Here is a 72089-nt window from a genome sequence, read left to right as displayed (position 1 = left end):
TTCTGAAATATTGAACACATGACAAAATGGTGCGATCCTTATCATTAAAAATATACCTCATTAAACTAAATGTTAACTAAATGTTAACACAGTAAAGGAGTTTAAGCATGCGTGGGATAGGCATAAGGCTATCCTAACTATAAGATAATGCCAGGGACTAATGAAAGTATTTAGAAAACTGGGCAGACTAGATGGGCCGAATGGTTCTTATCTGCCGTCACATTCTATGTTTCTATGTTTCTTTTTTTTAAAGTGGTTTGATAAATAATTAATGTAATAATTTATTTGGGAGATTTTGAAATGTGTTTAATAATTATTTCCCTAACACAGTGCACAGCTCTAAATTGACTTTTTGAAATAATCCCTTGGTTTAAACAGATTACCCGGACAATATATCATATTCAGATAATATATACAAATGGGCAGTGAGTTGGCTCCAGTTTTGTTCTAGATCAGCTTAAAATTTGTTGGAAAATCACAGCCAATCAGATCCATAGGAAAAACAATGCAAATAGAATGAATGGGAGCTGCTTGTTGATAGCGTCACAATGACATTTACATTTAAACATTTGCAAAAATATGTGTTTGTCTATTACAACTGATAAGAAAATATTATCAGGCCAATACAGAGAAAATACATTACATTACCTATTCCCTTAAATTTACCAAGCACCTCCAACTTCCTCCAAAAGGAAAGGGGTTCACTCCTTCACTGCCAAGCATTGTCTTGGTTCTGTGTGTTAAGACACCCTTGTTTTGTATAGTTGTGCATCGACTCTCATTTGGTGAAACAAAAACCGTAAACACGAGGGGGGCGTGGCCTGGACGAGCATGGTGCAGGACGCAAGCTAAACTAGCTCCGCACCCCAGGTTGAAAACTCAGCAATCATTAGCGTCATACGGGTGAAATATTGTCCGGAACAAGAGGCCCAACACCCCGGGACCGGCAGGGACCGTTTCCCCATGACGCAATACCGGACCGATGGACGAGTTTATCGCCACGCCGTCGGATCTGAGAGGGCCGCGATCTGCCGACAAAATGGCGCCCGCATCCCCGGGCTCGGAGAGTGCGGGAGAATCCTCTGCAGCAGGCACCCAAGTGAGTGAACTGGCCCAGATACAAGCAGAGCTTACCCAGATCTCGGCGAAAATGCTCACAAAGGCAGACACGGGCTCAATAGCACAGGAGCTGCGGGCAGCATTACGTGAAGAGCTGGCAGGCCTGCGGACGGATCTCACTGCCTTGGAACAGACAGTGGATGAAGTGGAAACAGCCGCCCAGGGATGTGAGGACCACCATAGGGCAACAGAGGTTGCAGTAACCAGACAGGGTTACTCTCTTGATCACCCTCCGCAGGCAGGTAGAGGATCTGGAAAATAGAAGTAGGCGCAAGAATATCCGGATACGCGGCCTGCCAGAAACCGAGACGGAAGATGAACCCCTCCACGCCTATCTGTGCGCCCTATTTACACAGGTACTGGGGGAAGCTGCACCCGAGGAAATCCGCATGGATCGCGCTCAAAGAGCACTGGGGCCAGCGAGAAGAGACGGCAGCCCCAGAGATGTAATTTGCTGTATGACCATGCAGGACCAAAGAGACAGAATCATGAATGCTGCTAGGGATAGGCCCTCCATATTGTTCCGCGGAGGGGAAATACTACCCCCCTACAAAGGAACGAGCGTATCTGTATGACAGCATGGTGAGCGATGATAACTGCTCTTGCACGACTCTCCCCACACTAAACGTATAAGACTACACCCACAACGCTCTTAGTGACGCGGACGCAACCGTGTTGGGGGTGGCTCCGGCCACCCTCCAGTGCCACCGCGCTACTATGTAGACCAGACGGTAGCGTTCAGCACCCTACACCTCTCCACCTTGCTCCCGGACATACGGAACTGACTCGCCCCGACTGCTGGCCCATGCTTTGCGGTAACTATACCAGCCCCCAGGACCACGATGACAGGGGATGTAGTCCTCCTTCCCCCAGCCCCGACCTGACCTGAACAGGGAGCAATATCCACAGCCAGGGATCCCATGAGACTAATCAAACAACGCTTATCGCACAGAGACAGCCCAAGCCCCCAGTATAACTGAGATTGTTCACAGCTCCATTTCCCTTATGCCTCCCAATGCACTCTGCTTGCCTCGGCCTGGGGGAGGAGAAGTGGAAGGTTCAACTACTGTAGTTCCTTGGGTACACGTTACGACAAGGGACACGGACAAAACCGGCACCTGCGCTGGTGTTCCCTGGGTCTAGACCCCAGTGATAGACACCACTGTGAACTTGGTAAGGGGGGTGTGGGTTACCCTTTCAAGGTACCCCACACGTCACCCTTACCATAGGTGTAAAGTCACCACAGTTACATTACGACACACACACCCACATACACACAGACCTCTCACGCTCTTTACCCCTTCCCCCCTCGCCCCTATCACCTTCCTGCACCCACCCTATCTTCCCCCATCACCAGCAACCATGGGCTCAAAGTTCGATCCCGCCCCTCTCCGTCTCTGGTCAAACAACGTCCGGGGGTTGAACGTACCGGAGCGAAGGTCACATCTCTTGCGTTCCTTGGGAGCCGGGAGAACGTCCATCGCATTTTTGCAAAAGACTCATTTTCGAGGAGACTCAGCCCCGACTCTTAAGGACGCAAGTTACCCCCAGGGATACTTCGCCAATCATCCGACTGCCAAAAAAGCTGGGGTGGCATTATTGTTTGCCCGTACGGTACCGTTCGAATTTAAGGATACACTGGCCGACGACACGGGACGGTTCCTCTACTTCAAGGGTACTATAGCAGGTACTACCTACACTCTAGCCACCATCTATGCCCCGAACGCCCGACAACATAGGTTCCTGCGGGGGACCACTGCACTGAGGAGTATCTACCATGTACGCTTTGCTAAGAACCTCTACACAACAAACACCCCTGAAACACCTGGTGAGATGGGAGGAAGCGACGGAAACCGTACTCACCGACCCTCAATGGGACAAGATCCACATACTGACGCATCAGGGTACGTTGAGTTCCAAACACCAAGAACTGAACTACAAACTGTTAACGGGGTGATATAGAATGCCAGAGCGCCTACATCGAATGATACCAGAAATCACGGACGTATGCTGGAGATGTGAGACAGAGGTTGGCACGGACCTCCATATTTGGTGGTCCTGCAGACACATCGCCCCCTACTGGAAACAAATCCACACGCAGATAAAAAACATTGTGGACTCGGACCTCCCTCTTCAGCCATTGCAAATGCTCCTTCATCACACTGACATGCCTCTCTCTCGAGGTACAAAAAATCACTCACAAAACAACTCCTCAATGCGGCCGCTGGCGGACCACACAAATCCCCACGCTGCAACAATGGATGGAGAAGGTAGAAGAGATCCACGGCATGGAGCAGCTTACAGCCTCATTACGGGGAACGACAGAACGCTATCTACAGAGCTGGACACCCTGGCTTGAATTTATCTCAGGTAGAACGGCACAGGCAACAGGAAAACGGAACGTCTGCATGACCTCACAGGGGGGACAGGAATATAAACGCAGTGACGTGGCAGTGATTCCCAGAGGAGCCACGGATGTACACTTGGCAGATGGGACCCTGTGTGGGGCGGGACGGGCCAATACAGTACGACGTCGAGGGGATCCCTCATTACCCCACCCCCCCACCCTATAACCCTCACCCCTTACCCGATTCCTACTCTACCTCACACCCGGACCACTCAAGGACCAGTTACACGCACACATTAGCTCCCTTCTACCCTTTCCCTACCCATCATACACACAAATACACACCAAATTAGACACAGACCACCCGGGATGAAGTTGAACATATATGTAGGGAACTTCCAACCTCAACCCACTTATTGGCACAAAGCTGGGCAAGACTCAAAGACAGGCAGAAATGAGCTAAAAAATAAGAGGGAAGAGGGAAAAGGAAGAAAAGAACAGAGAAAGGGTGGTATGCCCACACTTGTCTACAGCACTAAGGTGCAATCTTAGTACAACAAATGAGGGGGGCCACAGAGGCGACCTAGGTTCACCTGCTCACTTAAGGTATACCGAATTATACACGAATATATAATAGGACTCGTTCACACTGTTAAATCGCATATCGTGATTTTGTGTCAACTGTTGTGCATATTGTGACAAACTTGAATGCTCTGATTTCCTGTTGAACCTGTTAACAGTACTAATGTTAATTTTCAAAACTGAAATAAAAACCAAGATTGAAAAAAAATATAAACAATTATATAACCTGCATAAAATATGCCTATTTCAAATATATAATATTTTGAGATTAGAAACGTATAATATAAAAACAGATTTTGAGTATTCGTCAAACCGTAATATGGAAATATTTGGAATTTCTATGAAATAATTAATATTTCTTGTGTAAAATTACATTTATCCAGTGCTATATGATATAATCTTCTGATACCCTCCAATATGATGCCAATACAGACATTCAGTGTTAGTCTTGCAAACATGGTAGTCCATCTATATGGGTAAGAAGTATTGAGCGTGAGTCTGGAAACCAATACTGTACCTACTAAAACATTCCATTTGGATGATTTTTCTTAATGTTTTAACACGCATTGAAATGATTATAAACTTCTAAGAGCCTAAGATAGAATGGTGAAAGTATGTCAGAATCTGGTCAGAATCTTCAATGGCATGTATCTAGAAAATCTAAAGAACACAAAAAAATTATAAACTAACAAACAACCACTTTTTGACATTATAAAGAGTAAAGTCCAAATAGATTTTATAAATAAATTATTCTTCCGTATTTGGGCCAGTTGGGTGATGGTTAATATTCCCAAACTTGGAGCTGAAAATATAGAAAAACCACCAACCAAACGTGTAATAGCCAAACATGTAGTTTTGATTTGTGATCCCAAATTCCATTCATGGCGCCAAAAGAAGAGATGTTCGATGGGAAAAAAGGTTATTGATGACTGGGGACAGTCACTAAATGTTGATTTTATTCACAGAAATACATTTAAATAATATATATTTAATCAGAACATTTTTTACTTTTCCTCCTCTTATTCCTCCTAGCCTTTTTTTTCTCACCAAATCAAATGTTCTCACCATGTACAAGTCCAGTTTTGATTAACTGTGACTTTTTAAAAAAAACTTTTTAGTGAACCTATTAATAAAGTGAATTTTAGAATGTTAGATATTTGTAATTAGAAAGCACCCATCAGTTTGCAGTATTATTTAATATATTAATGTAATACATAAACATAAAGCAGGAAAAAAAGTTACATAAAAAGATTACAAAATAATAAAAATAAAAAGTAAAATTAACACAACTTGAATTCTTGACTAGTCCCACCGTAGTGAATAGCAGTTGCAGTAAATTGGTTGGTGCTTCAAGGATTGTGTATGAGACCTTCATCTTGCCATTGTTAAGAAGTTACTTTTTCCACTACTGAATTGTGGGTGAACCAGATAAGTTGTGTAAAGTTCTAATATTAATCTGGAACAACTTGCACGGCTAGTAATGGGTTGTGCCTCAATGTGTATGGAATAGCATTTTAGATAGTTTAAATATATATATATATATATATATCATCTGAGATGAATGTGGTGAGCTGTGTTTTAATCAGACAGATTAAGCAATATTTGGAGAAGGATAAAACAATTTTGGGACACAGACGGTCTATGTTGAGTTCTGCCTTGTAGACAGACGGGGAGATTGTTAAGATGTTGTGTGTGTGGGGAGGGGTTGAGACGGTAGAATGTTTCTATAGAATTGTCCAGTTCTATCCCCAGGTATTAGATGTGTAATGGTGCACATTTAAACAGGCAGGTATGTGTGTTGTGCCTGTTTTTTAAAAAAAAAGATCCAGTTAATCTATGAAAGTCTTGCAGTGTGACATTGACGATCAAAAAAGTCCCCCACTCGCCATTAAATGTTAGAGGGAAGGCGTCTAGAGTATATAGTTAAGGGAGAAAAATACGTAGCAAGTGAGGTGAGAACGGACAACAGCTCAATTAGTCTGCCCTTCGGTGGGTCCATGCTCAGATTTCAAGCTTGTTTTAGCTCAACTTGTGCCATTACAGAGAGAACATATCCGAAGCATATCAGACATGTCCCACAAATCCGGGAAGTCCAGATCCAAAATGCCAGGAAGTTCCCTCTGCACGAGAGATGCGCCAACCCCCAAACAATCATTTCAACCTTGTTAGGCATCATCAGTGAGGTATAGCCAATATCCCTCTAGGCACCGTGAGCAAGGGGTCCACGTCTGGATTGCCCTTTAAACTTTTTTTTTTGTAAATAGAACTATTGAGTGTTTTTTATCATTTCGCGTAAGAGAACAGCAGTTTGGACACGGAGGTCTCTTTGATCTCTTGTTTCAATAGTCCCATTAGGAGAGTGATCTTATAGGTATGCATCGGCGACTCGCAGGTCGAGGTATATCGTAGGTAGCAGACATACATTGGACTCGCAGGTCCTATGGTATATAGACATAAGTGGGCAGTGTCCTCTAACCTCTAGTGTATACCACATGCATCGTAAATAGTACAATGCTTATTATGTCATCAAAGCATTTAGCTAACATGTTCGGGAAGTCACTTTTCAGGGGTAATGCGTCAAGAGCGTCTGTGAGAACAGCATTATGGTTGTGGTGATGGTCATGGTTTGTCATTGCACTGTTCTGTAGTTTTTTATTTATTTTCTTATTATTTATTTTTGATGTGCATTGCAGAATTCACAGAGTAATCAAGACATTGCATAGTACGACATGAGTGAATATTAACAAGATTACATTATGCCTGTCTGAGGTACTGCACAATTTTTTATAATTATGATAGGAGATAGCAGGGTATGGTGCCTAGCAAGGATGGATTATAATGAAAGTGAAAAATGAATGTGGCACTTTGCATGGAAATGGTGACTAGTAGCTATAAACTTGTTCTATGTACTAGTGGGGGTTGCAGCGGAAGGTAACCTCAGCAGCGTACAAGGCATGAGGCGATTATCAGACTATTATTGCCACTAGTGGGATTTAATTAGGCTACAGCACACATTGTATGTAATTAAGTTTACAGGCTACAACAAAGCAAAAGTAGTAGCACAAGTGTCGCTGCAGAGGTTGCGTTTAGCTCACTCAGCCGATGCCTTCAGGAGGTGAGGCACAGTCCCTGGGTAATTGGGTGCCAGCAGACTTGAGCAGGTTGCTCCACCGATCCCTAGCTGCATTCTGCGTGCCTCTGGGTGCCGCCGTGGTGCAGGTATAGTTGCAGGTGCGAGTGGGGGTGTCCCTCCAGCCCCAGGCTGTTGAATAGGTCGGTATTTCTGTGCCACTCACCCGGTGGCTTTGAGAGTCCGAGTGTCTTCCCCGTGTGGGGGTACCGGAGGGCCTGGTGTTCCGCATCTGCTTGTGGTGCGTGCGCCTCCGTTTGCATTGGTGCTGACTGTGGGTCTGCACCCTCTTGGCCTTCAGCCTGGGAGGTCCCTGGAGATTAGCAGTAGGAGTATGCTGTGGTGCTGTGCCCGAGGGTATCCCCTTTGCTCCACTCTGTTTGCGGTCCAGCGCGCTTTTTGCCGGGAGTGCTTGGTGACCCATCCGCTCTGCCCGCGCCCGCCTCTGTAGTTTTTCCTAGAAACATTGGAATATATGTTCCAGGCGTTGCATGTAGTCGGCTGTGGTATCAGGATGGGGCCCTCGGTTTGTAGGTAGGCTCGGTATCTCGAGTGTGGCCGCCATCTTGGGAGTGCCATGAGGGAGAGGCGTTACAGGTGTGTTGCTCAGCATGTAGGTCTTCGCCAGGCTGCTCGCTTTAGTTGCCGGGATATCCCTCACCGGCAGGGGTGGAGGGGATGGCTCAAGAGGACCTCCATTGTCATGGCCCGCGGTCGGCTGAGGGATCGTCCGCCTCCCCCGCGCCTCCCGGGTAGGCCGCATGTAGGCCTCAGGTCCATCTACTGGCTGCGGTCGTCCATTCGGGTCACTTCTTCGATTTAGCCTCTCATGACTCATCCATGACTGACTCCTATTGCTGGGGTTTGTAAGCAGGTTATACGTTGTTTGTGGAGGTATTTCAGCTGATTTTTTGGCTAATTTGCCCAGAGCTCCTCTGCAGTGTGACCGTTTGCCTAGGCTGTCAAGCTCCGCCCCTCCGTTCTGTAGTTTGTACGGTATGGTTAAGTGTCGGCTTGCTGCGGTCAGGTGTTCGGGTGTTCTTGGTCGTGTGCCCATGAGGTCGTTGCCTGGGTGTGTAATGGCGAGCACTCCTGGCCCATACCCGGCCTTGAGTACCGTATATCGCTGTCGTTGGTCATGTTTGTGGAGTGGAAGGGCCTTAGTTCTCGTCATCTATAATAGCGAATGGTTCTTCAAGGGAGTCGATAAGTCATCTATATAGGTGTAGGTAGTGGGATGTTTGGGGGTGAGGTGCGTGAGTATATCTGTGTCTCTCATAGGTCCGTGTAATGTCTGTGTCATGATTATGTCGCACATCACAAACCACCTGTCTGTAGCCGTGTGGAACGTATGTCATGGGTTGGGGGGGGGGGGTGGCACCAGAAGCAAGAAGGACGCTACAGGAGCTCTGGGTCAGTGTCTTGGTGTCTGTGTCTGCCTCCCATTTGTCTAGCCCTTTAAACTTAAGAAGAGAAAAATAAGTAGCATGAGACGTGAGAATAGACAACAGCTCAATTATCCTGCCCTTCGGTGGGCCCCCGCTCAGATCTCTAGCTCGTTTTAGCTCAACTGCTGCCATTACAGAGAAAACATATCTGAAGCATATCAGACAGGTCCCACCCATACGGGCAGTCCAGGTGTGAAATGCCAGCAAGTTCCCTCTGCACAAGAGATATAGCAACTTCAAACGATTGTTTCAACCTTGTAAGGTATCATCAGTGAGGTATAGCCAATATCCCTCTAGGCACCGTGAGCAAGGGGTCCACGTCTGGATTACCCTTTACACTTAAGGAGAGAAAAATAAGTAGCAAGATCTGTTCTGCCATTTTGGGTGGAATCAGTCTGAGATGCAAATGTCCTGGTTCTCTCTGTAATGGCACAAGATGAGCTAAAACCAGCTTTTTAACTAATTAGCTTGAGAGCTAGTTGAGCTGTTGTCCGCACTCTCTTGCCACTTGTTTTTTGCTCTCCTTAAGTTTAAAGGGTAATCCAGATGTGGACGCCTTGCTCACGGTGCCTAGAGAGATATATTTGCTATTCCTAACTGATGATGCCTAACAAGGTTGAAACGATTGTCTGGGGTTGCTGTATTTCTCGTGCAGAGAGAGAGAGACAGCCTGTATTTCAGATCTGTTCTGCCCTTTTGGGTGGAATTAGTCTGAGATGCAAATGGCACAAGATGAGCTAAAACCAGCTTGATAACTGAGCGGGGACCCACTGAAGGGCAGGCTAATTGAGCTATTGCCCGTTCTCATCACTCTCTTGCGACTTGTTTTTTTGCTCTCCTTAAAGGGACACTATAGTCACCCAGACCACTTCAGCTTAATGAAGTGGTCTGGGTGCCAGGTCCCTCAGGTTTTTAATCCTTCAGATGCAAACATAGCAGTTTCAGAGAAACTGCTATGTTTACATAGCAGGGTTAATCCAGCCTCTAGTGGCTGTCTTCCGGGCAGCCAATAGAGGCACATCTGTGACGCTGGAGGCACATTTTGCCTCCATCTCGCAGAGCGTCCATAGGAAAGCATTGAGAAATGCATTCCTATTGACACTTTGAATGCGCGTGCAGCTCCGCTGACGTCGGACGGGGGAGCTGACGTCGGCGGGGGAGAAGAGGTCACCAGCACCGAGGGAGCCCGGCGCTGGAATAAGGTAAGCTGCTGAAGGGGTTTTAACCTTCAACCTTCAGTGCCACAGGAGGGGGGTCCTGAGGGTTGGGGCACCCTCAGGGCACTATAGTGTCAGGAAAACCGCTTTGTTTTGCTGACACTATAGTGATCCTCTAAGTTTAAAGAGTGTGACAGTCCCCCTGTCCCTGGATTATAAAACTTTGTTTCTTTCACCTATTGGTTCGGTATATGGGGTACACTGAACTGATTATGTTAATTTTGTTTGTATATTGAATAAACTCATGAACTGTTAGACCACCCGTATACTAAGTGTGCTGCTCGTGGTCAACGACCTCTGTCATCACCTCCTTAACGGCAATAACCACAGCGTTCTAAGCGGTCGGCTGGGTGGTCGCTGTTCATATGTGCGAACATGTGGTGGCGGCCATCTTAGCCGCAAACACATGTAGCGGTGTTTGGTCGTTGAACCAAAATCGGCCACTCGACCGCCCGAATACCGCTGAAACGTTCACCTCCACCTACGTTCGGTTAAATGCATCAGAACTGAAAGACATTTGGTATTTTATTGTATTTTGTACCCCCTGAAAAAGACCGACCTCTCAGTTTAATTTACTGGAACTGTTTTGGGCAGATGCCTCGTGTGCGGTCAGTCTAAACTATACCCCGGTGGCGTTTCGGCTGCGTTTTCGGGATATGTTGGGCGAGCAGATCCAGGCTATCCAGGGATATAGAATTTGAGGGGGTACCTGTTTATGAAAAGTATGTTTTGGGGTGTAGTGCATGTATATGTTCTGAACCTGAGATATAATGTAATTTAGAGGTGTACTTTGTAACAGTTTCCTCTCAAACCCCTTGGTTGGGGAGTTACATAAAATACCATGTGTGGCTCCCAATAAACCAGTTCATCCCCAACATAGAGCCTCATCTCATGTGTGTGGGAGAAAGCTATACCAGCTATATCCCTGCTCTTCGGATTGCTATAACACTGTTAAAAAAAATAATAATAATAATAATTTTATTTTTTTTAAACCCTTAAGGACCGGCCTGTTTTTGCAATGTTGTACGTTAAGGACCAGAGCAGTTTTAACACTTTTGTGGTGTTTGTGTTTAAGTGACTACTAAAAAAGGCTGAACATACCCCATTGCAATACCTTGGGTGGTCTTCTTTTGCAAATGGTATGCCATTATGGGGCTAATTCTCCTTCCTTGGCTACCATACGCTTTCAAAGGCAACCTAACCAATCTGACAAATTTCAATAAAAAAAAAAGTAAAACCAAGCCTTATATTTGACCCTGTAACTTTCACAAACACTATAAAACCTCTACATGTGGGGTACTGTTATACTCAGGAGACTTCGCTGAACACAAATATTAGTGTATCAGAACAGTAAAATGTATCACAGCAATAATATCATCAGTGAAAGTGCTGTTTGTGTGTGAGAAATGCAAAAAACGTCACTTTCACTAACAATATCATCACTGTGATATGTTTTACTGTTTTGAAACACTAATATTTGTGTTCAGCGAAGCCTCCCAAGTAAAACAGTACCCCCATGTACAGGTTTTAGGGTGTCATAGAAAGTTACGTATGTATGAACAATGATGGCATACTGTCATGAAAACTCCTGGGAGGGTATGAGGGAGTTTGAGACTTGGGGTAGCAGAGACGTGAGGTGCAGAGAAGTCTATGATTAGTTACAGTGTGAGGGAAGATTCCCTGTGACAATCCCCAATGGGATTGCGCCATGCTGTAAATGGTGTAGATCGGAGAGGCCTGGTAGAAATCTTTCTGCCATTTCTTGGGCCATGAGTGTAATGCCCTCAGTTGGATGCTGCTGTGATGACTGCAAGTTATGGCATTCTAGATTCCCTCAAAAGTATATGACAATACCTGTACGGAAGGCCTTTAAAATTGGAGGTTATGAAATTGACTAAATGTCTGGAAGGGTGATGAGTTAGACAGTACTGGAAATGCATTATGTTTACATACGTGAAATAAGGTTTTGGGTACATTTATTGGGACACATGGTTTGCGTGTGCCCTGACATATTGAGAACATATCTGCAACAGTCTGCATGCACTGAAACTACATGTGCCAACATGGAAATTGTTGCAAATCTGGGATTTGCCAAAGAGAATGAGACAACCCAATTTGTTTCTGGTAGTTCTCTACGTACTACCAGAGGTGTTAGAGCCTGAAACGTGTGTTGGGACAAAATTGTCGTGTGGGACTAGCAACATCTTCTCCAAGTGAAAGTGTGTTGACTCTAGCTGGAGTGTTAGGTAGAGAGAAATCCTTACCACCTGCTTGATACATACTAAAACATGAAGATAGCCATTATTATATGAACACACAGTGTGCTAGTACTGGCTTGCTAGCTAAAGCCGCATGGCGAAACAATTAATCCTTTGTTTGGTGACAGGTGAGGCCCTGCTAGTTGCCAAGTGGCATGAGAGGCTCTATCTATGCAGTGGCACGAGGGGATTTTTTGTGGCCACCAAACGTAGTGGCAGGATGTTGGCCTCACAGGTGAGGCCCTCTCTATATACCATGCGAGGCGGCTATCTCCCGAGTGGCCCGATGGGTGTTTGCCTCCGAGCATGGGGGGGGTGTTGGCCTCGCGGGACCACTATATGACAGGCGTAGATGCCAAGAAAGGAGAGTACCTATTGGAAACCTATAGTCCCTAATTGCCAGTACGCTAAGGATATACCCAGGGGGAAACTGAAAATGTATGTATATACCTCATGAGCAGGTGTATGTACCTGGTAGTATGATTAGATACCCTTACTGGTCGTAAGTGTTATTAATACCTGTATCCCGGACAGGTAAAACAATGTATGAAAATTGAATATAGACATTTAAAAGCGTATACCCACATGTGTGTTATGCATGTTTAATAGAGCAAACTGCTCCGTCCCAATGTTTATTGTATGCTTGTAATGTCCCTGTTTGAAGAAAATTAACTTGTCGGGAGTGTTATATCATCTGTGATATGGAATACCACTGTACCCCGAAACCTGAGTGTAGTGAACCATGACTGGCTGCTGAATAACCTAATGTGTGAAAGTACGTAAATGGAAGGACTTATATTTAAGCGTGCAACCATGCAAATATTAGACTCTGGAATCCTGCATAGTGCTTTAAATAGTATGTGCATTCTTGGGTAAATGTATGCGTATTGTCAGTAAATGTAACTAAATGCCTATGTAGGCAGGTATTCGGAAATGATTATATCATAGCAAGCATGAGTTGTAAGGAAGTGTTATTGTGTAATTATAATTATAGTGGGAATGTTTTGAGGGGAATAACCATATGTCTGTAAAACCTGTAGTATACCGTTTGACAGATAGGAGTCAGTATAAAAGTGAAAATGCTGTAGTTAGTTTGTTTGCTTATGAAATGAAATAAAGTCTGAGAAGCCTGTAGTATGCCTATTGACCAGTAGGGGTCAGCATGTAGGCGAAAATGCCGTGGTGCGTCGGTTTGTACATGAATTGCAATAATGTCTGAGAAGCCTGTACTACACCGAATGACCGGTAGGGGTCAGTGTGTAGGCGCAAATGCAGTGGTTCGTTGGTTTGTACATGAAATGAAATAATGTCTGAGAAGCCTGTAGTACACTGAATGACCGGTAGGTAGGGGTCACTGTGTAGGTGAAAATGCAGTGGTTTATTGGTTTGTACATGAAAAGCAAAACGTCTAAGAAGCCTGTAGTATACCGAATGATCGATAGGGGTCAGTATTTAGGTGAAAAATGCTGTGGTTTGTTGGTTTGTACATGAAATGAAATGGGTGGGTACTGGTGGGCTAGCTAAATACCAAGTGGTGAAACAATTATGCTTTTGAGCGTGACAGATGAGTCCCTGCTAGTTGCCAAGCGGCTTGAGAGGCGCTATCTACGCGTGGGCCCGAGGGGAAGTTTGAGGCCACCGAACGTTGTGGCGGGGTGTTGGCCTCTCGGTGTCAATTAAAGCATAAGAAAGAATAGGAGTGACAGGTGAGGCCCTCTCTTTGCATTGTTGCGAGGCGGCTAGCTATGTTTTGGCCCGAGGGGCGTAGTACCTCCGAGTATGAGGATGGGGATGTTGGCCTCGCGGGACCACTAGCCTGAAGAATTTACCTAATTGGGACACATAACCTAGGACCAGTACCCCTTAAAACATAGAAAGTAATGGGTTCTGGCGTAGTACCTGATATGTGAGTCAGGCCGAGTTGTTACAGTAGAGGTAACCAGAGACTGAAAGTATTAGGATGTTTTACCTGTGAATATGAGATTGATATGTAGACGTCTGACTGTAATGTAGTAGTTTTGGCCAGATTGTGGGCCCTAAAACAAGAACCTACCCGATACTCTGCAGAGGGTAGTTTTAATGAGAAAGAAGATGACGGCTTCAGTGCTTGTAAAAGCTGCCGTCCTGCGTATAATAAGCTAAAAGAGTAAATTTACACATTTACCTATTTTTAATGTGTATTGTTTAGCTTTTAAAATTGAAACCTAATAAATTCCAACCAACCTATAAGGAAAATATAATCAAAACAGGTGTGAGAAATCACTATTCCTAGTACGAACCCCTGGTATGACCCTGTGAAAAAAGGTCCGGAAAATCAGGACATATCATCCATGTATAACCATTTATATTAGTAGAAAGTTATAAGTGACTGTAATAACGTTTGTAACCAGTAGGGGCAAAATCCCTTGGAGTACCGTTTGAAATTCATGCTTATTCGTGAGTTGTATGTAAACCCTGAAAGGACTAGATAGAGTATTGAAACATACGAATGGATACATCCTAATGTAGATCGTAAACCGAATTGGCAATTTCATATATATATATAACCGAATAATATCGTTTGTTAGATTTAAGAAGTGTGAATCATGCGAGTTAATACAAGATTTTAGCCGAACGGTATATTTATGCGAAAACGAAAAGAACCGAGCGTTGGTTTAAACGAACGGGGCTCCGCCGTGTAAAGCTAGGAAGTTTTGCGGCGGTTGCTTTACGGCCGGCCTGACTTACGGTTTTCCCGCGGTTGTGAGTAACGAAACGGGCTGTGCAGATGCCGGTGACGGGGGGAGACCCATGGAAGCGCCGGACCAGGAGACCTCGAGGAAACAGGTAAGGAAAATCCAAGATGGCGGTCTGAACCGGAAGTAAAATGTTTCAGACTCGCCAGACCAGTAACAGTAAGGTGGGAGTGGATTGGCAGCCCTTTTAAAGGGAATTCAAGCCCCTCCCACAACTACAGGCCAAGCCTTTATATAGTTATTATCTATATTATGTGCCTTTATATAGTTATTATCTATATTGTATATATACGTGTGTAATTTAAATGTAAGTGTTATTTTTATATTAACCCCTTAAGGACTGAGCCAAATGTACACGTTGTGAACAAAACAAAACGTAAACAAAACCTGGCATTTGCGCTATATGTCTGTCCAACCGAAATTCACCTCTTTCATATTAAATGCAACCCCCCTTATTATATATCATGTTTTTCAGGGGAAACAGGGCTTTCATTTAATATCAAATATTTAGCTATGAAACATAATTTAATATGAAAGAAATGGGAGAAAATAAGAAATGTTGTTATTTGTCTAGTTCTACATGACATTTTAACTGTCAATGTCATAATACTGTTTGCTTTTACTGCAATAAAATACACATATTTGTATTCAGCAAAGTCTCACGTGTAAAACAGTACCCCCTATGTACAGGTTTTATGGTGTTTTGGGAAGTTACAGCGTCAAATATAGCATGTTACATTTTAAATTGAAATTCGCCAGATTGGTTACGTTGCCTTCGGGACTGTATAGTAGCCCAGGAATAAAATTTACACCCATAATGGCATACAATTTGCAATAGTAGACAACCCAAGGTATTGCAAATTGGGTATGTCCAGTATTTTTTAGTAGCCATTTGGTCACAAACACTGGCCAAAGTTAGCATTAGTATTTGTTTGTGTGTGAAAAATGCAAAAAATGCCAATTTTGGCCTGTGTATGTGGCTACTAAAAAAGACTGGACATACCACGTTAGCAATACCTTGGGTTGTCTAGTATTGCAAATGGTATGCCATCATAGGGGTAATTTTCATTCTTGGGCTACCATAGGGTCTCAAAGGCAACATTACCAATCTGGCGAATTTTAATGTGAAAAAAATGAAAAACAAGCTTATATTTGACGCTGTAACTTTTGAAAACACCATAAAACCTGTACATGAGGGGGAGACTTCGCTGAACACAAATATTTGTGTTTCCACAGGCTGCTCACTGTTTAATAGACATGCCCCTACTCGCGGTATAGCGAGTAGGGGCAAAATTTACTAATACTAAGTAATTTTAACTTAATATTAGTAAATTTTGCTGAAAGACCAATCTAGGTCTTTCAGCCTTTTGGTAGATAGCTCCCTAATACTGTGGGAATTAGGGAGTTATCTACAAAGCGGCTGCAAGAGAAGTGCCGAAGTCCCGAAATGCCGAAGTTGCCGAAGTTCCGAAGTGTCGAAGGTCTGAAGTTCCGAACCAAAGTGCCGAAGTTCCGAATTTCGGAATGCCGAACTGAACCGAATATTTTCTCTATGCACATCCCTAGTAATAACGGGCTCCTTAGGGTCCACTCACCCTAGAGCAAGCACACTGTAGTTACAGTAGTGGCCTCTCATCCACTCCCCCCCACCCTTGGTTCCTAGTCAGCCTCCTTGCTAACGGATAGTTATCATACCTTGCTGGGTGATTCCTCCCCCCTCCTTCAGAGATTTCTGGATATGTACTACTCTTAATTATCCAGGAAGGACCACTCTATAACAACCTCTGTAATCCAACTATGTATTATTTTAATTTTTCGTTCTCAGATATTACTCATTTGTTTATCTTTTATTGCAGAATGTTTAAAAAAACACTTCATTACATATATTTTTCTCATTACACATATTTCCATGTGATAATTATTTATATAGGTCAGTACTCATACCTTGTTGTCTCACTCATGTTAGACACAAATGAGGAATGAAATAAATAAAGAACTGGAGGAAAAAAATAAACATTCACAATCTTGCATTACACACAACCATTCCTCCATTCCACACTCAAATGTATTCCTGAATTCCCACATATTGACATTACAAACAAATGTATATGTACTCACTGTCAAAATATGTAAATACGTTTATGCATTCACTCTGACACAAATACATAATAAACACCTACATTCACTCTCTTACAATACAAACACTGAAACAGAAATTCATACACCTACCTTCACACTTTATTTACTCATAAACACACTTTTTATTTAGTAAAACAAGAACTGAGTACAACTGAAAAGGCAATTGCACATTTTAGACCTGTGAAACATGAACAAACCCTGGCACTCCAAATGTAGAATGTAAGAAATTCAGGGCTCAGCAAGCCAGTTGAAGTAGATTCAACTATTTTTTACCTAGACCTTTTAATGACATTGTCGATACTTCAATATTCCTGGTTTTGTGAATATATGTATATTGTATTTCAAGGGGACCCAAGTCCCTGGGTTCAGCAAATAGGAATAAGATGGTTGACTAAAGTATAACTTTGTCTTACCCCTTGCTTACATTTGAAATAGGGTGTCAAGGCATTGTTCATGGCAGTGGTCACAAATGTACCCCAAACAAATGTTAGTAAGATGTTGCCACTATATTTTCTTAATTGCATTTCCTGTGAGACCCCAGTAAATAACAAGGGAAAGCCCTGGAAGACTTGTCCAGGTAGGAATCAGAAGAGTGGTCCTTACACTTTTCAACCTCCTGGATGCTCAAACTGCAGGCCGATAAATATAACATAGAAACGGCAGGGGTACCAACCCTAATGCAAGAAGGTTCCCATTTGAAATTATTTTAGGCTTCATGGATGTGTTACACATATAATAAATGACATAGCAAAGCAATGCATAAACAAACAAACAAAAAACAATCAAACAGCTGTTAGTTTTAGATTCTGCTTGTCCCTCAGAAGCATGCAAAAAAAAAATTAAAAAGGGAAGACATAATCAATATTGCATTGCACATTCTTCTACGTTGAATTGAATATACATATATACGTTTTTCATCTTATGTTGGTAAGTTACTATGACACATAGAACTTCATTGTATATTACTGAGGAAGATTTAAATAGACATCTTGAATAGTTACTCTGATATATTTAGGAGAATAAAGGTTACAGTATTATCCTTTACTATCAAAAGAACTGCCAACTGAATTGCGTTAATTAGAATACGCCAGTAGAATTGGATTAGAAATAAGCAAATGTAGGAATTCACCCTGAATTTGCAAATTGTCAGAGCAGTTTAGAGTTTGAGTTCACAGATGGCACACAGGGTACTAAAAAGTCAAGATTTGGCATTTTTTGTGTGGCACACTGTATTTAGATGTCAGTCTGTTTTTCTGTGATGAACAATACCTACAAAACCTGTAGCTGCAATTTCTTCAGCACACTTTGCACAGATTGCTCACGAAAATGATACAGATTGTTCTAAAGAAAACACAGAAGCCCTTCACAGACTTTTTTCCCCAGTAGTGAAAAGCATGTAAAATTGAGTAAGGCACAACACAATCTCCGACAGATCAGAATTGCAGGAAATGTCAAGTGTTTGCCAGCATTGTTTAATACCACTGTGCCCAACAAGTAAATCATGCCATAACTATTACTACATATAACTACATGTTTACTGCTCACTATACTATGCAGTCTTACGTTTGGCTCCCTTGTTTTCTGGAGAACCCATTGTGTCAAGTAAGTGTGGCATTAGCCCAGTGCTCCTCGCAAGTGTGCCTTAACAGCCATTTCCTAAAATCTGAAGGAACACTGTGACAATGCTGCTCTGAATTATGAAGCAAAAGTAATGGACACAAATTTTAAACAGAAACTTTGCTTGAAAAATGCATGGCTCAAGAAAATACACTAATTTACATACCATGCCACACAAGAAAGCCGAGATAGAGACCTAAGTGGTTAGTGCCCAGATATCAGTATTCCTCCAAAAATGTGTAGGACCCACCAATATTGGGGTACTGTGAAGTAGTGGTGGGCTTAACAGGATATGGCCATATGGTGTAACTGAATCCCCACATTTGTTTGAAAAGATAGGAGATTTTAAGTAGTCTTGTAAAATGTACCCATATTTTTATATGTAGATTTGGAATTCAGACCAGATTCCTTTTGGGCTGAGCACCCCATCCATTCACTATGGGTGCCCCTTTGGAGGGTGCCCCACAGGAGTTGCCCAAGTTGCCTTCTAAAATTGAAAACTGTATTTTTGTGTATGCACTATTCCTTTAACCGTATTTTGTATTCCTCAACTAAATCGCCAAGAATTATATATAATATATATACATATATAAATACAAAGTGGACGGTGGGCTCTATTAGATAATTAAGGTAGCAAGAACAGGGATGAACATGACGAAGGGGACTAAAATACAATGGACTTGTGATGGGAGACACAAATAAGAGACATAAAGGGAAAGACAGAGACATAGGATAAGAGGCAGAAAGGGGGATGCAGGCACATAAGGAGAAAGACAAAAGAAAGTAGACATTCAATAAGAGGGGGCTGAGAAGCAAGGAGACAAAGACTGGAAGTTGGGCTGAGAGGAAGCCAGATATAACTGGACATACAGAGAGTAAGGCAGGAGACACAAACCATAAGACAGAGGAAGGCCCAGAGACAAACTTATAAATGTTTCATTCATCCCCCATCAGTGATTAGAGCCCAGTATATCATATTATTATTATTATTATTTTATATATATATATATATATAGCAATGAGTTTGACATCCCTGGAGTATTATTTGATAATTTGTGCATATGGTTTTCATGTTGAACTTGTACAGACAACATTCCAAGTGATGCTGAAATAGCCATGGCAACACCACAGAATCCAGATCAGTTAACCAGTGCTGAAATAACTGCTTTTCTCAAATGCTTTGCATTAGGAGTGAATGTCAGCCTGTCCCTTTTGGGTGGGGTTTCACACATGGACTAAAGCACAGTCCTTCTATAGCCTGAGGGCTGAAATCCTGTATAGCTAATTGGAATGTACACCATGCAAACAAAATCTCCACTCAGTATCCAATACATATATATTTCTAAATACTAGACAACCATTTGAATTACATGGAGTTATATAAAAATATCACAAAGGTAAAGAAAACAATATTATATATTCAACATTATAGGCATACATGGGGAGGGGGAGTCAGTTGGGCCTAGGCAAGCCCTAATTCAGGACTAAATTACAATCTCTTTCCTCAGTTTAGTTCTCTGTGAGCTTGGGTTAGATTGTTATATTCTTTGAGTCTCTGACCAAAGGAAATATATAGTTCACCATTTTAAGAAAATAAGAAAAAGCCCTTTTATGTGTCATTTAGATGGTAATTTTCTCTGGGTACACACTCTTAAGGTATGTTTTGTGCATGCCTATGCTCAACATATGTAAAAAGGATGTATAGTATAGTGGGTATGAACAAAAACCAGGAAAAAAAAACCAAAAAAGCAAAATAGACAACCAATCGGTATGGATGTCTAAACTCGTTTCCACAAATAAAGCACTTTACAAACAATATTGACTCTGAAGTCTTTGAAAAGCTTTACTTGCTGTCTACAAGTCTTTTAAAAGGTGAGGGGATCCTACACTGCATTCATCAAGCTGATAAGAGGTGTTATACAGAAGAAAAGGGAAAGGTGTGACTATCTACCAAGAAACAAAGGACTGCAGCCCCATGGCCTTGGGTCTGTTCAGGATGCAAATTGAGCTATTGCTCTAGGCAAGGCCAGAAAATGCCTCCTTCCTGTCAGCTTTACCAATGCAAAGATGAACTTCCTCTAGAGACTTAGGTAGCATGATGTCATATTTTATCAATATCCTGCTTCTAATAACGGTCTGGGCATCAGCTTTAAATAAAAAAAGGGAAAAAAAGATTTTTGTAGGGAAATAAAATGAGATCTAAAATTTCAGGAGCTCATAGGGACCAGTCAGGCATCCACACAAATTGTATGAATTTTATAGATTTTTTTTGTGTATGTGCTAAATTTTGTATAGTAGTTTTTTAATGTTGTATCCCTACTTTTTCTCCCATTTCCCCCGTTCTGGAACTGCAGCCTAGAAATACTCTTTAAAAATGCATAATTTAAGATTTTTAGATCTTAAGTGCAGCTGGATCAATCTAAAATGGTGGTCTCTAAAATCCCTCTAATTCCAAATCCCCTAATCCTGCTGTAATGGCACAAGATGACCACACGGAGTGCACGGCTGTATTTTCTGTCATAGCGGGCCAGGTACAGCATCACTAGTGACCACATATTTTAAAATGAGCACTGACTGGTGCTCTAGACAGTTACTCTGTGTCTCATCCCACACGGGCAAAAAAGGAATTTTGGTTAAAGCAACACGCTATATCAATGCATTTTAAAAAACCCAAGGCCAGGGAACTGTGCATTATGGGGGTCATAGTTCATAGCACCTTGAAGACAGGTAAAAGTTAGTCACTAAACTCTGAATTTTCAGAAATAAATTTCAAATGGCAAAACTAAAGTAAAAAGAGCTGGTCAGTTAAGATTATCCTACTCAGCCAAATCATACAATATAGTTTTAGCTAACCCTTAAGACCCTAATACCTAGAACAAAATCATCCAACAAAAACTACTATCTTAACACATAAATAACCCCTTGCCATATGTTTCCACTCCCAAACACTACGGTCTAAGCCCTCATAACACAAACACTATGGCCATTTTACATCACTGTAATGGTGCTGCATTCTTGTTAACACAGTGTGATTCTGCCATAATTCAAACAACATGTGATGGCAATGTTTTAATATCTACCAAACACATTACAGTGCCAAGATAACGCAATAGCTATTTATCAATGACTGACATCACCAGCTTAACCTTGGCTTACCTCTTGTGGCATTGAACCCACTTCTTTTGTAACAACACTTGAGGCATTTTGGTATGGGATTGGGAGTGTGCCAAGGTATACCCTAATGAAGGGTCAAATTATCATGCTGGTCCCCAATTTAGGTTTTTCTGGGCACATTTGTGTAACTTGTTTAGCGTGCAAAAATGTTTATTATGCACCTCTTTTTAAATTAGTAATTTTTTTTCAGTAAAGTTTAGATTATAATTTTTGCTGGGTAAACACTGCATGCCAGGTGCCACTCACTGCTATGGAGAGAATGAATGATATTATGTGATAGGAATAATCTGCTGGACATCACAAGCTATAAATGATAAGTAAAGATTCTCTGTTGATTCATACTAAAATAGGTCACTATGGACATAGCACCAAATAACTAACTTGGCGCAATCAAATATTCAAAGAAGACGTGAAAATGGGTATCCATAAAATATACCAGGACAAGACTCCACGCCGTGTCACACTTGGTCATGTCACAAGTCACAATTAGAAGGAATGAGAGTTATAATATATCACACTAGCCTACAGTTGTAGAATCATATCTGCTATTTGTTTGAACTTCCTAGGTGTGTAAATAAAGAAACGTGCGAACTCGTATAATTTGTGTGAAATGTGCTTTTGGTGTGTTGTATGTACACCTGTGTGATTTGCACACGCGTTTGTCTTTCTTCAGCAACATAGATCCTTACACTTAACAAAAGACCATGCCGTTCAAAGCATGTAGCACGTGGGGGGCGAGTGACCACACCCAAAAACATTACCTCCCATTGATTTAAATGTTGCCTAACAGTGAGAGTACAAATTCAGATTATGGTTTTACCCCTAACCCCCTATTCTCTTAAAATTTCTGCAGATACCACTGAAAGGCATTTTAAGGAGCCATCATAAATAATTGTTTCCTTGACATTAAACATTTCATAGATTATAATTTATGTGCAGGTAATGTTATTGCAAGCGCCACCATGAAAAACCTTTATACTCTGCAGGTTGTTCCTGGTATAAACTTACAAGCACTGTTAATTCCACCTGTAAGGTCTACACATTATTAAAGGTAATTGCTCCTTAAATCATGGTTTTTATCATCTGAGTTCCAAAATGTTCCCTGTCAATACTTTATCTAGAGGCTTTGTTCCAAGCAATAGAATACTGTTAGCTTTGATGACTAGGGGGCATTCAGCTGATCTATTTAGGGAGAGATTACACAAACTCTAATATAATCATGTCAGTACAGTGATGGTCAGGGGAAGGAGGCGGCACCAGCTTCAAAATAATAATCTACAGTCTGGACAAGATAAAGTTAATAGGGCAACTAGAAGCAAACATGCACAAAGTGACACAAAGGATAGCTTGCAATGCTGAAAGAAAGACAATATTGCACCTGAAGAAAATGCAACATTTTAATACGCAATTTATAAAGTTATATTATTCAAAATAATAGCAGTTAATGCGTGTTTACAATAATCTATCTATAACCTATGTCTATCAGAGTTGTTTCGGATTTAAGGCCAAAGTAGTCAAACTAGAAGGTTATGTAGAGGATTGTTCCAGTTTGGCTATTTTAGCCTTAAAATTAAAATTCACTTTGAATTCACCTTAGATTCTCACTTTAGTGAATAACCCTGAATGTGTCAATGTGACAGGGCACAAAATTTCCTGTCGCTGATTAGTAAAAACCCGGCCCTGTCAGGTAGGAATTCCCCCCCTGGTGAGCGTACTAAACACAACATTCACACAGACACTCACACTTGGCTGTTTGTTAGGATAGCACGTGGGCGTACATATCCCAATGGTGCCCGGTACTCTCTATTGGCACTGATGTGAAATCTTTATGAGTTAATATTCTGTATATCAATCAAGCCCATAGAGTGACAGATATATACCAATGCAGAATCTTAACCTTGCCTTACCTGTGGCATTGCACCCAATTCTTTTGTAACAACACTTTTGGCATTTTGGCATGGGACTGGATAGGCACGTGGGCAAGGGGTGTGCCAGGTGTGCCCAGGTATACCTTAATAAAGGGTCAAATTGTGCTGCCAGTCCCATATTTAGGTTTTTGTGGGCACATTTGTGTGTTTGGTTTAGCTTATGCATTCGAAGAATATATTTGTGCCACTAGAGCAAAAATGTGCATATTGCATCTCTTAAATTAATATTTTATTCAGTAAAGTTTAGATGAGAATTTTTGCTGGGTGCAGACTCCATGATATGTGCCCCTCACTGTTGTGAATGTGTAGGTACATTCATTCCTTCCATTGTGAGGGAAAGTTCAAGAAAGAAACCAAAGACCTGGTTACATTTTAGAACTTTGCCAAAATGTTTTCTTAATCCAAAAACGAGCACAAAATGAAGAGTGGATCAGATATATCCAACACCAACAAATGGAGGGGAGGGGGGGTAACACCAACAAATGGAGGGGAAGGGGGGGGGGGGGGGTAAACCCCTTAGTTATACCCTAATAACTGGGAAAGACTCAGAGAAGGTGTTGTCTGTCAGAGAGTTAGTTAGATGTACCTATGAAAAGCATATGAAAAATAAGAATACAAAACCGAAATGCCAAAATAGGTTAAGACTTAAATTTTATTATCTACAATTAAAATACATATAAAAGTAAATAAGAGGGGGGAAAAGATTAATTGAACCCTTGTGTGACACTCCAGTGAAATCGGTACCTAGCAGCGTGAAAATACATCCAAAAGTGGATAAAATAGGATAAAAATCTGCCTCACAAAAAATGCATCAAATATACAAGTCTAATATCAGCCTGCAATGTGTAATGTCTGTCAGCACATAGCCATGTCAGAGAATGTGGGCAGAACATTGTAACTGTGTCGCCTGGGTAGACCTGTTAAAAATGTATCAGATTCTATTCAATAAAGTAGTGGAAATGTAATGTCGTATTTATTGGGAAAGAGGTACAGACTAGAGCTCACAATCTGACCTCAAACAGGACAAAAATTATTCCAAAAACACCTCATGCAAAAAAGATGTAATCAGAAACACTAGTATGTTTCACTTTTATTTTCACTGATTCTAGATCTAACGATAATGTTTGAGTTTAAATATCTATTCCGCTCATTTAAAGAAGTCTTCAAAGCACTGGAAGGAGGGCATGGCTGGGGGTCACTATACACTATGACTATGAGTTATTTTTTATATACATTAAGAATATCACTGCTAATAATGCATGCACATTTTTTATAGATTTTCTATACATCTCTTTATCAAATTCCTGATAATGTGCTATTTTCCAATGTTTGCCATTAAATCACACAGACTGACAGACAGAAACGACACAGGGAGCTACAGAGATGGGAATTGCAGACACAACACGGACAGCACAGGGATAAACAGACCGTATACAGACAGACATTTATTTACGATTTCCCAGCAACTAATCGTCATTTATAAATTTGATATCAGCCTAGTAGACTATCAAGATGTCACTACTGTATGAGAATTACTTAGTGGTTTTTAATACTTTAAAAAATGTTTATAATAACACAATCCACTGAAAACATCAAAATCAGCAAAAAAAACAAACCCAAAACAATCCCCCACACCCCACCTCCAAAAACCCACCTGCAATCAGCCTGTTGTGATTTTGATGCTAGAGCATTATCATAATGATGCAAATATCCCTATGTATATGGATCCAGGTAAATGTATGAATGAACCGAGAGGAAGTACAGGACAGGACAAGGTGAGAGACCCTGTGTGGGTGAATGTGTATTGCAGACAAGACGTGTAACCAGGTGTCAACACACTTTACATGAAGTTCTATGGCGATCAAAGGCAGCAGACTAGCAGGGGATACATCAAAAGCAGCCCGCCAGGTGGAGCCAAGGGACCCCTGAGGAGAGGCACTCGCTGTGGGTATAAGAGGCTCTCACAGAGCCCATGCAGGTAAATCAGAGCAGCATCCAGAGACACAGCACCTGGGCAAATCTCTTAATGCTCCATGGAGAGTAAAATCCCACCAGAGCATTACTACAGTGGGCAGCAATATCAGCCAGCCTGGATAAACCAGGAAAATCAGCCCCAGTTCCAGTACCAGGGGGACATGCCAAGCTGGAGCTATCAGGAGTCAGCCCCTGTGCCAGGCTCACAAGGAGGAGGAGCTGAACTGGCATTTCAGCACAGGGATGTATACAATGTGCCCATTAACCAGATGGCAGCATCAGGGAGTCCTATCCAAGGTAAATACTATTATTATGAGACGGTTACAGTAACTGCTAGTAAATATTATGGGGTGTATGAACTAGGAAGCAGGTGGCATTGATTCAGTACAGGCAACTTTGTAACGGGGAGGCATATAGGTATGGTATCTGCATTTTTATATCATTATCCCATTGTTTAACCTGATATGGAATATATAGAATCTTACTGTGAGAGACATTTGTTTTATGTCTTTATTTTAATCACTAGTTGTTTTGGTTCTGCAGTGCGAAATGGCTACTTTTTGGGCTATTGTACTTTTTTTTTAGTTTGGCTGTTTTGTTTCATATGTGTGTGTTTGTTTTTGCTTGTTTCATGTTGTGCTTGTTAAGAATGTTATAAAGTCGATTTACCAGTGCTATTCAGCTTTGGAGGCATTTAAGTAATATTGCTGTATTACTAAAAAAAAAAAATTTTCAAAAGGGATTGGTTTGGGGAAAATACACATAAAATGTAAATTTTGCTTTAGGGCAGAGAATACCTTTTTAAAATTAGAATTATTTTTGAATATCAGGGATACAATGAAATATTTGTGATTTAATCTTCTTGATATATTTATAAGGATAATTACATTTTGACATATGTTCCATCTTATTCACTATATATTTCAGCCTTGTTGACTTTTGGTTATGGATAGATATTTAAAATTCCCCTACTTTACAAACCTTAAGGCATATATACTAGCAAATATCCTTATATTTAAGGTTAAAAAAAATAATAATTGGATAGAATTATTTTTCCTGTGTTTTATATATAGAAGCTTAGTAAATTTGAGGGGCTGTTCACTAAACTGAGAATGTATTGGGAATTTAAAGTAAATTTCAAATTTAAACCAGAAGAGTCAATCAGAGGATATATTCTCAAAGTCATAAGTTTGACTATAAATTTTGAAATTCACATTGAATCCACTTTGATTTATGGACATTGCTCACTTTAGTGATCAACTCTTCAAATCTACCAAAATGCTATATATAAAACCCAGGGTAAATATATAATGCTAATCAATTCTCTATTTCTACCCTCAATGCCGTTTATAGAAAAAGAAAGAACACATTTTGCTAGAAGTGATGATGTTTTTTTCCTAGACTCTAGAGGGTTTCTAGACAATGCCACTATCTCCTGCAGATATTTGGCATTCTCATTCAAGTAACACAGTTATGCACAATGTACTCAGCTACATCAAGCAAAAGCCTTCACATTCAACAGATAGGTGCCTTCTTACCTATACGTCAGGTAGGGTTACTATGTGATACAATGTTTCTCTGCTTGGTAGGATCTAGGCTTAGTAGCCATTGATTCTAAACCAGTAGATCAATATATGAAAAGTTCTCTTAGTAAGGTGTACCCAGCCGCATAATATTTAATTGTTTCCATTCATTTTATCCCATAGATTATTCGAGACAAGAGATGGAAGAGGGTAATGGACCCACATCTGACTCACGAAAAAGAAAGAGGACCCAATTCTTCAAGTGGCAATTATATATACTAGAAAGTGCCTTTTTATTAACACCCTATCCGGATATTTCTATCAGAGAAGATGTGGCAAAAAGGATATGTTTGCCGGAAAATAAAGTCCAGGTAACAGGGACATTTCTAAAACACTTAACCAGTGCCTATTGACCCAATTTTCTTTTTCTAGGATGTATAACATAAATGTAGTTGATGCAAATCAAGGTAAATAATAATGGACCTTATGCGTCGAGAAGTAACCAGAAGCCGAGAGCATGGCCTGCACATTCAATTCAGATCACTTCCCATGTTGGTCATGTCATTGAATTGGCATAGTTAGAACATGATGTCTTAGCCAGCCCATAAAAACTCTGCACAGTTCTTCTTGGATCATACCTGATATCTAGCAAAAACAATACTACTGGGATCCATGCCTGCAGTTTGTTAGCTTTCGGACACAAAACATTTTAGCCATCTTGCGTTATGTGTATTTGTTTTATGTTCTGCTATGAGTTATGGGATCGTGGAATTTTGAAGGCCTGGTTTCCGTGCTTTGTACCACTTCCGTGCACTTGTTTTACATTAACTTTAAGAAAGTATGGCCACTTGTGGTCTCTAGCAATAGATGGGTGCCCATCGTTTGGCTTAGTATAGAAATTTGTTTCATTCTCAAGTTGGGCTGTTTATTAGTATGTATGCAATGTCTTGTTACTGTTTTTAATGGTGAATACCTGAATAGGTGAAAGAGTGTATCAGTAGAGAATGGAATCTACAAACGTAATACAAAACACACATTACATTCATGTTTTACGTAAAACAAAACACACATTACATTCATGTTTTATTATTTTTATTGTCTTTATTTGTAGAATAAATATATTCAAATGCATTTGTTCATTTTCCTATATCTTATGGTTTGTTATTCACTAAACAAATAGTTGTACTGAATAAAATACTGAACTGGATAATTTAAAGAGCCGCAGCACATGCTGTGATGTTGAGGCAGACAAGGAGATGGCAAAAATGTCTGTCTACCTTAATTAATTCAATTACACAATTGGTATTAGAATGTTTTTGCGCTTGTGACTGAATTTCTGTTTCTTGTCGTTTATTTGGCAGATTTGGTTCCAGAACAGGAGAGCCAGAAAAAACAAATCTAGGAAGAAGGAAAAAATTCTTAATAACAACGGACATTACCTAATGAACACAAGGCATTACAGCCAAAGGGAACCATTGGTTTCAATGCAGTTCCCGCCCAATCATTCCTCAATGTATGGCCACGAAGGTGGGAACGTACAGTTGAAGCCATACCAGCAAGTCATTGAGGCATCCGAACCGAAAGAGCTCTTAGGAGAGAGTCCTCAATATGCCTATGAGCCAGAGAGCTTCCAATGGCAGTACCCTTCCTCCAACAACCAAATCCCAGATTATGGTTGTACAACTTTGCAGAACAAAGCAGAGATGATGGAGCAATTTGAAGCACCTCAGATGCCATACTTGGCAAGATATCCTCAAGTAAATGAAAGTGGATATCAAACCTCTTTGGGTTCGACATCCAGCTTAATCTACAATTCAGCGATCATTGCCTACGCAATGATGGCCTGATCATCTGTTTCAAACACTTGGCGGATTACAGCTTGAGATTCGGTGTTTTGTATATGTATATAGATCCAACAATTCCCCACCCACGAGAAAGCAAGAGTTAAGAGACGACGGCTGTTGAGTAACAGATATAAGAACTAAACCGCTAAAAGAATACCTCTTTCTACTGGCGTCCTGCTGAACCTTTAGTGGTATTGCATAATGTTTATCCATTATGCTAACACAGTTTGCTTGTCTAGAGAAAAAGCCATAACTCTTTCTGACTATCATTTACCCATGTGTTAAAAAAAGGTACAAAATGCAAAAAAAATACAAAATACAAAAACAAAATAAAAATGAAAAAATACAAAATAAATAAAAAATGGAAAAAAAATATCAGTCTGTATGTAGCATTTATTTTTATAATTATTTAGCAAAAGAAAATCTGATTAACTTCTGAAATACAGAGGTTTTTTTCCAGGTGAAATGCATTCATGTTAAAATGTTTGTACATCCTCTTCCTAGGAGTTTAAAGTGGTGTTCCCCCAAAACTTGGCTAACAAAGCTTTCGCAGGCCTATATGTAGTAATTAAATCCTCTTTAATATCAGAGGAGTTCTTGTATATTTTGGAGGTTGGTTGCCAAAGACTCTGCTATATAATTGTGTATTTGATAGCTTGTCATATTTGTCTGTGGAAATAGTTCTATTTTTTTTGAATAAGTGAAAATTACATTTAAAAAAATAAATCCCCAAATATATAACAAATAGTTAAAGTTATATTTGAAAATAATAATCACTTTTGTGACTAAAAACCTCACCTGGGATGTTTGCTTTGACATGGCAGGTGAGTTTTGGAATGATACTAAAATTCTCCAGTTATTAAAATGTGCATAGGGATTAGGGATATTGTGCAAGTAACTCTTTTCTTTCAGTTGTTATTGTATGGAATGCGGCTGATGTGCTCTATAGTCATTGCTGCCGCCCAGGAGTAGTGGGAGTTTGAGGGCAGGACTTATTTTTGAACATTTTGGTAAGTGTTAATGTTGATGCACATCAATTCGGAGGGCAGGGAAGATCTTAGGGTCCTTGTTTACCTTTTTTTTATATTTTGCATCACTTGCAAGCCTGAACACACGTTAGGGTGCTGTGCGCATTGTGTTTTGGTAATCTCATCAAGGTCACAAATGCCTATTATCATAATTGGCTGTGTGTATTAGCATCGGGCAAGTTGTGGATAAAAACAATTTCACATGTTAGAAAAGAAAAGTGTTTGTTTTCAACAGAAAGAAATGTCAAGCTGAGCGTTTACTGAATGCTTTGTAAAGTGACAATTTCTCTTTACAAAGCATTCAGTGACAATTTCTCTTTAACGTCACGAGTACTGGACAGTATTCCACTGAAGCAAGCTATAGGGCTTATGTGAAAATTATCAGGGCCTTGTTCTCATACGTTGTTGGCAGGGGCCAGGGCCGATCTTAGGGTCACTGACGCCTGGGCGCAATAATATTTGTGGCACCCCATAGGTGGGTGTGGTTATATTGCTAACTCCTCCCCTTCACAAGCATAACATACCACCATTAACCAAACCCATTTCCTATGGAAACCACTCCTACTCTTTGGCTCCCCCAACATCACTTGGTAGCATGTCACCCACTTCCTGCAATGCTAGCTTTGCCACCAAAAAGCTTATTAGTGTCATCTCTGTCCACATACAGCTACCCAGAGCAGACTATGTCCCAAAATAACTAATCAGTGCCATCTTTGTGCTCAAATAGCTTATTAGTGCTATCTTTGTGCCCAAATAACTCAGTGCCAAGGGCGGATCCAGAACCTATGGTTATGGTGCTAGTAGGCTGCAGGCACCATAACATTCTAATGATTTTTAGTGCTTTGACAAAGATCATGTGTTACCCAAGGCACCTGCAGCTTTGCCCACGTTTGTCATATTGCCAATGCAATGTTGTGCTTATGATGCGTAGACGGCCCCTTTAAATCTTTCCAGCATTTATTTGGGACAGTGTCTTTTCAGTAAAGTTAAAGGAAAGCTATGTATTTTTTTTAAAGATAATGCACTAATAGAAACGAAACGATACTAACCTTTAAAGTTTATCTTGGCGCATCTTGGTTTAGCGAGTCTGCCTGGGTGAGTTTCTTGTTCATTTAACCCTATAAATGCTATTTCTGCATTGGTAGGGGTCAGAGCAGCAGAGGTAAGTAAAAAAACTAAAAACAAAACAACAAACTCCACTGTACTACCATGTAGCTACAAGATAGCAATCCCTTCATAACTCAGACTCAGAAATCCTGGCACTTACTTCAGTGCAGGTGCAACTGTTAACTCATTTGCATACCATGCCAAGCTCGGTCTGACAAAGCAAAGAAATATAAATAAAATTTTAAAAAAAAAATTACATTTTATGTTCAGATAGCGAAAAGGTTATGATAAGTCCAAGTTAGTGACTGTTCTCATTTAACAAACATACAACTATATAAGGCCTATTGGTTGAAAGCTCTAAATCATTATTTACAGGTACCGTATATATGTTACCATGTGTTGTTACTGTTTAAATGTAACCAATCCCATAACCTATATATTCATAATCAAGATATCCAACTTTGTTTTTCATTGCAGGGAACATTTTACAGAGCTTGGTATTTTGTGTATTAAAATGGCTATAAAGCAAGATTATCTGCTTTTTCAATTTTCAATGGATTGCTAGCATTATATACAGTTTGCTTTTGAAGAAGTTTGCAATAAACATGCCATGATCCACACAGAGCAATCCGGGGATGTCATTGACCATCACAATCATCCATAATACCAACTAATCTTCAGGGACATTGCTTTAATCTGCCCCTTATTTGAGATGATTGCCAGGGAGATGGGGCGCTGGATTTATTTACATTACTTAATCCAGACACAACTTTACAGGCACAGGTTAGATTTGTATATCTAAAAAAATAATAATACATAAATATTAAGTGTTTTTAGAAGGGGCTTAGCAGATATCAGAACATTAATCAGCAATGTCAAACTCCAGTAATCTACACTGAATCAGGGTCAGGATATGAAAAGCAGTAAGTACATCACATTTTCACAAGGTGAGGAATCAGCAGTGATAATGCAACAAACGAAAGAGTGTCTAGTGTTTTGTTTTTTCCAAGATAGGAAAGTGAAAAAATATATTATATTCACGGGGTTCTGCTTTGCCCAATAAATCTCCAGTCTTCCGTAAGATCCTCCATAATAAAAAAAAAAAAAAAAGTTATTTCAACAACTTTGCTCTCTCCCACAAAAACAAATAATAGAAATGCTGCAGATGTCAAACGTACAATTGACGTAGTGCATTTACTTGTGGCTGGAATTTATATGTGCAAAATTCTCCCCATAATTCCTATGGGAGAACAGTTCATTACGAAAGTTGATTTGGTAGCTGGTGGCTCCCATTGATAACCATATTTAAATAGAATATATCTTTCATTGTTCACAGGAAACCACAAGTAAAAGTTTGAATCCCTAATTTTTTGTGTATTACATAGATAATGCATTATTTAAAAAAATAACAAAATTAGCAGTGCTGTATGGAAGGCACAGGAGCACATATAGCCCAGCTGGAGAACATACTACGAGGAACTGTCATTTTCAATGCATACACACACACACACCAGTCTCAGTTCCTTCAAAAGATCTCACTTCATTCACATCGTTAGAAAAGCATAACAATTAAACTGTTAATAAAGCTTTCCCTCCCACACCTTGGTAACCCACCCTGCTTTCTCTCCTGTAACTGTGTCATGCAATAAACTAACCCTTCACTGTAAACCATTCTTCTACGAACCTACTTTTTTACATACATGACATCCTACCCTAACCTCTTGTGTCACTTTACCCCACTCCCTCTAGAATAGAATGCAAGCTTGTTTGAGCAGGGCTCTTAACACCTTCTGTTCCTGTGAGTCTAACACGTCTTGTTGCAAATACATGTTTTTTAGTCCACCTATTGTACAGCGCTACGGAATTTGTTTGTGCTTTATAAATAATAGTGTGTAAATAGTTTCCATGTGCCTATCCAGTTCAGTGAAATGGATATCAATAATGGATATCAATAATATATATAATGAGTACACACTTTCAGACCTTCATCACTGCTGTAAATTAAATTTAATAATCCAAAATAAGTTTTATCAAAATTACATCTATGACATACATGAGTTTAACAAAACAAAAAACGTAAAAAAAAAAAAAAAAAAAAAAAAAATGTTGGTTGAACTAACTAAAGATATCTATAAGCACATAAACACTGTTAATTTATGAAGTTCATAAATAATTTATTCAGGTAAATTTTAAAATAAGTATTACAGGTTTTGAAAACTTTAAATAAAGGAAATCTGCAAAAGCAAAACAATACAATTAATCAAACAAAAATGTAAATGAAGTGTAAAAGTCAAGGAACAATCATTAATATGGAAAATTCAGCAACGAGAAAATTATGCACAAGAAAGTGAAAATGATCATTACTAAAATGGGTTTAAATTCCTGCCCAGTTTAGTTGCTGTAACAATATTCTGCAGGGAAGCATGAATGGAGATACTGCACATGTATCAATATGTAGAATTGTACATCATTACATCTTAGAACACTCATCTACTGCACAGGCTAGGCTAAAAGTTAAAGATCCTCATATGAATTCACAGATAAAACCTTGATTCTTCTGCACAAATAATTGCATGAAACCTTATAGTGAATTAATTTGTAAGGTAGAAGAGGCTTACTAGTTTCTAATTTTTATTGCTTTGATTTCTCAAATTCTCATATTTCTGAAGGCTGGAGCAAGTTAAAGAAAACCAGCAATGGCAACAAAACGAATGTATTTCTAAGGTAAAAAAAGAATTTGTTATGAAAGCACTGCTCTCTAAACTTGGCAACAGGAGCCTACAGCAGCAGATAGGTTTAGAAAGGATTCCTCAGACGTTACTCACTGCACTAAGGACTTTACTATAAGGGATCCCTGTGGAGTCCACACTTTATTCCACCTGGCATTCCTCTCACCTAATGTCAAACCCCTGCGCTCCGATAAAGGGGACTGCTAGTTTGCCCAGAAGGATTGGGTAAGTGGATGGCTACAGAGAGAGGACTTCTTTGCTATATCGTGGTGGGAATGGTGACGAAGTCGAAGTATGTTTTTGGGAGGAAAAAAAATCCTCAAAGTAATGGAAGCCAACAGATAAAATATTTTTTTACCCAATAAAATATATTAATATAAGTAGTAGATATGGTATAAGCAATGCTGGAATGTAGGAAAGTTACAGGAGAAATGTATTTTCAATAAACAAACATTATTTCCCTATCCTGAAGATATTTCTTCGAGTCCAGCTCAGAACAGACCAGGTTTGCTTCTAGTGGTGTCGTATGCCATTGGCTACAGTTCTCCAAGTTGTCCTTCCATTGTTCGGACCAGAACATACAGTTCTGCCAAGCCCACCAAGGATGCCACAATTACAGAGCTGAGAACCCGCTGGGAAAGAGAGCGAAAATGTAGAAACCTAGTTATAGTTACATTTTTTCACAGAGTACAATTTACAATGTAAATATTGTGTTAGAGGTTCCATTAAGAGTTACATTAAACCTGCAGAAGTGCTTGGTAAGACGGTAGTCATCACATTGTATTCAGGTTAAAATACTTAAATCAATTCCCCCCCCCCCAACAAATATAAAGAGAATAAAAGCAGAGATTTACACAGTCTCTTATTTAACCAGTAGAAACACGAGGACATAGTTTGTTCTCCGATTATCACAGTCTTATGTATATTTACTTAAGTATACTCACATTCGTGAGTGCAGTCTGTGATTATGTTCTGTCTAAAAGTTGCTCATAGTCACTAATGTATAATGACAAACAATTCACCGTATTTTATGCATGCAGGAAATTTTAATGTAACACATAGATGTGCAGAGGTACAGTTCCCACTATAAAGTTCCAAATACTGCTGTTCCTTATAATGTCATTACATAAGAATAACATCAGCACAGCATGGCAACTTTATTCACAAACCAGGAACACTTACCACCCTGTTGTCCTAAATATTGTTTCCTACTATGAAACACTGTCCTGAGTTGTTTCCCCAAGAAAGAGAATACCCGAGACAAAAAAAAGTTAAAACAGAAAAAGAACACACATGCAAGCAGATCACAAAATGAAGTGTTTCTGCTGTGATCTGGATACCCAGGGATGGTTTCAATTATTTTGTCTTTATGTATTGTGTTGACATGCTCCTTGCATCCTATATTCTCATCTGTCCATAGGCAAAGCTGTAAATACTCACTCCATAATATGTCTTTTTGTGACAAGACAATGTCATGTTGTAAAAGGGCATGCAAAGTGCGTTACAAATTGTGAATTAATAGCTATGATCCTGTGAAATAAGAGGTATATATTGCTAGCTTTTTGGCATGTCGTCTTTACACAGATAGAGTTGCCTATTGATACAGAAGACTGGTAACAAAGCCCTAAAATGGTCAACATTACGGTTCAGTGTTTCCAGGCCCCACTTACCGCAGCAGTGTCTGTGAACAAATACTGGCTGCCAATATACGTGCAAGCAAAAGCAGCAGCAATTGTGATGAAGAAGTTGAACACTGTTATCACCATTGTCTTCACAGGTCGAACTGAAGAGACAAAATTAAATAGGTAGAATAATTAAAGAAGCAAGTGAAAACCAACTAGGTGGATACAATTTCTGATATTACAAACGTTGCTTAATTTCACCATGGAATAAACTCAGTTATTTTCAACTGGTGTGTCTCAAGCAGTCTCAAAGTGTGCCACCAACACATTGACGTCTTAGCTGTAATAGGCTGAATGCAGTGCTTAAGTACGTTTTATTTCATGAGTAGCAGCATTAAAATTGGGATTCCCATCTGACAAACAGTTAGAATTAGCAGATCAATTTACTGAGTAATTAGCGAATACTGCTAAGGTAAAGTCACAACAAAATGTGATGTATAGAAGTGTGCCTTCGTCTAAGAGGTTGGGAACCACTGGGATACCCAACAGTAAACCCATTGTGGACAACTCTCAATCAGGGTGAGTTAACATGTAATTTGCTAGTAAAGGACATAATGGCACAAATTAGCTACACTCTGGACTTTTGTTATTTTTGAAAGGCACAATACTGTCCTGCACCAAGGGGGTAGGATAAGAATGGTTATATTGATTTTTAATTGCTTAGATTTTTTTTTTTACATTTATATTTACTCATTTAATTTTTTTTTTCCAATTTATCAAACATTAGTTGTAAGATAGACACAAAACAGTGCAACCACAAATTCATTAGACATTTCAAATAAACATTACAGTCTGAACATAATAAAAAGTAAGAGCAAAGTGATATATTCTGATTTATTACATCACACAAGACAAAGAAAACACTTACCACACTGCCTTATATAATATTTATTACAGAATGATTTTATATTGCTGATATTTCTTTAGGCTTTTCTGATCTTCAAAGCTCAAGCAACATAACTTACTGAAGTGATTATGGTGCAGGGAGCCTATCTGTGTCTACAGTATTACACATTTTAAAGTTTTCTGATTTTGCAGAAAACGGTCTATTTTTGTGTATAGCTCCATTTCCCACAATCAATCTTAGATCAGTTTTACATTTTATGGCATTAGTATGTACAATGTCTTAAATCATAAGGGAAGATTTATCAAAGCGTCACTAGCACTTTTAAATCAATTTCTCAGCACAATTTACTAAAACTGTCAGTCATTTTTATCTGTTACGTCTTTTGTGCCCTAACTTTCATTTTTAAATATACAACAATTTCCCATTGATTTAAAAGATTTATCTTCAACTATTTCTGACAAAACAGCGTTGTGTTTCCCTTTCTGTCTTGTTTTCACCACTCTAAATCTGGCGGTCTTCTGATACAAACTGGAAAACTGGCGGAATTTGCTATGAAGAATACCGCCACTTTAATAGAACACTTTAATAAATACGATGGCAATACTAATGATGTAATTTAACAATCACTGTTAGAACACTGATACATTTCCCCCATAACTTGTACTACGTGTAAGCTCTGTGCTGGGAGAATCTGACTGTAAGACTATTGGATCTAATGTGCACAGAGCATTATTTCTTCCCCTGCCACGTGCTACCCATCTTCCCTCCCTGTTGCCACTCCAAGGCTTCTCAGCGAGACGCACTGGATTGGTCAAACGAGCAGTCAAAAAACTGATTCTGTTGCATGTTGGTTAATCCTAATAAATAATCTCTGTGGTTATAGAGGGAGTGGACAATTTCCCCCTTGCCCTTTTTTTTTTTTCTTTTGTATCCCTACACACCTTGAAAAACCTCTACCATTGCAGGCAGGATATGTAAAAGCAGAAATGTATGATCACGAGGTGTGAATGCATTACCATGTGTTGACATGCCTTCGTGTGTTTATTAAAATAAAGATTAAAAAACAAAACAAAAAAATAAATTAAAAAAATAAAAATAAATAAAAAAGATTCTGTGACAAAACAAAGATGGAACGGTTTGGTAAGGGGACAAACTGAACACAGTGGAGGAAAAATATATTTTAAGAGAGCTTAAATAAGCTGGTCATAGTGTAACAGCGTACAGAAGATTTTCACTATTATTGTTGTAGGCCATGTAACACAAAGTTGTTGACTCTAAAAAAAAATAAAAAATAAAAAAAGTATAATTTTGCATAATGCAGAAACAGAGCTTTTGGTCCATAATTACTTAGAACCTATTAAATGGCCTAAAGTCTTTGTGATTGCTATCACAGGGCTGGTTAAAAATCACTGGTAAAAGTGCACACCTTTCTTTCATCAAGGTTTAAATACCTTACAGGTTAACAGGATTAAAAGCACTTTAATGTTCACCCCCCTTTTCAGTATACTAGTTGGACCTATATTGTAATGCGTTACAAAGAGAATCAAAGACATTAACTCCTTCACTACAGAGTACTTTCAACAGCTAGGGAATTTAGAGCAAAATGACGTTGTGTGTAGAATTCTGTTTGAAACACATTTCTGTAAATTCACAGAATCTAACATTTTCACTAATACGTTCATATTCTGTATAACTATTGGAGCTGAGATTAGAAGATTAAATATTGTTTGGCATTATGTATACATTTTATATATCGTGTGTTGAAGCCCTCTACAAGTCCAGGATAGGGGAGATGGGGAAGTGTGAGGCAAGAAGTGAGAGAAAACTATGGAACCACTAGAGTACGTAAAAATAAAAAAAATATCTCAGCCCTAGGTGCAATGGGGTCACATGGTGGCAATAGGATCCCTCAGGCTGCTTGGACATGTAATCAAATCAAGGGAGACAGACTTCGCTGCTATTAAATAGATGTTTATCAGAGTATTCACATTATGAGGAATAAAGGATAAATCATGCTTTCTGAATCAATAATTAACCAAACCAAACTATGTTGAGCATATATGTTGCAAGGAAAATGTGTTAAATATCTATTTATGTGTTTTATTTAATTTTATATAGAAAGCATCAATAGGGAGCAAATGGGGAGCTTTCATTGTATGTGACAGCATGAACATTATCTGTGTAAAAGAAAATAAACTGAACCGAAATGTCAAAACTGCTCTTCTGGTGTGACGATTTTTCTTGAAGGGAGTTATCTGTTTAATTAGGTTACAAAAAACAAACACTAAAAAACAAACAAAAGGGGTTTGAAGTGACTTGAGGAAAATGCTAAGAAGTGGTTTCCTTTTTCTTTGTTGCTAGCTAGGCCTTTTTAACATACTAATTAGCAATGCAGTACTCAATGTGTAATCTCCCGGTCAGTGGCATTATACAAAATCTACAGCAATGCAAACAAAGAGCCCCACCTCTACCATAACTACTAATATGATTCCTGAGACATATTTCCCATCATTATTATACAATTTGCCTAAGAGAGACATTCCAGGCACTAAATGTATCTCACGGAGTTGTGTAAATAGACCACATTTTAACCTTATGAATGCAAGAACCATTATTAGGAATATGTGTACCTGCAACTGGATTTCAGTTTGTCAACTCCATTTTAGGCATTCGATTGGTCTGAAAAGTATAGTTTCCCTTTCTTTTTCTTTAATTCTTTATTTTATGCGTGCAGTGTTAAGTACAAACTTTTGCTATGACTTATAACAAAAGTTAGAATGGTAATGACAATATGTTAACATATAAGTTCAAGATGGGTTGCACTTTTTTTTTTTAAGGAAAACAAGCTTATTCATAGTGAGACAATACATGTGCTGTGAGGTAATAAGCACATGTAGTAATTGTAGCTAGGTAGACAATGCACATTTTTTAAGATCTTTAAAATAAGCATAGTTATGTAAACAGGTTTGATCTGTGAACGTCCATTCTAGCTACATCACATATGCTGCAGGTATACATCGGTACTTGTTAGGTAAAGACAGGTGCTTCTAAGGGTGCGCAGATTTTATGAACTTAGCGAATTAGCCCCTCTCAGGAGTTTGTCATGCTAGTGACTAATATCGTGTATCCCGCATGCACATGTGGGTGTGAGAAGAGTAAGCTTTGTTGTGAGTGCCATATACGATTCTCAGATGAGTGTTTAGTAATGATAACAAGATAGAGAATACCCTGCAAGCTAGGACTAGTTAAGACATTCTAGTGAAACCAAAGAGTCCAACGCAATTATCACCCTGGGTGGTCTGGGTTTCCCAGGCCGCCTTGGTAGGGAGAAGTCGGCATCATGGCGGGTGGTCCTGTTTTTTCCCCGATTCCTGCTCTACTGTGTCTGGTTAGCAGGGCGCAAGCGTCCTTCCGAGCAGGCATCAGAGCATATTTTGTCTGTGTTGTATGTTGTAAACCTCGCTGGATTTCCCAGTGTTGCCGCTTTGTTTTATTGGGCTTGCCACCTTCGGTCAGCTGGGTGTCTGCTATGGTCGGGAGCTGGTTGTTTCCCGCGGACCTCTGCCGCCGACCGGTCCGTCCTGGTGCAGGCTGGGTTAAATGTGAGTGCCGGGTCGGTCTTCCAGCAGAGGCATCTTGCTTGGCGGTTTGTGCTGTCACCTCAGGCGAGTATGTTTTCCGTTACGTCCGCTTAGTGCAGCCGTTGTCTCCCGCTCACTTGAGTTGCCTGTGTGGCTCAGCGCTGTCTTGAGGGGTTGCGAGGTTTGGCATGGGTTTCGCCACCTCTCTGTGCGGCATGATCGAGAGGTAAGAGCCAGCTCAGGAGCTGTGAGTGTGAGATGGGAGCTGGTTTTCGCTTTGCCGTCTGCCATTTTAGGTGCGGCGGTCGGGCTCTCCGACCCCCTTTACAGTATCACGGCCAGGGCCACAGGGTGAGGACCGGGATCACCCCCCCAGCCTAGAGGGGGGAACGGAGCCGGGTCCGCGCCGATTCACACCTTTGGCCGGGCTTTGTGGTGCAGGACAGTGGGGCAGCGGCCGTCTGCCCCACTCACCTCTGGAGAAGGCCCCAGTCGGGGCAACGTGTTTTTCCTCCCCAGGGGACTGAAGCTCGCCGAGCCAGCCTCTCCCCGGGTCCAACAGTCACTCAGCTTTGGGTATTTGCTCTGTCGGTCAGAGTTTAGGTGGTAAGACATAATTTTAGAGAGTATGTTTCAGCGAGTTACAGCAGCTGCTCCGACTTGCGACTATCCAGCTTGGCGGTCCGGCCCCGCCCCCCCCCCAGTTTCCCTTTCTTAGCTCCTTTTTATTAGGCCAGATTTCCACACGTTAGTACATAGTTATATAGCTGAAAAGAGACATGCGTTCATCAAGTTCAGCCTCTCATACATTTGTTTTTGCTGTAGCAATTTTCCAACAAACTAGGAAGAAAATACCTACTGAATTTAGAATAGCAGTCAGATATCTCCTTGGACCAAGAAGCTATAACCCCACTAATTAAAAATTATATCCCAGTATATTATGTTTTTTGCAACTATTTATCCAATTGCTACTAAATATCTGTACAGATTCTGATAAAACCAACTCTTCAGACAGAGAATTCCACATCCTTATTGTTCTTACTGTAAAAAAAACCTTTCCTTTGCCGTAGACTAAATCTCCTTTCTTCCAGTCTAAATACCTGACCTCGTGTCCTATGTATAGTCCTGTTTATGAATAGATCTCCAGATAATTGTTTGTATTGGCCCCTGAATATATTTGTATAATGTTATCATATCCCCCTTGAAGCACCGTTTTGCCAGACTAAAGAAATGTAAATGTGTTAACCTTTCTAACTTAATCAATTTTCTACCCCGCCTCTGTACCTTATCTAGTGCCATAATATCCTTCTTTAGAACAGGTGCCCAAATTTGCACAGCATAGTAGTGGTCTTACCACTTATTTATAAATAGGCAAAATTATGTTTTTATCCCAATAATTAATGCCCCTATTGATACATGATAATATCTTACTGTCCTTAGCAACTGCCGATTGACATTGCATATTGCTACCTAGTTTGTTGTCCATAACAATTCCCAAATCCTTCACGTGTGTTGTTATCCCAAATTCACTACCATTTAGGGTGTAGGTTGCATGTGCATTCTTTACCCCAAAGTGCATTTTTCTACATTAAATTGAAAACCAGAGTAATCTGAATGTACCTTTCCTAGTTAAATACTTTGTTATTATTATTACCTGCCATTTGAGTGCCCAGTCCCCCAATCTATCTAAATCCCTCTGCAGCAAAGCAGTATCCTGTTCACATTGTATTACTTTACAGAGTTTTGAGTCATCTGCAAACACTGAAACATGGCTTTCAATGCCTTTTTCAACATAATTATTCTCTTTAACATAATATGTTAAAGAGAAGGGGTCCCAGAACAGAACCCTGAGGGACACCACTTGCCACCTCTGTCCAGCTTGAAAATGTGCCATTAATGACAACTCTCTGCATTCTATTTTCAAGCCAATGTTCTACCCAAGAACAAGAAAACAAGAATTTTGATCAAGACCAATTTCTTTTAGTTTGAACACTAACCTATTGTGAGGAACTGTATCAAACGCCTTGGCTAAATTCAAAGTAAATAACATCCACTGCAACACCCTGATCGATATTTCTACTTACTTCTTTGTAGAATGCAATTTGGTTAGTCTGACATGACCTATGTTTCATAAAACCAGGTTGATTATTGCTAATAACAATGTTCTTCCTAATTAATTACTGAATATTATGCCTTAATAACCCTTTAAATACTTTCCCAGCCACAGACTTTAGCTCGCAGAGCTATTACGTCCAGGCAAATATTTTGAATGTTGTGAAACATTAGTACTTTGATGATAATCCATTCACGTAAGGTAGAAGTAATGTAAGACTCTGAAGAGTTCGGAAATATTTGCCAGAACTAATCCATAGAATGGAAAATTCTACATAAAATAGCTGAGCTGGAGATTTTCAAATGTACCGTATTTATTTTCAGATTTCAATTTTGTACTTCAAAACCTGCATCTCACCTTGCTTGCTGAATTCAGCCAGTGTCCCATTTCTGCCTGTCTGTAAAAGATAGAAGGGGTTTATTTCTATAAGAAGAATATTAAAGCGACACTCGGGCACCAATACTACTTTAATGCATTTAATATATTTTGGCCTAATTAATATACTGCATACGCTATATTTTTGCATAAAGCAAAAAATATATAGTATATATATATATATATATATATATATAAAGTGGATAGCGCACTGAAAACCCAAGAAAATATATCAGGGTATTTAACACAATATGAAAGATATACAATACATATACCCATAAAGCAGATCTTTGTCTTGATGTCTCTGAAAAGAGTAAAGCTTACATAGGGCAATATTGTACTGATAGGTATCCAGGTATCATATGTATATGTTTAAATGATAGAAATTCCTACTCACATTTAAATGAGCCTGTATTCAAACTGGCTCAGGTATATAGACTTGAGTAGGATATGTGGGTCAAATCCTTTAGTGGATATGTTCCTCCCCAGTATGATAGAAATCAGAGAATAATGTTAGGAAAAAGTATTCAACATTTATTTTAAACTGAATAATAAAATCTTACATTGAAGAAGTACAGATTCATTGCATGCTCAAATCATTGTAGTTTTTGCGTAAAAAAAATAAAAATAAATGTTTTTGCAGAATGCTGCAGCACAAGCCTGCCTCTGTAGCCAATGTCCCCTTACCGCAGAAAACACAGCTCAGCCACTGACAGTACTGAATGGTCTGAACAACAAAACAACCTGCATTATAAGGAGGAGGACACCCAGGGAGGTATACAGTAAGGATATGACAACCTGTTTATAGTTTCTCTGTATGCAGTCAGGTTGTGAATTAAAATCAGTTCACTCCGTGCTGTTGAGGCTGAGACTGTGAGCATACATTTGATAAATTGAGTCTTTCTGGTACAAGGGGACGTGCTATGAAATCAGGCTTACGGTATAGCATTCTGCAAAACATTTATTTTGTGCAAAAAGACTATAAAAATTTGAGCATGCAAAAAGTATTAATGAGGCAAAATCTATCAAATGCATTACAGTTGTATTGATGCCAGGAGAGTCCCTTTAAAAACCACACACAGCAACAAACAGAGATTGATTCAGTAAACAAGTCCACAAATGTCAACAGTAAGTCACAATGGCCATGCATTATAGTTATATCAAAAAATGTTTCAATGATTGAATGAAGTTATTATGGGAACATAGTGCTCAAATTATAACATTGTGTCGCACATCTAAACAGTGACAATGTCAAATTTGTTTTGCAGTAGTTTACATAGATCTACACAGTTTTTGTTGGGACATATAAAAGACTCATAGCAATTACTCTTTCCATCCCAACCTCCTCTTTTGTATGTGTATTCTTTATTACAGTTCTTACAATCAGACAGCATATTTATTGTATCATTGGCAGTGTCCAAACTCCTGAAGGCAGAATATCCAGCTGTGAAACAAGCTATTTAAACACCCACCGCTCATATTTGTGAGCCTTATAATGCAAATATAAATGATCTCTTTACATGCTATTACAAGATATACATAAAACTATGCTTATTAGGAAAACTGAAATGAGTGCATTCAATTATTTTTTAAAGGTGTCAGACTATGTCAAAGGAAAGTAATGCTAGTGTTTAATTTTCCTATTCATACTGGATGATTGACTTAGAATTAATAAACATTAATGGTGTTTTAGCAGAGAAAAATACACAACACAAATATACATTTTAAGCACAACAGATATAGTATTGATAATTTATTTTATAGAGGTGAGAAATGTATAAAGAAAAAGAAAAACAATACATGTATAATTCAATATCACTCATAAAGCTACCTGCTAGCTAAAGATGTACATTACAGGGATATCGACAATTTTACAGTCTGTACGTTTATAGGCAGATCTGTAATAGAGTTATATCTGTAAAGTCTACTATAAATGCAACAGTCTTTTAGCTGCAGTATTCGCTTAAAATATTGCCAACATTTATAATTATTCAACCTTGAACGAAGAAACATTTGAAGGCTCTTGACACTGGGGATAAATTTTATTCTAACTCCCACAAAAATTCGAGATGATTTTTAAAAATATTTATTAAAAAACAGACTTTTAAAAATAACGGTAATAAAAAAATAATGATAGCATATTATAGTAGTTAGGGCATGAGGACCTTATATATGCACACTCACCCTTTAAAACTATATATTTTCTTTATTTATTCTAAAATGTCCAGTGTCAGAACTCCATCCCAGGGTTTTGCTATTATGCAAGGATGCTTTTACAGGCATTCATATCTGTGTCGTGAAGATTGGGTCACCTACATTAGCAATAACTGTACTGTAAGCATGCACATTATTCCCTGCCCAGCTCAGAGTGTTTACAGCTTCACCTTGGGCAAATAATGTGTGAGAAGCTCTTTCAGAATGACTGAAGACAGCAGGATACTTTTTAAAAGGTGAGAGTACAGAGGTTGTGAGCACCATAGCCACTATAGAAAGCACCAGTGGTTATGTTGCCTGAAGTGTCTCTTTAAAGTCTCAATCCCAATTAGGACTAGAATAGACCTCCCTTAGTGTTTAATTCACCTCTGCTAGGAGTCATTCTGGTATGTGAATATGGAAATTCATTGGGGGTTCCTGTACCTGACAGCTGACATTCTTTGTGATCCGTCTGTAATCTTCATTTGCTAACTTTGCTTTGATCTTTTCCAAGCGTGCCACAAGTTCTGGGTTCTGAGCAAACAAACAAACAGATCAGCATTACAAAAGCAAGCAATGTCTCCTTCCCAGACAAAATACCACCAGGAGAATCAAGTCTGAATGACTCCTAGTCTTCAGACAACACAGGCAGAGAACATATTTCCATCATGCACCTGACCAGTGGCTAAGATTCTAAATATTCATAATATTTAATTAAAAAAATAAAATGCAGAAATGCCAACAGCACAGAGTGTTTTCACTGAAGGCAAAAACCTACCTTTTAAAATACCGAAGAAAATGGTGAAACATTAAAACATTAGCAAAACAAGTTAGCAGCAATTTAGCTTTCACTTATTATTGTTACGATAGCAGGTCCATTTTTTAAGGGAAGAAAGTCACTTTATTTCATATGAAATGGATATGGGGACTGTTAATATGAGGCATAGAGAAAATGACAATCACTCACTCTGATACCAGTCAAGGGCAGTCACCAAACAGAAACAGCATGGGGTGTGTATTTAATGATACTGAGCAATGGACGAAAGTCACAATGCTCTGTAAAAAAATAATGCCTGCTATTTAATAAAGCAGACAGACTTTCTTCAGTCCCTTTGTAAATCAGCATATTGTATTTAATAACTTCTTAGTTTAATTACCCGTTTAGGTATTTCTACGGCAGGCAGGTGGATTATACTACCTTCAAGTAGCTCATGGAGATATTGTGAAGAATCTAAAAAAACAAAAAGGAAAAAAAAAAAAAAAGATATATATTGTTAACCCATTTTGCATAGCACTTTACAGTGTGCTTGGATTTAACCAAATCAACAGATTTAATAGATGTCACTTTGACTCAACGGGTCACTCCAGATGTTTGACAAATTTGATGCACATGAAATAAATTACCTGGACTAATTTGTAGCTAGGACAACATAATTAATTTGCAGTCTTGCTCTACTTCCTTGGTCTGTACGGAGACCAGGAGAATTCTGATAGAAGAATAAAAAATAAATAAAAGAAAGCAATCATGGTTAGTCACTAAAGTGAGAATTTAAAGTGAATTTTAAATTGAAGGCCAAAACAGGCAAACCAGAAATAAGACCCTCGAAGTCAGCTATTCCTTCAGTTGATCTATTATGATGAATTGGAAATGCACTTTCAATTCCTGACTAGTGATGTCCCGAACTGTTCGCCGAACTGTCCGCCGGCGAACAAATGCAATTTCCGGTCCGCCCCCTATTCGTCATCATTGAGTAAACTTTGGCCCGGAACCTCACAGTCAGCAGACACATTCCAGCCAATCAGCAGCAGACCCTCCCTCCCAGAATGTGTCTGCTGACTGTGAGGTTCCGGGTCAAAGTTTACTCAATGATGACGAATAGGGGGCGGACCGGAAATCGCATATTTTCGCCCAACACGAACACGCTATTGTTCGCCGGCGAACAGTTCGAGACATCACTATTCCTGACAATTCTCACTCTAGTGCATAACAGGGTGTCAGCAGTCACTATCAAATAATCTCCCTGTCTAAATCCCCATCTCATGATGTGTACACAGTTGCCAGTGACACAACTTGCATCACTGCTGGCACCCACAATGAGTGGACCTCCACAGAAGGTGGCATGTAACCCTGGCATTAAGCATGCCAGTCAGCCTCCCGACTAGCCCCACGACCTGCAGAACTACACAGAGGGAGCTGCTGAAGCACTTTCTGCTTGGTTATAGCGCCCATTTAAACAACCAGCATTTTTAATGATGGCTGTGCTGCTGAAGACAATTCCCTGGTGTTGCCAGATGCTGGACATCAGGGAACTACACTGAACAAAATTATAAATACAAATGAACATTCAATTCATGGGCAACAGCTCTGGTGGACATTCCTGCAGTAAGCATGCCAATTGCATGCTCCCTCAAAACTTGCAACATCTGTGGCATTGTGCTGTGTGATAAAACTGCACATTTCAGAGTGGCCTTTTATTGTGGCCAGCCTAAGGCGCACCTTTGCAATAATCATGCTGTCTAATCACCATTTTGATATGCCACACCTGTGAGGTGGATGGATTATCTCCGCAAAGGTGAAGTGCTCACTAACACAGATTTTTGAACAATATTTGAGAGAAATAGGCTTTTTGTGTACATAGAAAAAGTCTTGGATCTTTGAGTTCAGCTCAAGAAAAATGGGGGCAAAAAAAAAGTGCTGCGTTTATAATTTTGTTTAGTGTATATCGGAATAGGACCTCGAAATTCAAACTGTCAAGCCGAAAGCGGGGCTATTGGGAGCCCTGAATACATGCACTCATGACCTGGCAATTCCATTCATAAAAACAATGAATAACACTAATTTTGTTATTCAAGGATTTATTTCAATGAATAAAAACTTGTGCATTTCACAGGTTTGTTAAAGCGGCACTGTCATACCGAACTTACCTTTCCCCACAATATTCCTCTTCTCTCCCTCTCTCAGGATCTGTTCTTTTCTACCTATCTGCTCTAGTTTTCTTTAAAACATAAGACAAAGTAGGGACTATTTCTCTTATGGAGGTTCCCTACGCAGTGACCAGCGGTGGAGCAAAGTGTGCTTCGTTTCCGGTGGTCACAGCAATTTTCCCACAATCCTTTGTTTTCCTATCTGTTCCCGTGATGCTTCCTGTCACTTAGACAGGACGTCGGCAAAACTGCCGAATTGCGTTCTAACAGTTTCTCCATTCGTGTTAGAACGCAATTCGGGACTTTGTTCGGATCGGAATTTCATTCTAATGAATGAAACTCCGATCCTATTCATTGCTATGGCTGCATCTTGCAGCCGCTTAGTAGATAACTCCCTAATTCCCACGGTATCAGGGAGCTATCTACTAAAAGGCTGAAAGACCTAAATTGGTCTTTCAGCCACATTTACTAATACTAAGTAAAAATTACTTCGTATTAGTAAATGATCTGCCCCTACTCGCTATACCGCGAGTAGGGGCATGTCTAGTAAGCAGTGAGCAGCCTGTGGCTGCTCACTGTAAAAAGAAACTAAAAAACCCTATTACCCTAAAGGATAATGAGAGGGGGGGGGGCATTGTTCTCCCCCCCCCGACCCCTGAGCTGCGGGTGGGGGCCCTAAGTTACAATAAGGGGGGGACCTACTGTCCTCCCCCCGGCCCCCACCAGTGAGCTGCGGGTGGGACCCCTATAAAAGAATAATGGGGGGGAACCTACAGTCCTCCCCCCCGGCCCCCACCCCTGAGCGGTGGGTGGGGGCCCTAAACAAACAATAAGGGGGGTACCTACTGTCCTCCCCCCTGGCCCCCACCCCTGAGCGATGGGTGGGGGCCCTAAATGAAAATTCCCCCCCATTGTAATTTATGTAATTTTTTTTTTCTACAGTGAGCAGCCACAGGCTGCTCACTGTTTAGTAGACATGCCCCTACCCGCGGTATAGCAAGTAGGGGCATTCGGGAGATTTTAATCTCCCTTGTGCTATTATGGGGGTCATATTGACCCCCATAGAGTGAGGGGAGAGCATGGGGGGCTTATGAAGTGTCGGGGAGCACTGCTCCCTGCCGCTTCTATTTTTACATATTACTAGGAGGGAGCTGCGTGCCAGTAGCTCCCTCCTTGTAATAAACCGAACGAGCAAACGAACACTGATACACAGTGTTAGTTTGTTCGTCGGATTTTTTCTATTCATTCATTCGTCTGTCTGACTAATGAATGAATAGATGAAATTCCCGTTCGCATGTCCAGGTGTTTCACTGGGCATGTGCAGGAATCTCAGTGCTATCTAGTGTGGGCAGATGACGTGTCCCACAGGGACTTCATCTACCCACACAAAGATGGCGGCGCCCTGAATAAAGATCGGGGCAGAAAATAAAGATTAAAAAAAGAGGTAATCTGGGAGGCTTAGGGGTATTTGGGGGCGACTAGGGGGTCAATTGGATGTAGTGGAGGCGGGAGTGGGGTTAAAAAAAAAACGGGATTCGGCATGACAGTGCCGCTTTAATCATGCTTTTCAAAGAGAATTTAGTGGTAATGTAGTAGTATTACATATTGCCTCACTTAATCAATACACACACAATCTCTGCACTGTGAAAATCAAATGCTTCCCATAGATAGTTATTCTATGTGAAGCATTGATTGTACATGTGATGTCCACAAGCAATGTGTTACGCCGTCGAACATCAAGAACCCAGTCAAACTAAGCTCTGAATGCTGTAGCACCATCTAGTGCCTGACAGGGTAACAACCACTGAAGATGTGTTTGGCCCAGCAATGCAAACACTGTCTTACCTCCGTCGGACGGCAATAATTGACATTGCATGAGTAATATGACTGGGGCACTGCACATCAGGGCTGTGAAGTCAGAGCACAAAACCTCCAACTCCGACACTTAAAGGCCCCGCTGATTCCTTATATTATATACTCTAGTGGCCAGAATTGTGGAAACAAATTTATATTTCTAACATTTAATGGCTCATAACATTAGCTTTTTTTCTAATTCTACCACATAATACACAATTAAAAAGATAATTGAATGCTGAACGCAGTGCAACAAATGTGTTTCATTATCTTGAATCAAATATTATGGCTAAATAATCAGAAGAGTAAATCATAACTGACTTATGTAACATGACATAGTGTATAATTATATTACTTGTGCCATATTATAATTTACCATAAAAGCCAGCATACAAATTGATATTTTATACATAAAAAAAATAAAAAATAAAAATCCTTTTATAATTTAAGGGTCTACTAATATGCTGAACATAACGTACGGTAGTTGATACGTGGCAGAGATGAAAATAAGGCTTTAGCCTAATGCATTATTGATACATGCAATGCTTTCAGTCTTCTGAATTGCTGGAGTGCTTACTATCACTATTGTCACTCAATTGAGTATGCTTAGGAGCCATTACTTACTCTTTTCACACAAATTTCAACTAACAGATGACATTACCTCCTATGGTATTGTCTCATTCATATGTAAACACAGCATAACATTGGGCACATATGTGCTATCGGCAAAAACAAGTAAACTAAACGCTAATGCTTTGTTTACATCTAAACTCTGACCAGCTTATTTATTGTATAATAAAATAACCTGTTCTACAACAGGATACAGTAAATAAAACAAAAATTTTAAATGAATGTGTAATAGGACCGTCTGTTGACGTGTGACAAAATGTAATATGAGTCTACAGGCCTAGCTAGGCGTAGAAATAGCACATAATTCTGGGGGTTGCCTTATCTGGTGAATATAAGCCTGAACCTATAGAATACCTGTAATATTTATAGGTCGACTTATAGGCTACATTTAGTCAGAGTCTGTAGATTTTTTACCGACTCCACAGCCCTGCATCACTGTATATACAAAAGGGTAGAGGAATCACTGGGATGAGGAGGTCTGGTTGTTTATAGTGTCCCTTTAAATCAAAAAGTGTGGTTCTTATTTTAGAGATCTTTGAGGAATGAGAGTAGAGTGGACTATCTAACTGAACTACTTAAAGGGACACTCCAGGCACCCAGACCACTTCTGCTCATTGGAGTGGTCTGGGTGCCAACTCCCACTACTCTTAACCCTGCAAGTGTAATTATTGCAGTTTTTCATAAACTGCAATAATTACCTTGCAGGGTTAACTCCACCTCTAGTGGCTGTCTACTAGACAGCCACTAGAGGTCACTTCCTGGTCCATAGCACAGGAAACCTGTGGTAGAGCGTCGCTGGACGTCCTCACGCTGTGTGAGGACCTCCAGCGTCGCTCAAAACCCCATAGGAAAGCATTGAAATGATTTTTCAATGCTTTCCTATGGGGAAACGTAATGCGCATGCGCATTAGGTCTCCTCGGCCGGTGGGCGGGATCAGTCTCGCCCACTGGCCGACGCAATGGACAGGAGGAACGTCGCGGAGGAGGAGACAGCGGCGAGGGACATCGCCGCTGCCTCAGGTAAGTGACTGAAGGGGTTTTCACCCCTTCAGTGACCGGGGATTGGGGGGTGGGAGGGAGAGGGACCCTCCAGTGCCAGGAAAACGGATCTTTTCCTGGCACTGGAGTTTCCCTTTAATGAGCTTATAATAATGTGAAACAAAAAACAAAACAAAAAACAAACAAACAGAGACTAGCTAAATAAATATCTGCTTCCTTCCATACAAGATCAAAGAACCTTTTCAATACTCATCTCTTCAAAAGAAAGCATGATACTGACCTATTTAAAGTAAAATAACTCTAAAATGTACTGCAACAGGGACTAACAAATGTAATCCTGTTTAGTTCTTATGGAGCCCTGGTGGTTTATTCTTTAAAGGACCATTATAGTGCCAGGAAAACAAACTTGTGAGAAGTGCGGAAGCGCCTCTAGCGGCTGTCAATGAGAAAGCCACTAGAGGCTGGATTAACCCATATGTAGAGCAGGCAGGGGTAACCCTAGATGGACCTGGCACCCAGACCACTTCATTAAGCTGAAGTGGTCTGGGTGCCTATAGTGGTCCTTTAAGTATTTAGAATCGGTTGTAGGAAGCAATATGGTGCATGAGAATGGTTTTGGGAACTTCTATAAAACCCAAAAAACATTGAATATGTAAGAATTCTATTGGGAAACCTCTGAATGTCATTGATGCATTCGTAATACTGAGTACAAACGTGCAACCTTTGTCCATAGAGGAGGAGAGACTGTAGGCACAGACAGTCTCCCAGGGGCAGAGTGGAAAAACTTTATTGAAAGGGCATAACTACCAATATTTCAAATAGATAAAAGTGGGACAATTTAATTTAGGGGTAAGAGTGGGTGTATGGCCAGGGATGGGGCTTTTCTGGAAATTTTTAGATGACTTGCTAATAGCTTATGCAACTAAAATGTAATTTAGAACAAAAATCTTATTTTCACAAACTCATTACTACACAAATTTATTGTAGGTTAAAGACAATACTGTGAGTATGATAGCTTTGTTATACCCTCAGACACACCAACAATAAGTTGCTCTTAGAAAACTAAAATAGAAGAGAAAAGAGGGATAAAGGGATTTGGACCCAAAATAGGGACTATCCTTCCTGAATAGGGACACTTGAGAGGTATGAATAGAGGATGCATGACATCTACCTGGTAATAGTATTTAAATGTAGGTATGTTCCTTTACTACAGGCTGTTATTGACCCACTCAAAGCATCAATCAAACTACAACTTAATGAAGTGGATTTTAATTTTATGCGTAGACCCTGTCCCTTTTCTCTGGCACTGTAAATCATTCCTCATAAATGTTATTTCCCAAGTTCTCAATACACGTAACTTTTACTGCAATAAAACAGACATATTTAAATGATGAGTCCAGTGTCCCTTTTGCACTTAGTGCTGCAATGAAAAACATAGACAATGATAAACCTAGACAGCCACTGGAGGCACTTCCTGGATCGAAACAGACCTTTGGTCCGGTATCTGATGCTGAACAGCGCTCTAGTGATCAGAGCAGGGAGATGGCAACAGCCCCACAGGACCCCAGGGAAAGCTGATCCACTCCACCTCTTTTAAAGGTAGGAAGTGGATTTAAATTTAAAAAGTAATCATTTGTGAGTGTTGCAGTATCAGTGTGTGTGTGTATATCTCAAATCAGTGAGTGAGCGTCTCTCTGTCAGTGAGTGTGTATCAAGTCAGCATGTGTCTTTGCCAGTGAGTGTGTATGTTTAGGTTACCTGACCCCCTCCAAGCACTTGGAAAAGAAAAAAAAAAATCACACGCGGCTGGCCCCACCTCTATGGCGGAGATCACAGCCAATCTAATGCTTCCCTATAGAAAAACATTGGGCGACTATTGCACAAGCGCATCAAAATGCAATGCTGTGCCAATTAACTTCTCATAGAGATGCATTAAATCAATGCATTCCTATGGGGCGCATAAACATCCAAGAAGCACCTTTAGAGGCCGTCTGTGTGACTGTCACTAGAAGTGTTACCAGGCAGCAATGTAAATACTACCTTTTATCTGAAAAGTCAGTATTTACATTGAGAATCATGTAGGAATAGGATATAGACTTCAGAACAACTACATTAGGCTGTAGTGTTTCTGGTGACTAGTGTCCCTTTAAGAATTGTATGTTTGACATTGAAAAGTCTGGCTCCTAACTTGTTCCTAGATGCCAAGCAAATTTGACAAGCCCTGTTGTAACATTTTGTAATTCTCATATATATTGTTACATTTCCTCTTTTGCTAATATTGTCAAGTGCTGAGGAATAAGTTAACGCTATATAAATACCAATAATAGAAGATATATTTATTAATAACTGTACCAGAAAGGCAATTTAAGATGCATTTTTAAAGCTTAGCCTCACAATTTGTATTGCTGAACTGGAGAATGTTACCAGCCCAAATATTAGATCTAACAGAACCCCCCTCGCCCACTCCAGTTCCCCCCTACCCCAGAACCCCCTTGTCCTCTGTAGTTCTCTCCTACCCCACAGAGCCCCCTGTCCTCACCAGTTCCCCCTCTACCCCCAGAGACCCCTGTCCTCACCAGTTCCCCTCCTACCCCCTAGAGACCCCTGTCCTCACCAGTTCCCCTCCTACCCCCTAGAGACCCCTGTCCTCACAAGTTCCCCTCCTACCCCCTATCCTCACCAGTTCCCCTCTACCCCCAGAGACCCCTGTCCTCACCAGTTCCCCTCCTACCCCCTAGAGACCCCTGTCCTCACCAGTTCCCCCCTACCCCCAGAGACCCCTGTCCTCACCAGTTCCCCTCCTACCCCCAGAGACCCCTGTCCTCACCAGTTCCCCTCCTACCCCCTAGAGACCCCTGTCCTCACCAGTTCCCCCCTACCCCCAGAGACCCCTGTCCTCACCAGTTCCCCTCCTACCCCCAGAGACCCCTGTCCTCACCAGTTCCCCTCCTACCCCCTAGAGACCCCTGTCCTCACCAGTTCTCCTCCTACCCCCTAGAGACCGCTGCCCTCACCAGTTCCCCCCCTACCCCCAGAGACCCCTGTCCTCACCAGTTCCCCTCCTACCCCCAGAGACCCCTGTCCTCACCAGTTCCCCTCCTACCCCCTAGAGACCCCTGTCCTCACCAGTCCCCCCCCCTACCCCACAGAGCCCCCTGTCTTTACCAGTTCCCCCCCTACCCCCTAGAGACCCCTGTCTTTACCAGTTCCCCCCCTACCCCCAGAGCCCCATCCAGTTCCCCCCTACCCCTAGAGCCCCTGTACCCTCCAGTACCCCCTAGACCCAGAGCCCCCTATCCCCTCCAGTTCCAAGGTTAATGGGATTCCTGGTTCTCTGACCTTTCTCCCTCAGGATTTGGTGCAGTTCCCGCACTACACTGAAAGGCACTATAGCACCGGGGCCATGGGTCAGGGCTTTCTCGGCCAGTGCCCTGGACTCGTCTTTCAGTCCGGGTTTCTCTTTCTGCAGCGCTGTAAGCAGCGGCTGCCCTGCCAGGTACTCCCCGGCCATGGTTACTTCCGCAATAGGACAGCACGCACAGGATTCTGGGTTAGAAGGTCAGAGCACTGGGACGCGCACTGCATCCTGGGAAGAAGGTCGGAACCGTAGAGGGCGCGCAGAGCATCCTGGGAAGAAGGTCAGCGCACAAGCTCTAAGGAGAGCGCGTAAAGCGCGTCTCGTCAGAATCAGGCGCCTGACGCCTGACGCCTGCCATCTGCCGTACGACCTCCGCAGCACCATGGCGGCGTGTGCTGCGCGGCGTTGCCTATCGGTGCTGAGCCGCTACCGGCGTGCTGCGGTACCGGCCGGTCTGGGCGCTCAGTTCCGACCCGCTGCGATACGAGCGGTGTGTGGGTGTCGCTTCCAGCAGGACCGGGCGCTGTCATCCCGGTAACCGGGGAGGGGGAGACGGGTCAGATCATAACCACATTAAGCACTCAGTAATGTATAACCTGCAGTGACAGGGGGGGAGTGAATATTTACTCAGTGACAGGAGGGGGGGAGTGAATATTTACTCAGTAATGTATAACCTACAGTGATAGCGAGGGGGATATTTACTGGGTGTGAACTCTGCTTATATCATATATTTCTGGTATTTGCAGTAATTTAACAAGTCAGACCCGTGATTAGCTCCCCAACATGTTTGTCAGATGCAATTATGTCCATCTCATGCTCGGCCAATGCTTTTCTGTACCATGGGAATTGCAGTCCACATTCATCTGGGCTGAGTATCATGGGAATTGCAGTCCACATTCATCTGGGCTGAGTATCATGGGAATTGCAGTCCACATTCATCTGGGCTGAGTATCATGGGAATTGCAGTCCACATTCATCTGGGCTGAGTATCATGGGAATTGCAGTCCACATTCATCTGGGCTGAGTATCATGGGAATTGCAGTCCACATTCATCTGGGCTGAGTATCATGGGAATTGCAGTCCACATTCATCTGGGCTGAGTATCATGGGAATTGCAGTCCACATTCATCTGGGCTGAGTATCATGGGAATTGCAGTCCACATTCATCTGGGCTGAGTATCATGGGAATTGCAGTCCACATTCATCTGGGCTGAGTATCATGGGAATTGCAGTCCACATTCATCTGGGCTGAGTATCATGGGAATTGCAGTCCACATTCATCTGGGCTGAGTATCATGGGAATTGCAGTCCACATTCATCTGGGCTGAGTATCATGGGAATTGCAGTCCTCATTACTCTGGGCTGAGTATCATGGGAATTGCAGTCCTCATTACTCTGGGCTGAGTATCATGGGAATTGCAGTCCTCATTACTCTGGGCTGAGTATCATGGGAATTGCAGTCCTCATTACTCTGGGCTGAGTATCATGGGAATTGCAGTCCTCATTACTCTGGGCTGAGTATCATGGGAATTGCAGTCCTCATTACTCTGGGCTGAGTATCATGGGAATTGCAGTCCTCATTACTCTGGGCTGAGTATCATGGGAATTGCAGTCCTCATTACTCTGGGCTGAGTATCATGGGAATTGCAGTCCTCATTACTCTGGGCTGAGTATCATGGGAATTGCAGTCCTCATTACTCTGGGCTGAGTATCATGGGAATTGCAGTCCTCATTACTCTGGGCTGAGTATCATGGGAATTGCAGTCCTCATTCATCTGGGCTGAGTATCATGGGAATTGCAGTCCTCATTCATCTGGGCTGAGTATCATGGGAATTGCAGTCCACATTCATCTGGGCTGAGTATCATGGGAATTTCAGTCCTCATTACTCTGGGCTGAGTATCATGGGAATTTCAGTCCTCATTACTCTGGGCTGAGTATCATGGGAATTGCAGTCATCATTCATCTGGGCTGTCCAGGTTAGTCTGTTTTGAGTTACTTTTTGCTGGCTGAGCATCGTGGGAAATGTAGTCCCCATTAGGTGGTGAACTGATATTATTTGTCACTTTTTCGGGACCCTCTGCAACTTGTGGTGACAGCTGCCTATTTATCATTTCATATATTGTCTGTAATAGGAGCATTTGAATTCAGCTAGCAAACTTTTTCTGAAGCACATTAATACAAATATGTACGTATACAACTATATTGGCAATATATGTTTTAGGTCCATTAGTCTTTAGCGTGAATATAGATATTTGAAATATGTGACTGCTTTCCCATTACATATTAAAGAACATTTCAAAATGTATACCTAATACCAGCTGTTTGTGTAAATTAGGAGTCCAGTGTACAGATTGGTATTAACACATCCTTTTGGCGATCACTGTAAACACTCAGCTTATCATCTGGCTTGGCAGGATCACCTTGTGGTGACATAACAGGCCTGAAATACACAAATCTTCATGGAATGAATCAACAGTGACTGGGCACTGTGTTTTGTTTTCTCTGCACACTGAAAGTGGTTCAGGGCTGCTACATATAATTTGGAATATGCTTTGCTCCTTCACAAAATGCAGAATGTTTGGGGTTTATTTTTTTTTTTGGTTATGTAACACAATCAACCTGTCAGCACGTTGAAGGGGTGTGTCAACCGTCAGTGCATTCTTAGAATTGTGAGATCTCACAGCGAATGTTTGAGATTTTACTATCACAAAGTATTGAATTAATAGCCCCAAATTGATCTCCCCTTGTTTTGCTCATTATTTAACTCACTGCTCATCAACCTTTTCTCACCCAAGGTACACCAAAGCTCTTCCCAAAGTTCTGCTGTACACCACAAGCAAAGAAAAAAAAATCCCCTAAAAATATTAAATATAATATAGGAGCATTTAAAATCCATACACAGAACATTGTCACTTGTCCCCACAGAACATACCAGTGAGTTTGCTCATTATTAAATACCACAGTCAGCTTTCCAATGAACAAATACAGTAATTGTGTGTGTGTGTATGTGTGTGTAGTTTAAGAGAGTTTGTGGGGTAGGATAGGGACTGGGTTTTGCGGGTGCTGAGAGCGGAGCTGCTTTTGATTTTTATAATATTTCTATTTATTTTATTCTTTTTTCGAAAGTTTATTCCACCCTCCCTGTGTCCAGTGTGTCACGTTCGAGGCTCTCAGCCTTGGCCTCAGGCTTTTCAGTTCTGCCGGGAGAAGGACCTTCTTGCGAGCCCTGGCACCATGTGGAACAGGCTTCCCCATACTCCGGCCCTCCAGATGTTGCTGATATACACATCCCATGATTCGCAGCCTATTTCATTCATAGAATCATGGGAGTTGTAATTCAGCAACATCTGGAGGGTCGGAGTTTGGGGAAGCCTCATGGAATCTAGCAGCAATGCTCTGAAAGCCGGGCCTCGGGCCAGCCACAGAGGAGAAGGCTGAGAGCCTCCTGCCCCCACTTCATGCTGCGCAATTCTGTAAAAACCTGGGTAGGGAGATCTTTGATCTGTGTATATGTAAGGGACCCAGGCCCTTTACAAGTGTTGGGGTTGTAACCCTTGATGACAGCCCTGCATGGCACATCTAGCACAGTGTTGTGGCATACTGGTGTTGTGAGGGAGCACACCGATCACGGAGAAGTGGTTTAAGCTATCTGCTGTTAAATAAAAAGAAAAACATACAAGCATTTAGGTTCCCATGGTACTAACAGGCAGTAAAACTATCCTAATGCATTTTCATAGGTTGTGACCACATTATATCTTGACATTTTTTGCACAACTAATATCAGTAGTTTTTGCACAAAAAAAATAAATGTTTTGCAGAAATCTGGACCGTATTGCTTCATTAGCCACACCCCTCATTACAGGAATAGACTCCCTTTCTTACTTGTGTATGCAAACAGCCAAGAGTTAATACAGAAGCGACAGGTAAACTCGTAAGGGTATATCATTACCTGTCTGCTGCATGGCTGCAGCTGAATAAAACCAATTCATTGCATATTACAAGTAAGCAGAAGAAAGCAGTCATAAAGGATAGTTATTACACCCACTGGATGTTTAACTGCATGGAACACAGTGGGAGAGAATCCTGCTGTTGCTGCTTATTGCCCAGCTCACTGTGAGACCTAGTCTATGCACAGCAAAGCCAAGAATTGACTGCATATGTACAGATTAGAAAAGCGTTGTATAAAGTTTTGTTAAAGCACCGTTTAACCCTTGGATTCTGTGTTCCGGACAGCTAACCTTCCTTCCTTGTAGTGTAATGCTTTCTTCTGCTCACTTAAAACATAAAATAAAGCTTCTTTATTTAATCCACAGCAAAGTTGCAGACAGAGAAACAATAGACAGGTAGCGATATCCTTACTTTGTGTCTCTCTTTCAAATACAGGCTGCTTGGCTTCCAGATCATTCAGTGCTGTCCGTGACTGAGTTGTGTACATACAATGATTTCTAGTATGAGGGGGCGAGGCTAGGCAGGCTAATACAAAAACTAGATTGGAATTTTGAGCATGCAAACAAATATAGCATATCAACAAACCTATCAAATGTTGACTTGGTGCTAGTGTCCCTTCTAAAGGAACTCACCAAGCACCATAACCACTACAGTGTGCTATAGTAGTATTGGTTCAAGGAGTTCCCTAGCACCCACCTCCAGTGTAAGTAGTCAGACTATTTTAGGATGTTTAAACTCCTTATCTGGAGCTATAGAGTGCTGCCCATTTCTACTGCAGCTTATGTTAGCTTCCATGAACTAAGCTGTGCAGAATAAGCGAATTGCTCTCAGACCGGCATCACTGGCTGAAAAAAGGTGCGGAGCAGCGCCCATCAAAACCGCAAGAAGAAAGTAAAACTGCTCTAAGAAGGTTTTAACAACTTACGTGGAGGGGGCGCAAGGGCACTCCGGGCACCATAACCACTACAGAGAGGTGTTCCTTTTATCTTTCAATTCCCGTTTATAATCCGGTAGCTGAAGCGAACACTGCACTTATTCTTGAATGTACAGTTTTTCAAATGCAGACAACACTGTATCACCGTCAGCTCAGCTGCATTAGTGTGCACAGAAACCCCTAGAAATTGGTTTGTTTTTTGTTTCAGACAGCCTTGGTTGTAAAGGTATTATTGACATAACTTTTATTATCAACTTTTTCTGTTTACCATGCCTTAAAACAAGTGCAGTGTTTTTATATACATTTAACTTAATTACCATTTATCTCCTGGTGGTTGACAGAATTTTTATTTCATTTTTTTTTATGCTGGCATTGTACCCTACCTAAGTGCTGCTTGGGTTCAGTGTGGAACCCAGCCTTTCACAGGGAAAGCTTCCATTGCATGGGTGAGTGAATTGGGCCAATTTCTTGTCTTGAATGGCTCTGTTTACTGAACCTTTAAGTTAATTTCAAATGTTAGGCCTTAATTGCTGAACTTCAAACAAAGCTGACTTGATTTTCCTGCTGTCATGGTCTAAAATTTTGATCCTGAAATCTGGTGAATAAATCCTTACTAGGCATTTGGAAAATGTAATGTTCTGCCTATATTACTGCATACCAGTGTATCTCTAATAATGAGCACTCTTGTTTATATTAACTAGAAACCGAGCCGAAGGAAAGGTCCTGGAGACAGTGGGAGTATTTGAGGAGCCAAAACAACAAGGAAAATATGAAACGGGTCAAGTAAGTGATGTCCGGTGTATGGTTTTTCATATTAAGGCTTAAAATTCTACTCGTCCATTAACAAGCGGATATTCAGCCACGCGGAGTGAGTTTATAATCCCATTGCTGCTGAAAGCAGCAGTTTAATTGAATAGTGGCCATACAGCTAATATCTGCAGCCAGCACTGGGGTTAAACTAGGAAATTGGGTACCTACATGTTTTCAGAAAAATTCTCCCATCCGGTTTCCAATTCTGCCACCACTTAGACAACACCTGTGATTGCATTGTACTGCAAGGCCTAATCAATAGATTGTGGGACTGAAAGACTTTATGAGGTTGAGTTTTTTTGTTTTTTTTTGTGTGTGTTTCTTTCCTTCTCTTTCCGCAACCAAAATTGCCATACAAATGGCAGTTTAAAGCTCTGCAGTGTTTTTTTTATTATTTTTTTTAATCTGCCTGTCAGTCACCATAGGTCACCTGGCAACAGTGCCATGCAGTGAGGACTTCAAAGGTACCTTTTTCACTCGCTTTTCTTAATGGGGAGCTACTGATAGGCTGAAAGCACGAGTTGATGCTCTCTGCCTATAGTGGTGCCCAGTTTGAGGCCTCATGATTAAAGCCTCGGACATTGAGTGGATGTGCAGGAGCAGATCAATCTGGTGCCAGTTTGAAGACTTTGGGATTGATGGTTTAACCCCTTCAGGTAAAACGGTGCCTGGGACCTTCTGACACCGTAACAATATATTGCAACAAAGTTATTATGATGCCCAGAATGATCCTTTCAATTTAGATCTCTGTGCAGTTCGCAGCGATACACATATAAAGACTCCTCTGTACACACATTAGCAAAGTATTATTTGCTGTATTTTCTGGTGAGGCTTTCTGTCATGTCATTGCCTTACACAGGGGCCTATGACAATTCCCTGACACCAAGTAGTCTTCTAATGAGCTTTACAAAGCAATACAAGCTTATACTATGGAATTTAAAGACATTTATATGTGTGTGTGTGTGTGGAGAGGGGAGATTATACCTCTTTTTTTTTACAGGTATGAAACCTGTACAGAATTCAAGAAAAAAAATTGGTAATTTTATTTTTCTGCAGCTATTTCTTCACAGTATCTTTGGATACAGAGGAATCGTCCTTTTTCCTTGGCAGGCAAGACTTTATGATAGAGATGTTGCTTCCTCTGTTTCAGATAAGTGAGTATATCTATGACTGGGATATCTGTAGGTAATTATGTATGCTGCACATGTTAAGAAGGGTAGGATGTGTGTACATGTGTACATAGTGTGATTTATTCTCTGTATTCCATGTGCAGGGCTGAAACTTCATCCGCTCACGGATCCAAAGAAGTCAAAGGCAAAACCCACACATATTACCAAGTACTGATTGACGCACGGGATTGCCCTCATATAGTAAGTCCTATGCATTGTTCATATACTAGTTAACTGGAAGTCTCTGTAAAAAATAAAAAAATAAAAAATGTCAACGTTTGTGGAAAAATAGCAACAGAATTCTGCACAATTATCTGCTGAAAGTGGCCCTTGCCATGAGGAACACCATTGCCATGAAGGAGTATACGTGACCCAAAACAATATCTAGGTAGGTGATACATGTCAAAGTAACAGCCACATAAATGCCAGGACCAAATGTTTTCAAGCAGAACAATGCCCAGCGCATAACCCAGCCTCCGCCGGCTAGTCTTCTTCCCATAGTGCATTCTGCTGCCATCTCTTCCCCAGGTAAACGACGCAAACGCACCGTGCTTACATGGTACTAACCACTACATACTGGGAACACCTAACTAGACCTGCCATTTTGGAGATGCTCTGACCCAATTGTCTAGCCATTACTATTTGGCCCTTTTCAAAGCCCTTCACATGAAATTCAAGTCCTGACTGTTGCTGCTTGATATATTCCACCCATTGTCAGGTGCCATTGTAATGATATAATCAATGTTATTCACTTCCTCTGTCGGTGGTTTTAATGTTGTTGCTGATCAGGGTATATTGGCACTAAGTAAATGCTGTAGTAATACAGATTCCTAGGTGTGGCATCACTGGGGCACTAGTATCTGGCAAGCTCTATCTTTGTAAGAGAAGAACAACTTCATGTCCCTGTGTCTCACATTACTGGTACAGCCCCTGCCAGCTTCCTTCCTACCCAACAGCTGCACGTGGTATATGGCTGTGGATCATCTAAAATACCTTGTCTAGGCTTGATTTCCACTGAGAGGTATGTTGACATTTTGATTCCTATAAAGGTCCCTTCCTCCCTCAATTATATGGGCATGGTTTTAATTTATTAACCTTCCCTGCGAGCAAAATAAATAAATAAATTAGGAAGAAAAAATATAAAAAATAAAGCAAACACAAAAAGATGCTAATGAATAAGTGACTCTGTACAATTAGATAATTGTTACATAGTCTGGAATTGGAGATGATTCCAGGTTCTTTGAATGGTTTATTTTAGACTTGGGCACTCCGAAAGACGAATGAGCAAATACAATTGATAATGAATAAAATAAAGGACTAATTGCTTGTTGGACGAGATTTCATCTTGCAATTTGTTCTTTTGTTTGTTCGTTTTTATATTATTGGAAGAGAGCTTACCTCCTATGCTTCCCATCAACTTATTGGGAGGTCAATATGACCCACATATTACTATAAAGGAGGTTAAATCCTCCCTCCTGCCCCTGCCAGCTGTGCTGCAAGTAGGGGCATGTATACTAAACAACGAGCAGCCAGTGGCAGTCGCTAATCCAATAGAGAGGGACCACATGTCCCCATGGTGAGGCATCTAAAGCATTAATTGAGGGGGCATAGTGCACCTGTGAGTGTGGGCTATTAGATGTTCCATGAGTGGGGGCTGTTAAATGTTGGCAAAAATGTAACTTATGTTTTGTAATCTGATTTATTATAATTAATGGGCCCTCGATACACAAAGCTGTCAGGATTCACCCAAATAAGCAATAAGTCATTTCCTGGTTTTGTCGATCAGATTATGCTTTAACCTTCTTGGAATGTAAAGTGTTAACACTTAAAAAAAAAAAAATTTTTTTTGTTTTTTTGTTTAGTCAATGTATCTGTTATCTGTATGTAACTTTGTTTAGTCAATGTATCTGTTTAGTGGTTTTGTGATAATTTTTATCCTTGAGTAGTCTGATCTCTTCCTATATCTAGCTAAGCAAGTACTGGATTGAAGTTTTTCCTTGTGTATAGTATCCTCAATCCTGATTTGTTAAATGGACATTGACCAAGTTTACTAAATCTGATGAGTTGTGAACTTATGGTCAACAGGCCTAGCTGTATTTGATATTTTTTTATGCTCACATAGTTCATGTAATGTGGATCCTGATCACTGTTATCTCTTTCTTTTCTCAGTCTCAGAGGTCACAGACTGAGGCAGTGACGTTCCTTGCAAATCATGATGACAGTCGAGCACTTTATGCAATACCTGGTTGGTAATTTTAATAACCATTTACTCTTGAATATGTTAATGACCAAATTCTTCATCGTATTGAGCCGCATTTTGTTTGCTAATGCACTCACATGTCTGGAATGCCATAACTTACAGCAACCTTCACATCATGCGTACTACTGTTGTGGCTTGAGGACAAATTAAAATTAATTATATAGATACAGGAGACATTTACCACACAATTAAATTAAAGTGTTGTGTTTTTTTTTTTTTTTAGACAAAAAAAAAAAGTTGCTGTACCTTTTGGTTGTGAGATTGAAAGTCCATTCATTGCACACTATTCCAGCATGCTAAATATTTCTGGAGATTGACCTTTATTTATCAGTATATTTAAAACTGCTTATAATAATAATAATAGACACATTCACTTCACCTGTACGTGAATGGAGGTTTTATTCTAGCCTCCAGTTACATTGAAAGAACCAATAGAAATGTTATGGGAAAAATATCAAAGCATATATGCACGTTGTGTCTGTAGAAACCATAAAATCTAATATTGCCCCCAAAGAAAGTATAGAAATTGGCTCAAAGGATCCTGTTTAATGTCAGCACCTGTTGAACCTTCAAGCAGTGATTCTTACAATGGTTATTTATTTGTCATAAAGGTTTGGACTATGTTAGCCATGAGGATATCCTTCCGTACAACTCCGCTGACCAGATACCCATACAACATGAACTGTTTGAGAGGTTCTTGAGTTTTGACCAGACCAAAGGTAACGTTTTGCCAAAAGCGAGTGCATTTACTTTAAATGGTAAATTGATGTCGGTCCTTCTAACACTGTATCCCTTTCATGTGCAGTTCCACCCTTTGTCGCAAGAGAGACCCTGCGTGCCTGGCAGGAGAAGAACCATCCATGGCTGGAGCTGTCTGATGTGCACAGGGAGACAACAGAGAACATTAGAATCACAGTCATCCCCTTCTACATGGGAATGAGGGTGTGTATTGCACTACTTTTCATGAACTGACTGTACGCTTTGTATTGCTATGTCATATTCCTCCCTGGCTTTGGATTGCTGGAAGAGCACGCCGAATTTACCATTTACTTACTTCTCATGTCTTCCTTTCGGAGATGCCTGGGACAGCCAATATAAAATTTTATATTTTGTCCTCTCAGAAATTCTCTGGTTCCAATGGGTTTATTTTTCATATTTAGCACCAGAGGAAATCTTGGTAGATACCCAAATCATTATTTTTTATTCATTCAGTTTTTTTTTTTTTTTTTACTTACACCTTATACACTAACACAATTTATTGACCGATTTTCATGTGGGATTTTTTGGTTTTGTTTTTCCCTTCTTTTGGTTGATCTTTCAATGTTTCAATGTGGTTGGCTTGGTTAATGTTTAAAATTGTTGTGCATCTTGGCAGCCTCTTGAATAAGTCCATCAGAGATTCACTCGTATGCAAAATGAATGGAGGACCCAGTTGCTACAGTGGGGTCAGCAGTAAAGGAAAAAAAAAAAATGCATGAACCTGAGCGAGAAGCGCTGGTAGATGAAGTCTGCCAGTAATTTTTGACAGACATTTTGAAAGGTATGCTGGAAGGTTGGAGCTGATGGATGGTACCCAGGGTGTGGTTGGATGATTAGTGCTAATGATTGTGGATTGATCATTTTTATGGGTGCATGGGGTTCATGTTGAGGAACTGCACCCTGCTCACGTTTATCCTGTCTCTTCTCCTCTTTTGTTGAAGACCTTATTGGATAATGGCATCAGTGTCTAATGTGTGCTGGTGCTTACATTTTCCACTTTGAGTCCTCTGCTCGGCTGTTTGTCCTCCTCACCTTCTGCTTCAGCTCTGAGCTGTAGGAGATTCCATGGTAATTTACTCAACTTTTGCTCGTTATGTACTCTAAAAATTTGAGCAAGAAATGATAAAAATCTCATGCAATTTTTGTTAAAACCACTGACCATTTTGGAGCCAGGCTGGGGCTTTCTGTGGTTTCTGTTGTCTTGTGATCCCTAGTTATATACAATGTACTGTAATGCAGTCTCAGTTATCTGAGAGGCATTGAGCAGCTGTGCTTTTACATGGAAAGAGAAGTACAGTGGCTGGCTAGGTTATGGGCACACAAGCCCTGCACTTAGTAGACTGTACTCCCATATCAAGTAATAATTGAAGACAGATTCAAGTATTTAAAGAAACATTAAATATCTGGAATTGTTGGTAAGCGGTCATATATTGGGATTAGTTCACTGAATATCTGTAAATACCTACTTTTAAGCTACCTACATTAGCACTGATCCTGATAAAACAAGCATTCATTATAAAATCTGCAAACTGGCAGAAATGCTTGCTGGGAATAAAACTGCAGAGCACCGGGATTATAGATATCCTAAATATTGCACATGGAGAATACTCAATCCTTTCAACAAACCGATTTACATATACCCATTGTGCTTTTCATGATTGTTTGAAATAGAGAGACACATTTTGATTCTCTGTGGGACACCGCTGATAATGAAGTGTGAGGCATTGTGTGACAGATTAAAGAAGGAAGGTGTGATTGAGTGTGTAAATGAATAGGAAGCGGGGAAGTACAGGAATCCTGTGCCTATAGAATACTTAGTCAGTGTTCTTCCTCTCCTTTTAATGGTGGCTAGTTTACTTAGAGCTGAAATGTTATGGAGGGTTAAGCTTCATTAGGGTCTCTTTTTAGCTCATTGATACCCATGTTGATAGCATTATTGACCTGGATCATCAACATTAACAAATGGCAAAACTTTTTATTATTTAGGTACCTGTTTATAACAAAGTCTGGTTATATATATATATATATATATATATATATATATATATATATATATATAATATATATATATACACACACACACCCCATAAACCGACTAGTACACCGACATCAGTGGTTACTAACCCGGCAATTGTCCAAGTTCTGAACCAAAACAAACCCGTGAATTTGAACTATTGGAGTGTTTCGCTGTCATTTAATAATTTCTCTTGAAGTGCCCCCATACATATTATATAATCATTTTTAAAAGTACATTCAAATATCCTATGTGTATACCAAGCACGACACTGTGTGAATATAATGTTTAAAATGGAGAAAGTTGTTGTTTTTTTTTCTTCACATTTTTGCTTATAATTTTTACACATCCAGTGCAGCTAATTAAAAAGAACTCAAAATAGATCTATTAAACCCTGATTGTTAAATGCCTTAATGTCTAGAATCTAAATTATTTTTTTGATATTTAATGCTAACCCTATACCAACACTCACACTAACGATATAATCAAATGCTTATACTAACTCTAACCGTAGATCATCCCTAATCTTACTCTTACTCATAACCATACACTATCCATAATCCTAAAACATTAACCTTTATTCTAACCGAACCTTACTCTTAAATCTAATCCTAACCCTGGGTTTCCTATTTAACATAGATAGTGGTCTGTGAGTGCCATCTACTGGCAGTTTCCATAATTATACTGCATTTAATTATGATGGGAACCCTGTTTTCTTTTTAATCACATTGAGATTAGTGCTGGTCAAAATCGGCTGAGGACAGGCTTGCAGACCCTACCAAGATCTCGTCAGTCTAAAATGGCCCCAGCTGACGAATGGTTGATGTTGATATTGACATTTTTATTTATGCATAAAGGAATAGGTTTTGAAAGTGTGATCAAAGCAAAGAACAATAATTTGAATAACTGTTAACAATTGTTCTTTGTAGCACTCTCCCACTTAGGGATGGGTGAGCTTAATATGGTACAATATAGACTATGCGAGAGGAAATGAGAACGTGTTTGCACATTGCTGATCACAGTTTGTGTTGTATTTACAGGAAGCTCAGAACTCACATGTGTACTGGGTAAGTGGAACATTTTTATTTATACAAATAATGTTTTTCCTTCTTTCTAAATGATTTCTCGCGCAGTTAATGAGCATACATTAATTAGATACAGATGTGTTCATGCATGGGCATCTGGAAAGAAATTACACGCAATGACAGGCAACAAGTTGAAACTTATTGATGGTCAGCCTTTCAAGCTCAACATTTTTTTTTTTTTCTTCTGATCTGAAACATGGGTTCCATCGTTGTTGAAGATTTTGAAATTTGACTTAAACAGAATATTTTTTAATACTGCAATGTGGACATTGATATGTTAAATAACCTCTTCTTCCATGTGCGACCCTACATAGTGTGGTAATACAGCTTCGATTTTTGTACTTAAGACTGGCATGATGAGAAAAGCAACTTTAAAATTATTGCAGGAAAGAAAGATATGTTCTCTAATACTAAATACTCATTGGATTTTATTCACATATTCTATGTAGCATGACCATTTGGTTATTTTCTAATGCTTGCAGTGGCGGTACTGTATTCGACTGGAGAACCTGGGGATTGAAGTGGTACAGCTCAGAGAACGACATTGGCGAATCTTTAGCCTATCCGGTACCTTGGAAACTGTGAGAGGACGTGGTGTTGTAGGCAGGGTGAGCACCTATTAAGTTATGCTATGAGGGTTTCAAAGATGCACTACAGGCACCCACACAAGTTTAATGTAACCCTTAATGTTAGAATTGTGCATAGCAAGGCTTCTAGTGTTTGTTTGCACATTGCAGTTGTTGGACTACAAGCCATGGTGGGTGCTTTCATTTGGCCACTTATGTGATTAGACACATTACCGGTATATAAAATTATAACTAAAAAAGTGCTATATTTTCCAACTGTTTGAATAACGCAACAGACAATAATGAAAAGAAAAAATAATCTAGGGATTTAATAGCAACATTACCTATTTCTGGAGGACTGTGTTCATTTAAAGGCTCCTCTTACCCGTAATATTGTGTAAAGAAGCTTTGACCGTTTCCACTGAAGCCTGCGCCTTTTTCTTGCATGGTGGAACTAACCTATTATTGAAGCTCCTTTGTTAAAATATATGGCACTCAAGCCAATTGTCCTTTGTTTTTTTTTCTCCTCTGCAGGAACCAGTGCTCTCTAAGGAACAGCCAGCTTTTCAGTACAGTAGCCATGTGTCCTTGCAGGCATCCAGTGGACATATGTGGTGAGTTTTTACTTTAGACATTTTTAGTACAAATGCTGTGCCTGCAAAGTGACTGGAATTTGGCCTGACATTTTCACCATCACACCTAAAGGAAGAGAATGCACTATTCCTTCAGCACAGAGTAACTCGTTAATGGGAATGAATATTTATTTGCATTGTGAAATGGGGTGGGATTCTGATCTTTGCCAGTCGATTATCTTACCCTGCTTCATTTTTTTAATTAAATTTTTTTCACTTTAATTTAGCTCTTAACACATTCTGTGTATACATTTCAGGGGTACATTTCGCTTTGAACGACCTGATGGCTCACATTTTGATGTCAGAATCCCTCCGTTTTCTCTGGAAAGCAACAAAGATGAAAAGACGCCCCCATCTGGTCTTCACTGGTAGTGTCACTCTGAACAAAACGCTGGTTGGACAACACTTTGTAAAACTAGACCTGAAAGGACTAGACCACCTTATCCCTAATATTGTGTAAATGAGCTGTGATATTTTGCTTCCCCAGAAGCTTGTACCTTGTTCATGAGTGGGTGGGATTATACCACTCATCAAATTGAAGCTGCTGCATTAGAAGATATTGCCCCACTGCTGAGCCTTCTTCACAATCTTACAACTTCCCAGAATTTTCAAGGAGCTTGTGGGGAATGAGTTTTTTTTTTTTGTTTGTTTTTTTTTGTTTTTCTTCTACACATTTTCTTATTTTTAAATAAAGCTGTACCTTTACTGATGAGACCCTTCTGCTGTCTGGTGTTGATTCAAACTTTGTATTTAGATGAAGGGTACACTGGATATTGTTTAAAGTCCATACTGTAATGTATATATTATATGCCCAGTTGACTTGTGTGTAGATCTATGGCAATATTTGCTCACCTAGAGTACAACCTTGGGAATATTTGTAGAAATACAAACTGCATTCAATCGAAAGCAATTGAGTTACCTTTTTTTGTATAGGGGATTGCATACCAACTCTTCTTATATTTATGTCTCAAAATAGTGAGAGCATTCATGGGAGTTTTTAAAGCGATTCTTCTTTCTTATTTGAGGTGTACTGGTCAATGTTTTAGTCCATACTCTGCCTAATTACATTCTATGAATAAACTTGTGGAATCTGCTGGAGCTGTGCTTTAAAGGAACATTATAGGGTCAGAAACATAAACATGTATTCCTGACCATATATTGTTAAAACCACCATCTAGTCCCCCTGGTTCCCCCCCTTGCCTCCCTAAATATAGTAAAATCTTGCTTGTATTAAGGTCTGCAGGTACTACCTCTTCCCCAGATCTGCCTGCTTACAGCTGACATAATCAGAAGTGATCCTGTGAGCCAATCACAATGCACAATGAATAAATGCATCTCTATGAGAAAAGTTCAGTGTCTGCATGCAGACATAGTGTGCAGCACTGCCCCAGAAAGCACCTCTAGCAGCATTCTGAGAAGTGGTCAGTGGAGTTATCACTAGGCTATAATGTAAACACTGCATTTTCTCTGAAAACAGTGTGTACTGCAAAAAGCCTGAAGGGAATGATAATACTCACCAGAACAAATACAATAAGCTTTAGTTGTTCTGGTGACAATAGTGTCCCTTTAAGATTCGTGCACACAGCTCTATCCCCTGCCCGACTCTGCAAAATCAATAATATAAATGGGGAATTAAACGGTAAGCTGTTGGGCTGCTCCTATTACTCCCATCCAAATATGGACAAAATATGATATTACTAATGTGGAAGTGGAGTTTCTAAAGGTGAGATGTGGGACCCTTAGTTTTGGTGAAACCTAAAACTATTTGACCTAGAACTGGCAGATGGTGCTTAAAGCCTAATGACAATATTTCTACTATATTGGCATATAGTGGTTATGGTGCTTAGACTGCCCTATTAATATTTTTTTTTTTTTTTTTATGTGGGTTATTTTTTTTATTTTTGTTAAATTTATTTAACTAGGCTAGAGAAGATTGGTACTGGTAAACTTTTGGGACTATAGGAGAGGGATCGGTCCCCTCAGTACATGAAGGAGTCCTGAATTAGATCTATATTACAAGTTGTATAGAACATTATTCTTTTAAAATTTGTTTATATATGAGATTGTAGCTGTATTAGTCCTGTGATGTAGATGTAAAATAACAGATGGAATTTGTATCTTGAGAAAGGGAGGTTCTACCAAAAGCTTGTCATTCTAAAATTCTGTTAGTCCAATAAAAAAAAGTATTACAAGATACGAATTTCATCTGTTATTTTACATCTACGTATTAAATATAATCTGTCTTTTCAGTTTGAGTCAGTTTCCTTCAAATGGCATGAGAGGATTAATCCAGAGAAAAAAATGGCTTTTAAAAACCAGCACTGAGCTGAATTTCAGTTGCAGTTTTGCAGTATTATGTGGTTTGTGCTTCTTTTTAATAGGCCTTGCAATAAACAGGAGATTTGCTTACAAATAACTTAGAGGTATTACATTGTAGCAATGAATAAATAACCCATTAACACATGAATTTTGCAAATTTGGCATATTGAAACATTTTTATTTTCATGATTTAAAGGGGCACTCTACAAAACCACAAATACTGCAGCACTCTATAGTACTTATGGTGCAAGGAATCCTGACTTTTTCGCACGGTAAAGGGACACTATAGTAACCAGAACCACAACTGCTTAATGTAGTGGTTCTGGTGTCTATATCCTGTCCCTGCAGGCTTTTCACTGTAAATGTTGCATTTTTTTTTTTTTAAAAAGGCAGCATTTACATTACTGCCTGGGAACAGTGTGCAGCACCTATGTTCAGCGTCTCCAATCTCTGCATGGAGGTGCTGAACGTTCCCCATAGAGATGTATTGATTCAATGCATCACTACAAGGAGATGCTGATTGACACAGTAATTTGCCACGCATGCGCAATAGCCTCCCAATGCTTGCTCTATGAGAAAGCATTGGATTGGCTGACCTAATCAAGATTGATCTCAGCCATCGAGGCAGAGCCAGCTTCAGTTCAATTGGAGTGGGGCTGGTCACCTAAACAGAGGCTCCAGGAGTAGAGTATCAGGAATACATATTTGTATTCCTGACACTAAAGTGTTCCTTTAAGTCATCAAACCATTTTAGAAAAGGTTTAACACTTACTTCCTGGGCACAGTTAGTAGTTCTGGTCTTCTCTGATATATTTACTAAAGTAGTAGTTCTCATACCACTTTAGCAATATCTATTTTGTCCCCATTAGGATTTACTTAAATGGCAGCGATAATCCCTGAACACTCTTAGACAATGAATGATGCTTAGAGTTTGACCACAAAATCTTTCTTCCTAAATAACATGAATTGATCACATTACCTGTTGGCTTTGGTACCCACATGCAGTTATGGGTAGTCTTCCCACTTGGGAATCCTAACACTCACATTTCTCAATCAACAACTCGCTGTTTTTCCAAAATATATTGAAGGTGTTGACCTTTAGGATGCACTACAATCACTATTGCTTTTTGAATTC

General features: G+C 40.2%; 2 protein-coding genes across 2 annotated transcripts; one reads left to right on the top strand and one right to left on the bottom strand.

Moving 5' to 3' along the window:
- Window positions 1-33347: 33347 nt before the first annotated feature.
- Window positions 33348-54692, bottom strand: TMEM199 (transmembrane protein 199). Its single transcript, XM_063449943.1, has 6 exons — window positions 54438-54692; window positions 45848-45921; window positions 45135-45224; window positions 42480-42519; window positions 35570-35682; window positions 33348-34531 (listed from the first exon to the last, which is right to left on the bottom strand). Exons 1-6 carry the CDS (start codon window positions 54607-54609, stop codon window positions 34436-34438), a joined length of 585 nt encoding a protein of 194 aa, XP_063306013.1. The 5' UTR covers window positions 54610-54692; the 3' UTR covers window positions 33348-34435.
- POLDIP2 (DNA polymerase delta interacting protein 2) lies at window positions 54598-69308 on the top strand. The gene is made up of 11 exons (XM_063449942.1): window positions 54598-54990; window positions 60042-60123; window positions 61207-61304; window positions 61424-61520; window positions 63489-63564; window positions 64191-64298; window positions 64385-64521; window positions 67393-67419; window positions 67920-68045; window positions 68538-68617; window positions 68893-69308. Exons 1-11 carry the CDS (start codon window positions 54608-54610, stop codon window positions 69005-69007), a joined length of 1329 nt encoding a protein of 442 aa, XP_063306012.1. The 5' UTR covers window positions 54598-54607; the 3' UTR covers window positions 69008-69308.
- Window positions 69309-72089: the final 2781 nt, after the last annotated feature.

This window comes from Pelobates fuscus, chromosome 1 (genome assembly GCF_036172605.1).
Source record: "Pelobates fuscus isolate aPelFus1 chromosome 1, aPelFus1.pri, whole genome shotgun sequence".
NCBI classification, from domain to species: Eukaryota; Metazoa; Chordata; class Amphibia; order Anura; family Pelobatidae; genus Pelobates; species Pelobates fuscus.
This window is presented reverse-complemented; position numbering and strand designations above follow the sequence as displayed.

Coding starts and splice junctions, on each gene's coding strand:
- POLDIP2 (XM_063449942.1), top strand. CDS start 54,608: ATGGTTACTTCCGCAATAGGACAGCACGCACAGGATTCTGGGTTAGAA. Junction 67,420..67,919: donor AGAACTCACATGTGTACTGG/GTAAGTGGAACA, acceptor TAATGCTTGCAG/TGGCGGTACTGTATTCGACT. Junction 68,046..68,537: donor GACGTGGTGTTGTAGGCAGG/GTGAGCACCTAT, acceptor TCTCCTCTGCAG/GAACCAGTGCTCTCTAAGGA.
- TMEM199 (XM_063449943.1), bottom strand. CDS start 54,609: ATGGCCGGGGAGTACCTGGCAGGGCAGCCGCTGCTTACAGCGCTGCAG. Junction 42,520..45,134: donor CAAAGAATGTCAGCTGTCAG/GTACAGGAACCC, acceptor TATCTTTTACAG/ACAGGCAGAAATGGGACACT. Junction 35,683..42,479: donor GGCTGAATTCAGCAAGCAAG/GTGAGATGCAGG, acceptor TTGTCTCTTCAG/TTCGACCTGTGAAGACAATG.